Source organism: Rhinolophus hipposideros, assembly GCF_964194185.1.
Source record: "Rhinolophus hipposideros genome assembly, chromosome: 9".
Classification (NCBI taxonomy): Eukaryota; Metazoa; Chordata; class Mammalia; order Chiroptera; family Rhinolophidae; genus Rhinolophus; species Rhinolophus hipposideros.
In genome coordinates this window covers 86,800,479-86,861,426 of record NC_138055.1, presented here as the reverse complement: position 1 = coordinate 86,861,426, position 60,948 = coordinate 86,800,479, and the positions used below count along the sequence as shown (strand labels likewise).

Here is a 60,948-nt window from a genome sequence, read left to right as displayed (position 1 = left end):
CTCCTATCCAGCAGCTCCAGGAACAAGCATTAACCTGACTTCTGAGACAGTGCAGGGTGTGCCCAGGGAACCTGCTGGTCATTGGGCAGCTGCCATGGCACACTCCACACACCTGATGCCGCTCAGGAGAAGCCAGGAAGCTTGTACCAGCTTTCCCAGTCGGAGAACATCCGGTTCAGTAGGCAAGGTGTCATCTATGCAGCCGGCGCATACCAGGCTCAGGCTGCCTGGGCAGTGACACACTCGGTCCCGTGGGGAGAGGCACAGCCGAGACAGTATGATGCTCAGGAGAAATGTCTACAAAGCTTTGTGCATTGGGCTGATTCTGGTTATTGCCTACAATCTCTTCCTGGTGTTTTATACCAAGGCGATTTTACAGAAGTTCATTTTGAGTAGTCTCCAAAAGGAGCTCCATTTGCCACTGTCTGAATGGAACCGGACAGTGATAGACTCTCACACTTGGAGTTGGATTTTCAGCATCTGAGTAAGTTCATAACACTAACTTAAAGGGGATGGTGTGTGTGTGTGTGTGTGTGTGTGTGTTTAGAAAAACAGGGTGTGGAGACAAAAATGAGAAAGAGGTCACATTCTCATCTCTCAGTTGCTCAGTTCCAGCATCTGACATTGAATTTTATGCCTCCAAATGGGTGGTAAGTATTGAGAATGAATGGGGATCAGAGCAAGCAGTTGAGGGGAGGGGAGCAACGTGTGTCTATGTGAGTGGTGTGTGTGTGTATGTGTGTGTGCATACACTTGCACACACACACATGATCACAAGTACCTACATGCGGCAGGTAGGCCAAGATTCAGATGAAAAATCCCTGAGAGGTTCAGGGACATCTAGGCACAGCCCTGTCCTTCGTACTTTGTGTGGCAGGGCTGTTCCACAGAAGTGACAATCTCTGGGGCAAACCTCGCTTCCACTTTGCTGTGAGCTACTATCAGGAACTAATGGGGCCTTGTTAGAGGACCTAAGATCCAATCCTGACGAAGCCATGACAATTGTGTGACCCGGAGCAAGTGCTTATGTCTCTCAGTCTGAGGCTCCTGATCTGTAAATGGAGCTGATGAGACGATCTCGAGGCCACAGGGTTATAAAACGTGTGCAGAAAGTGCTCTATAAACTAATGTGTATTAAATTTTAACTTCTTTTATCGGGGTATAATTGACGTATAAAATTGTATTTTTTTTTCTTTCTTTCTAATTGGGGAATATAGGGAACAGCATGTTTTTCCAGGACCCATCAGCTCCATGTCAAGTCATTGTTTTCAATCTAGTTGTGGACGACACAGCTCACTGGCCCATGTGGGAATCGAATCGGCGACCTTGGTGTTATGAGCACCACGCTTCAACCACTGAGACAACCAGCTGCCCCAAAGTTATATGATAATGTGAAACGATCACCATGATAAGTCTAGTTAACATCCATCACCACACAATTATAAATATTATTTTCCTTGTGATAAGAACCTTTAAGATCTACTCTCTTATCAACTTTCAAATATATGGTATTAGTAACTATGATCACCATGTTGTATGTACATGGTATCCCCAGGACCTATTTATTTTATAACTGGAAGTTTGTACCTTTTGACACCCTTCACTCATTTTGACTATCCCTCACTCCCACCTCCGGCAACCACCAATGTTCTCTCTGTATCTGAGTCTCTCTCTCTCTCTCTCTCTCTCTCTCTCTCTCTCTCTCTCTCTCTCTCTCTTAAGGTTCCACATGTAAGTGACACCAAATGATATTTGTCTTTCTCTGTCTGACTTGTTTCACTTAGCTTCATGCCTTGCAAGGCGCACCCAGTTTCAACCTCTTCACATGAACTCTGGGCTTTATTTATGATTCTGGCTCACTATGAAACTCTAAGCCCTATGATTTGTGTGTGTCTCAGCCTCTGACTCCAGTCAGGGAAAATAGCCATGTATCCCCTGCTCCCAAGTGACAGGGCCAAATGCCAGTGCCCCGAAGAGAGGTTGTATGTGTGAGCAGGAAGTGACTACACAGGTGTGTGGGTGTGTGCATGAGGGTGTGGGAGTTGGGGAAAGTGTCTTTTAAAATGAGAACAGAGTATTGTCCTGGTTCAGGGTGAGGCAGAGGGACAGATGGAAGGACAGACAGGAGGAAAAAAAGGAAGAAGAAATTAGGGAAAGGGAGAGGGAGAAAGGGGATGAGAGAGGACCAAAGAGATGAGGACAGAAAAGGAGCAAAGAAAGGAGAGTCTAGGCAAGAGAATGAAAGCATTTATTTGAGGATAAGAGGAAAAGGGAAAAGGAGAGCGGGTGAGAAAGAAGGAGGCACAAAGCTCCTTAGCACCATCTATATCCCGCCTCAGGAGGCTCGTCGTATTTTGCTATGGTACAATTTTCTGAAAGGCAAGCTTCATAAAGGCTGGTTCAATAACTGTCTCCTACAGAGACAGTTTATAGGCTTACTTTATTCCCTGTGCCTGGCACAGAGAAATTACATGGATGAGTAAATGAATGAATGAGTTTGGGAAGGAGAGGACAGAGGACAGGCAGTCAGGGTGAAGGGAAAAGTGATACAGGACAAGAAAATAGATCAAACAAAGGGAAGATTGACAGCTCCAGAAGCCCTGGCTTTGAGCCCATCTGACCAAGTTGACACTGACTTGCAAATGTGCTCAGTGCACCTTCACTGAGAGGACACCTGCAAAACTGGGCAGCCACTGTCACCCCTTGACAGAGCTCCCAGACCACACCAGGACTCTCACCCAACCCCAGGGCACATCGGACTGGCTCAGCCTCCTTGGGCCTTAAACAGCGGTAGCCTGGCTATTCTTTCCTTGAGCTGGAACACAGTAACACCTCAAGAAGTCCTCTGGAGCCATCAGGTTTACTTCCCTTTCCTCTTTGCAATGACCAGTTCCTTCTTTTCTTATTCTTGATGCTCCCCACCTTTTATTCACTTTAGAATGACATGGTGTCAGGGACTCCTGACCACCTGAGATGAATTTCAAAGTGTCTTCTGGACCCTGTTTCCAGATCATAAAAGCTCTTTTTTCCCGAAGGGCTTCCTGAACTTGAAAGCCTTTTCAGTTACAAATCATCCTGCTTGCTCATTGCCACCAAGAAGATTGAAGGAAATCACAAGCCAACAAGGGTACCTAGGCATATTACGTAAACTACCACAGAGCAAAAGCAAGCACACAGTGATAATGATGTCACTGCTGTGGGACGGTAATGACGCTAAACCAGTTTTCTGGAATTTCTCCAGAGGTTCTTAAGGTCCCACCACATGATGCCATTGGGCCTTGGTAAGTTTCATGATAAAGCGTAGGGATGGTCTAGTGGCCCTACGAGCCCATCCTGCTGGACTCTGCACTTACATCCTCAAATTGATTCCAGGGTGTCCAGATCCAAACAATTTCCCACTGACAGCAATGAATGAAAGAGAAAAACTAGATATCCCCCAAAGAAGAACATAGGGGAATTTAAAGGAATGGAGAACCCAAGGTGGTGTACCCTATGACTCCCATATGCGTAATACAAAAGAGTTTGAATAAAAATACTACTCAATTTGGAATACTATAAAAATTCTGCTCTCACTTTTATTTTCTACCTGAGCAAATATACATGGTATTCACATGAACCATCCTGGAAAGGTACACCATTTATTTTCCTTTCTGAGTTTGTTTAGACCCTCTTCTTTTTGCCTTAAGCACTTTCATCGTTGATTTTCCTCCTTGGACCAGTTTTATACCACCTTCTAAAAATGTCCTCCTCCCAGTTGCAGGGCTTTCCTGCTTCCCTTTAAGGGTTGTATATGTAGCAGAAATTCAGCCGTGTTCTGCTCACCAAGCCCGGTGCTGGGGCCCAGGGCTGCATCTGCCCCCGAGGAAATTCACTCAAGGGGACTGTCCCCTCTCCAAGCTCGTGGCCCTGGGCTACAATTCTCAGAAAAAGGTGCGCTTTCTTTTGACTTTGCAGGAAGGTACATGTGGACTAAAGGTGATCTTATCAGTCTGGTTGGAATTTAGTGTGGGTTTAGGGAAGGATTAGTGGGGGCTAAGTGGATCTCTGGTGCAGTGCCTCGGTTACCATTTGGGAGTTCCATGATCAATGTTGGCTTGGGAAATACTACTAATCGATTCTAGGTTTGGTCTGATTGCAGAAAGGAGAGAGTTGGACGGCTGTGGTAATAGCCCTGTATCTTACTGTGGAAACCTGGCTGCCCTCTCTTTGCTAACGTTTCTCCTTGTCAAGTTTTCTCACTCATTACAGACTTTGCAATGGCTCCTGGTTCAGGCTTCGTCCGTGCCACAAGTGCTGCTTTCAACCTGGGCCACTGCAGTGTCCTGTGGGTGACCCATTCAACACCTTGGCCTTCCCATGTATAAAGCCCAGTGCCTCTATCCCACTTAACCCTTCTAAGGTGCGTCCTAAACTGGGCCATCACTCCGAAGTGCTCACCCCTGAAATGACAGATTTATGCTGTCCTTTGCTGATCACAACCTCGCTACTGCAGCATACTTACTTATTCAGGCTTTCTCCGTGACAGGGCCATTTCTCCAACTCTTCTCTTGCCAATATCCACAGCTCCATTGCACACTTGTTCTGTTGTACCCGCCTAGGAACCCCCCAACATTGTGGGAAATCAGCTGCCCATCTTCTGTGCACGTTCACCCAAGTGTGGAGCATGCCTGGAAAATTCCCATCACTGAGCCATGCCTCAGCCAGCATTCTCCCCAACCCTCAGTGCTACCGTGTCCCACAAATCTGTTCTCACTTCCTTTTCTCATCATACAAATGTTTAGAGTTTTCCACTCTTCTCAAGACTGTTCCTCACCTCCCCCACATCCAGAGCAGAGGAAACAGAGAAGCCATAGAAAATAGAATCACAGCCAAACTTTACTGTGTGCGAGGCCCTACACACTTTACAGGTTATCACAGCAACTCTCTGAGGTACTTGGCAAACCTAAGGCACCAAGCAGACAAATCTCCTGGCCAAGGTCACATCATTAGAAAGAGGCAGCCACTGAGAGTACAGTGTTTCTCAAATTTTGTAGTACAAAAGAATGACTCATTGATTTTGTTAAAAGTGCAGGTTCAGGCCTCTTCTCCTACCCCTGTCTGACCCTGAGATTCTGATTTCCTTGGTTTGGGGATAAGCCTGGATATGTACATTTTTACATAATCACAACAGATGATTCTGATGTGTTTCTTGGGCCTTATTATCAATGTACGTGTTTCTTAGATTACAGTTTTGGGAGGAACTCTGAAGGTGGGGGACTTGGATAGATAAGTCCTGATAGATGTAGAAAGCGGTGTGTTTTAGAGCACGCCATGCCAGGACAGCCGGGCATGACTCTGACAACTTCTCCTGACATATCGCATCCTCTGTAAATTTTAGAGATTGGGGAGGAAAACATTTTAAGAAAATTTGAATACAAAGCAACGCCCAGCTAGCTAATGACTGGCTGAAGTGTCTTTTCTCTTGCCCTTCATTTGCAGAAAAAAGTATGAAATTGGCTATGAAGCAACAAGAACGTGTGGACAACATACTGTAGAAGGTGGAAGCCTAGGCGAGTGAGATGAACAAGCAGAAACCGAGAGAGAAACTCTTCCCAGACTCACTGCTTTTCAAGCAGTGGAGGGAGGATCTTCCTGAGGCCGAGCCGAAAAAGGCCCAGGATCTCTTCCAGAAGTTTGGTTACAATGTTTACCTCAGTAACCAGTTGCCCCTCAATCATCCCATCCCAGACACACGAGATTCCAGGTAGGATGGACTGACATTGGGCTCCCTAAGGACCTCAGTTTAATTTGGGGATGAGCTTTGGGAACAGTAAAAATCAAGAGATGGAAAGAGGGTTGAGGGAATGGGAAATTGGTAGGGAAGGGATCTGGGCGTAGAAAGTTCTGGCCAGGTGACTGAGCAGAGTTCTTGTTTTTAATCCATTTTATAACGACAGCTCAGAGAAGATAACTGGTCCAAATATTTGTAGCCTCTTAGAGATGCACAAATGTCAGAGATTCTTGAGAATTCTGGTATGATGGGTCTAACTCATAATGTTACAGACAGAGAAACTGAGGCCGAGAAAGAGAAAGGACTTGTGCAAGGTACACGAACAGGTCTCCTTCCTTCCCTGGTGTTTTCCTCAAGCTCTCCATTTGGATTCCTCTTTGTTATCAATTCTGACTTACAGAGTATCCCCTCTCTCTTTCCTTTTGTTTCCCATTCCCATTGTTTTTTCTCTTTCTGCCTCTCCTGTCCTCCTTCGTAAGTTTTAAAATAACACCTGTGTGTAGATATAATTCACACGCCATATAATCCATCCATTTAAAGTGTACATTTTTATGGTTTTAATATATTTACAGAGTTGAGCATCATAACCATAATCCATTTTAAAATATGAATTAATATTAGGATGTCAAACAAACCTCAAATTCTTTGCATAAATTCCATTTGATCATGGTGCGTAATTGTTTCTTTATGTTGCTGGATTTAGTTTGCTAGTATTTGTTGAGGAGTTTTGTGTCTCAATTCATAAGAGATACTGATTTGTAGTTTTCTTTCCTTGGGATGTTCTGGTTTGATTTTGTGGCTGGGTAATACTGGCTTCGTAGAATGAGTTGGGAAGTGTTTCTTCCTTTTCTATATTTCGGTAAAGTTTGTAAAGGTTTGGTATTAGTTCTTCTCTAAATACTTGGTAGAATTTACCAGTGGAGCCATCTGGACCTGGGCCTTTTTTGTGTGGGTATTTTTTGATTAGTAATTCAATCTCTTTGTTTGATATAATCTGTACAGATTTCTATTCATTCTTGAGTCAGTTTTGTAATTTGTGTCTTTCTAGGAATTTGTTCGTTTCATCCAAGTTTTCTAATTTGTTGGCAGACAGTTGTTTATAGTATTGCCTTATAATCTGTTTTATTTCTGTAAAGTCTGACTTTTATTCCTGAATTTAGTAATTTGAGTATTCTTTATTATTTTATTGGTCATTTTTAAATTTTGTTGATGTTTTCAAAGAACCAACTTTTTACTGACTTTATTGTTATACCTATTCTCTGTTTTATGTATTTCTACTTTCATTTTTACTATATCCTTCCTTTTGCTTGCTTTGGAGTTAGATTGCTCTTTCTTTTCTATTTTCTAAAGATAGAAAGCTAGATTTTTGATTTGAGATCTTTCTTCTTTTTAATGTAGGTGTTTACAGCCATAGATTTCCTTCGAAGCTCTTCTTTATCTGTACCACATAAGTTTTGGTATGTTGTGTTTTGTTTTTCAGTCATCTTATGGTATTTTCTAATTTCCGTTGTGATGCTTTTCTTTGACTAACTAGTTATTTAGGGATGTATTGTTTGATTTACACATATTTGTAAATTTTCTAAGCTTTTCCTCTTTTTATCTTTAATGTCACTCTATTGTGATCAGAGAATCACATTTTGTATGAATTTAATCTTTTTAAATTTGCTGAGACTTATTTTGTACCCTAGCATATTGTCTCTTCTGGATAATGTTAAAGTATTCTGATGTTGTTGGGTAAAGTGTTGTATAGATGTCTGTGAGTTGGGTTGCAGCATTCTACAAGTCTTTCATTTCCGTGTTTATCTTCTGCCTTGTTGTATCTATAATTGAAAGGGGGGGGTATTGCAGTCTCCAAAGATTATTGCTGAATTGTCTATTACTCCCTTCAATTCTGTCAGTTTTTGTTTCAGGTATTTTGAGATTCTGTGGCTAGGGGCATACTATGTTTCTAATTGTTATATCTTCCTGATGGATTGATGCTTTATTCATTATAAAAAAAATTTTTTTTATCATGCTGGTATAACTACTCTAGGTTTATTTTTTTTATTTTTTTTTTAGGGTTTACATACCCTTTTAATTTGTTTTTAAATATTTTTAAGGTTTAAAAGTGTTTAAAGTTTGTAATTTCTAGTAGGAAAACATTATCTGAACAAATACCCTATGGCAAAGCACTGCAACATGTTACAGCTGCATTTGGGGCAGAGGGGTAGGGATTCTCTTCAAAGCACCCCAGCTTTCTTCACGAGAAGGTCAGAGGTACACTGGTTTGTATTATTGCTGGGTGATTTACCTTGCTTTTCCTTCAGCAAGGGCTTTATTTGTCAGAAGGGCATTGAGCTTGACCTCCAAATTTGGCCGACAATTTACTGATGAGATTCATCACCTTTGGGTTGCTCTGATATTTTGACATATTTGCCGGGTTCTGGGCCACATCCTGGAAGGCCACCATAACTTCTGGGTCCTGCATGGCTGCAAGAACCTCTGGATCACTAAGAATTTCACTGAGCCCAGGCATTCCTGCCATTCCAGGCATGCCCCCTCCCATTCCAGGCATTCCTCCAGGAAAACTACCAGGCATTCCCCCAGGGAAGCCACCTGGAAAAGAGCCATACTGAGCTCCTGATTGTTGTCTGGCTTCTTCCTCCCTCTGGGCTCTCTCATGTTCTTCCCGGGCCTTCTTAACCCTTTCCATTCTTTCTTTGATGTCTCTCTCTTCACATTTCCGCTCATACTTTCTCCGATGTTCTGCAATTTTTTGAGCCGTTGGTTGAACTTCTTTCAGCATTGCACTAGCATCGTTGTCATAATCCAATTGACATGCAAGGGCAAGATCGTGGGCTGCTTCTTCCCAATGGCCCAGAAGTCTGTGTGCTTTCCCTCGCCACTTGTATGGCTGAGCTGAATCAGGGTTTATTTCAATAGCTCTGTCACAGTCCCGGATGGCAGCATTTGGCTTCTGTAATTTGATGAAGACACTGGCTCTCTTAGCATACAGAATGGCCAAGCGAGGATTCAGCTCGATGGCATCTGTGAACAAGTCAATGGCTCTCCGTAGGTCACCATCATTTAGGGCATCAATGGCAGCCCCTTTTTTATCATTTGCCTGATCCATCATCTCCTCCGTTATCTCTACATTTTCATTTCCCATTTCTTGAGGTGCATCAGTGTCTGGTTCAATCACACCTTCATTGTCAATTTCTAGATCACTTTCCTCACTTGATGGTTCATCTGTCTTTATGTTTTCCTCCGCCTTCTTACTATCTGCTTTTTCTTCCTTGATATTTTCTTCTGATCTAGTTTTATGAATAGCAGGTGGTATTTTACCGCCCATGCTCTCCACCCACTCCCTCAGGAAGCGCATTTCTTCAGTGTGCAGAACACTCGGGTCCTGCTTACACATTTTCACGAAGGCCCGAAGTTCGCTCACTTTGCGGGGGTCCATGGTCGGGAGGCAGCGGGAGGCGGCGGGCGCGGTGGAGGCTGCAGCCCGGTTCCAGGCCTGGGTACTAGCTCAGCGTGACCGTGTGGAAGGGGACAGCTGCCGCGAGGCAGAACAAACTAGAACCTCCCTAGTCGCTGGCTCCGCCCACCAACGGTCTCTCTAGCTTTATTTTTGCTGTTTGCATGATATATTCTTTACTTTCAACCTATTTGTCTGTTTTGATCCAAAGTGTATTTTCTGAAGACAAAACATAGTTGGTGCTTTAAAAAAACAAAACAAAACAACCACAATGTGACAACCTCTACCTTTTGATTGAGTAGTTTAATTCATTGATATTTAATATTTATTGATATGGTTGGATTTATTTCTACCATTCTATTTTTGTTTTTTAATGTCTCATTTTTTTCCTTTAGTCCTCCTTTAGTACTTGTTTTTTTTTTTATATCAAGTGAATACTTTCTAATGCAACAGAATAATTTTTAAATGATTTTTTAGTATATTTTTATAATGGTTCCTCTAGGGCTTATCACGTACATCTTAATTTACCTGTCTACTTAGACTTATCCCAATGAGGTATAGGAAGGTTGCACATATACAACTCTATTTCTTCTTCCTCTTTTTTGCTATTATAGTCACATATATTACATATATGTATGATACCAGCCTAAAAATATACTGTTATAATTATATCATTATATGCCTACTAAATGTCAGGAAATAGGAAAGTATAAATTTATGGAGTTTTTATATTTATCTTTTTCTTTACCATGTCAGAGTCTCTACACTTGCTCCTGTGATTCAACTTACCATCTGGTGCCGTTTCCTTACATCAATACAGCGTTGCTCTCATCCACCTCTTTTGTGCTATGATCGTCAAGTACATTAAATTAGTATACGTTGTAGGCCCAACAATACAGTTGTATACACTTTTAAAAAATATGATTGCTTTCAAACTCAGTTAAGAGAACAAAGGTGAATAAGCATTTATAATGTCTTTTATAATTGCACAATGACCTTTACTGATGCTCTTTGTTTTGTGTGTGGATTACTGTCAGAGATTACTTGCTTTCAGCCTAAAGAACTTAGTATTTCTTGTAAAGTGCTACCAACAAATTTTCTCAGTGTTTGTTTGTTTGTTTGCCAGTGTCTTTATTTCACCTTCATATTTGAAAAATATAAGATAAAAGATGGTTGGTTGACATCTTTTTTTTCCTTTTTTTCTTTCAACACTTTCAATATGTTATCCCCTTGCCTTCCGGCTCTATTGTTTCTGATGAGAGGTCAACTATTAATATTATTGGGGTTTCCTTGTAAATGGTGTTATTTTCTTGCTTCTTTCAATACTTTTTTTTTCAATCTTTGGCTTTCAGCATTTGGGCTATGGTATGTCTGTGTATGTAGCTCTACCTGGGGTTCACTGAGCTTCTTGGATGGGCCTCGATATTTTTGAGTAAGAATATTTCCTTTGGGGGTTATGAAACACATATTCTGCAATTTCGTCTTCCATGTCAAGTCCAGTTGACTGGTAGTGACTACCTGGAGTGTTGTGGTGGGGAAATTTTGAGTCTATGTGGTCCAAGGCATGAGTGCCATAACCTATCGGAGATGCCTGCCGTCATGCCAGGGGAACATGGTGGCATGTGTGTCAGTATTTGCCACTTGAATACCAGGAGGAAGTGGAACATAATACATTTTCTCCTGCATTGGTTGCATAATTTAGATCTTTAGGGATGAAGAGAATATGGTGGCGTCAGCTGGTAATTTAGGGATTAGCTCATGAAAGTGCTTGTTAGAAAGCATTACTGTGGATAAAAAAATATGTATGTATCAGTTATCCATATGTACTTGCATAACATCTGAGTCACATCTGATATTTATAAACCAAATGAGGACTCTTTCTCCCTGCTGGCCATTAAAAAATCCATGTGGTTCAGACATATATGGATTTCAGAGCTAAAACATTCTGGAAACCACCATGTTTAGAGAAGTATAGGAAGAACACTCCACTGACTTTCTCTGAGAGAGAAATAATTTAGTGAATCAGAGCTATCACTTAGAATCTTGAATTAAGAGATTATAAAAGAATAAACTTTCTATGCCATTTAATCCAGCTTCCTGCTAAGCCAGAGGTCAAAGCGATTATAGTCATTAAGTTTCCCCAGCTTTCTGAGTAGCTGTCTGGTACCAGAAAGACGCTGGTCCTGGCAGTTCTCATATTATTGTTACGCCCTCTCTTTACCTTTCAGAGACCAGAGAAAGGCTACGCAGAAGAGTATGGTATGGAATCAGAGAATCAGCCAGTCACTTTATTGAGTTTAGGTAGATATTGCATACCAAAAAACAAACACATGAAAAGACATAAGTTTGATAGTTAATCTCTATTAAGTAGTCCACCAAAATGCTGTGGCCAGGCCCAGCGACAAAATTTGCAGGGCCCAGTGCAAGATGAAAATGTGGGGCCTTTTGTTCAGAACATTATTAAGAATTTCAAGATGTTGATAGCAAAGTATGAAGCCAAGTTAATTCACTAACTGCACAGGCTGCATACTCAGGAAGCCAGCTTTGCTGCTGGCATAACTCGCCTTAGGAAATCCCAGTGTAAGAATATATTTCACAATTGCTTATAGCCTGTTTGCATGTGTACCTATTAGTTTATTCTCTCTGTTTTAGGCAAAGTTGTGATATGCGTAAAATTTACCTCTCTAACTATAACACCTAGAATTTACTCACTGTATCTATTTCTCCCATTGTGCCCTCTTGTTGCTAGAAGTGGTGGAGGGGGCAACTGTGGTTCTATATTGGGAGGAATTGCTAAAGATCAGTTACTCTGGCTGTCATCCAAGCAATACATATTTTTCAGTAGTTTCCTGCACGCCCAATATGGTAGCCACTAGTCACACATGGCTAATTAATTTTTAATTAATTAAAATTGAATTAAAGTAACATTGAAGTAATATTGAATTAAATTAAAAGTTTTTTGGTTACGTAGCCACATGATAAGTGCTGTATAATCACATGTGCCTAGTGGCTGCATCATAGACAATATAGATACAAAACATTTCCATCACGGCAGAAAATTTTATAGGACAGTGCTAGGAAGCAAGGAGGAAGGAGAGATTCTTTTTGGAACTGCAGGAGCCACGTTTCCTACCTTTCTTGACAGAAGGTGGGGAAAAAATGTGGGGTGTGCATAAGAGAAGTGTTGTGAAAGCATTTAGAATATAGTGAAGAAAATATTCAAACAGATGCTGAGAGGAAGACACAAAATCTGATTGAATTATGTGGATTAGAAGGAAGAGAAGCTGAGCAGAGTTTTAATCAGTTTTCAATTTAACATAATTATCAGTTCCACTCTCAATTAAATGCATATTTATTATATAGCCACTCCATACTAGACATTAAGAACTGCCACTGAGCTTGAAAGAATTTTAAGTTCTCCTCTCAGGCTCCTCTGTCTCAGCTTAAAATTATTGGTGATCATCAGGCTTTAGCTCAAGGCTCTTATCTGCATGTAACTTGAATGATTTTACCCAAGTCTTAGGAATGATCCACTTACATGCTGAAGACACTCAAGTTCATATGTCGCTAATCCACATTGTTCATCTGCATCTCTGGGATCATCTATTCAGTAACCTACTAGTGAATTTTATGGTGTGTCTCAGAGGCACTTCAGACTCAACATGGCCAAACCTGAAAGTACCCATTTCTTTTTCTCCTCTGGTTGTTCCTACCTCAGTGAATGGTGTTATTGTACAAGTAATAATTATAACAACGACAAGAACTATCACATTAGTTATAAGAGCAGCTAACATTTTTAGAACATTTATTCTGAGCATGTTAAGCACATTATTACATTTGACTTTCATAATAATACTACTGAGAGAGAATAGAAAATATATATTGGTCTCTGCCTGGGTTCTTGATAGAAAGATGCTGAAACCCTTGTAAATACCCAAGGAATAAGATTCTGAGCATTATTTGTTCTACTGAGGCTACTCTGGGTGGGCTCCTGGATGAGGGCTGGTCACCAGAAAGACCAAAGCATTACCAGAAGCTTGGAATTTTTAGTTTTATTCTCCCATCCTCCAGAGAGGAGAGAAGGGCTGCATATGGAGTTAATTGATCATGCCTGTATGAGGATAATTCCATAAAATCCCAATAGTACAGGATTTGGAGAGCTTCCATATTGGCAAAGACATCCACCCAGGTGGGTGACACATCCCACCTTCACGGGAAGAGAACCTTCTGTGCTTGGGATGCTCCCAGACCTTGCCCGATGTATCTTTTTGTCTGGCTGTTCATTTATAACCTTTATTATATTATTTAATAAATTTACCAATGTAAGTGTTTCCTGGAGTTCTATGAGCTGCTCTAGCAAATTAATCGAACCTGAAGAGGGGGTCCTGAGAACCTCTGATTTGTGGTTGAGTCTGACAGAAGTTGTGGGTAACCTGGAGACCTCCCACTTGTAATTGGCATCTGAAGTGGGATGGGGACAGTCTTATGGGACTGACCCTTTCACCTGTGGGCTCTGATGTATCTCTAGGTAGATACTGTCAGAATGGTTGGACACCCAGCTAGTGTCACAGAGATACTGCTTCGGATATTTGTTACCAGAAGTGTCAAGAGTGAAGTGTTCTGTGTGATAATAATATGAGTAATAAAGGAGACACATAGTAGGTATCTATGTACCTACACCCTACATAGGTGGAAAACTGGTAAGATTTATACAACTATGATGTAAGTATTATTATCACTGCTACTACCATTTTACAGATAACAGAAAGGAGGCACAAAAAGGGGAAGGTAACTTTCCCAAGATCACACAAATAGAAAGCGACAGAGCTGTGACGTGACTATAGAAACTGCTTACTTGCTCTTATTCATTGTCTAGGAGATCCCATCCCCCCCCCATTCCTGGTTTTGCTTTCTGCACTTCCAGTTACGCACAGTCAACCATAGTCAACCACAGTCTAAAAATATTAAACAAAAAATTTCAGAAATAATTCATAAGTTTTAAATTGCATGCCATTCTTAGTGCGATGAAGTCTTGTGCCAACTCACTCTGTCCCACCCAGGATGTGAATCATCCCTTTGTCTAGCATATCCACACTGTACATACAGTACAATATGATATTTTGAGAGAGACCACATTCACATAACTTTTATTACAATGTATTGCTATAATTGTTCAGCTTTATTATTAATCATTGTTAATCTTTCTGTGCCTAATTTACAAATTAAACTTTATTATAGGTACGAATGTGTTAAAAGAAAAAAAACACAGGCCCAAAATGATGTCACTGGTGCTAAAAGCCCATGATATCAATCCTAAATTTAATACCTGATCCAACTGTAGTTTCAGGATATATGCTATCCGTGATTTCAGGTATTGATGGGGGTCTTGGAAAGTATCTCTTGTGAGTAAGTGGGGACCACTGTTGTCTCCAAGTTAATCTACAATCCCTTTCAAAATACCAGCTGAGTTTGGGTAAAAATTGACAAGCTGATCCAAAAATTCAGATGAAAATGCGAGCAATCCCAAATAGCCAAAACATTTTGAAAAAGAAGAAAAAAGTTACAGGACTCATATTTTCCTAATTTCAAAACTTACTACCAAGCTACAGTACATAAGACAAGGTTCAGGATAGACATAGATCAGTGGAATAGACTTGATATCCAGAAATAAACTTTTATAATAAGAAATATATGTTTGGACTTTGCCCATGTTCCTGGCACAGAACTCCTAAAATCCTTGGAATTTCTTAAGTGAGAAGAGAGATAAAGGTGTTTTTCTGTTATTCATAACAAGCTCTTTTCAACCCTACCTGAGTTTATGTTAATGAGGTGACTTTTGAAAAGCTAAGGATGTGTGCTGGTTGCCAGGCTAAGTAACCTTGTGATTAGAGGTGTGGAACATTCAGCTCTTCCACCCTTCAGGGAGGGGAGAGGGGCCTGGGGAAGATGTGATCACAGATGGCCGATGATTTAATCAATTATGCCTATGTCATGAAGCCTCCAGAAAAAAATCCCTGAACTATGGCATTTGGGGAGCTTTGGGGTTGGTGAACAAGAGCCAGCTGTGAGCCACATGCCAGCTGTGTGCTGCACCCCAATCTCCACTGGGACAGACGCTCCTGTGCTCGAGACCCTTCAGGACCTTGCTGGTCATTCGTAGCTTTTAATATCCTTTGTAATAAACTGGTAATTGGATAAGTAAATTGGTTTCCTGAGTTCCGTGAGCAACTTTAGCAAATTAATCTGACCCAAGCAGGGGATTGTGGGAACCTGTTTTATAGCCAGTGGGTCAGAAGCACAGGTAACAGCCTGGACGTGGCATTGGCCTCTGTAGTGGGTGGGGGAGCAGCCTTGTGGGCCTGACCCCTTCACCTGTGGATCTCATGTTAACTTCACACAGACAGCATCAGAACTGAGTTCAATTATGGGACACCCCACTAGTGTCACAGAACTCTTTTATAAGGAAAAAACCCATACACATTTCGTCACTGAAGTTTTTTTTGTGAGTAGTGCTGTGAGTAGAGAGAAAGACAAAAAGAGTTTTTCTTCTTTACAGGTGCCATGATAATTCAATGGAGGAAAGAATAGGCTCTTCAACAAATGCGTTGGGATAACTGGGGATTTAATGCAAAAAAGATGAAGTTGGATCCCTATATCCTACCATACATAATTATTAATTCATGTACATGTAAGAGATAAAACTATAAAACTCTTGGGAGGAAACATAGGAGTAAATCTTGGAGATCATGGGTTAGGCTGGTGGTTTTTAGATATGACACCAAAAGCGTAAGTGGTAAAAGAGAATATTGAAAAGTTGAACTTCATCAAAACTGAAAAATCTTTTGCTACAAATAATATCATCAAGAAAGTAAAAAAACGACTCACAGGGTGGGAGAAATATTTGCAAATCATGTATCTAATAAGGTACTTGAATCTAAATACATAAGTAACTCTTACAACTTAATAATGAATATACAAATAATTAAATTAAAATGAACAAAGGGCTTTGACATTGCTTTAAAAAAACATACACAAATGGCCAACAAGCAATTAAAAGATGTTTAACATCATTAGTTATTAGGGAAATGGAAATCAAAACCACAGTGAGAATACTTCACAACCACTGGGATGGCTAACATTAAAATGACAGAAAACGACAAGCGTTGTTCAGGATCTAGAGAATAAATTCTCATTCATTACTGGTGTGATGGTAATGTAAAATGGTGCAGCCACTTTGGAAAACAGTATGGCAATTCATCAACTTGTTTGTAAACCAAAATTAATTTCAGACTGTAATAAAGAATAAAAGGCATTTATTTGGGAGGAGTTGCAACTCAGGAGACACAGATTCAGGTAGCAACCTAAACTGTGTTCCACTGAGGCAAAGGGGAAGGGGTCTTTTATAGCAAAAGTTTGCACCCAGGTTCTCCATTTATGTAAATGAGGTATCCAAATTGTGCAGTTCTGATTAGACAGGGCAGGTCTCTGGCTGTTTAGAAAGATGAAACCAGGCTTTCCCTACAGTGGTTGATTCAGATGGCATATACAAGTGGGGCATAGCGTAGGAAGCTGAACGTTCAGTCTGAGGTTCCTCCTGGTGTACAGAGTACATGAGAAGCCCCTGTCAGCAAATGGCCACTCGTCTCTTATAATTTACAAAGTTTGGGCCCTTGGTTGACCATGGGGAGTCTCCCTCAGCAGGTAAATCCTTTCTTGAGGTTCACATCAAATGAATCTTTCTTCTTGGGGTCCACATGTTAAACAGAGTTATTTGACTTAGCAGTTACAATCTCAGCTGTGTATAGAAGTGAAATGAAAACATATGTCAACATGAAAACTTGTTAAAGAATGTTCATAGTGGTATTAATAGTTGAAAAAGCAGAAGCGTCCTAAATGTCCAACAACTGATGAATGGATAAACATATGGCATATCCATGCAGTAGAATATTATTAGGCAATAAAAAGGAATGAAAGTACTGATATGTACTACAAAATTGATGAACCTTGAAAATATTATGCTAGTGAAAGAAGCCAGGCACAAAAGACCATGTATTGTATGTTTCCATTTATATGAAAAGGCCAGAATAGGCAATTCTACAGAGATAAAAATTAGATTAGTGGATGTCTCTGGCTGAAGTGGGTGGGAGTGAAATGGGTTGGGGAGAAATGGTGAGTGACTGGTAATGTGTATGGGTTTTTTTCAGTGTGATGAAATATTTTAAAATTAGGTAGTAGTGATGGTTGGTCAACTCTGAATGTTATAAAAAACAGTGAATTGTACACTTTTAAGTGGATGAATTTTATCGTATGTAAAATGTTATTGCGATAAAGATATTTTAAAGAAGAGTAAGCCAGTGCCTAGCATATGGTAAGCATTTAATAAATGTAAATTATGACATTTAAAAAAGTGTGTCAAGGACAACTTTTTTGGGCAGTTTGCCACCTCTCTATAGTGGTGAAGTAAAAAACTGTGTGAAAAATGAGTGAAAGTCTGAGAACATGGGGAAAGGGTGGTGGCAATGACGGAAAGAAGGCCTCTGGCAAGGAAGCTAATTTGGGGATGGAAGAGATATAGACATTCCTTTGGGGGTATGTTGAATATTTAGGTGGAAATGTTTACTGGAGATTAATAAAAAAGAAATGGATTTTATCCCCATAACAGGAAAATTTTGGATAAACAAATATATAATCTTCTTGCTAGTATGATAAGCAAGTAAGAATTTCCCTTCCTAATGAGCTTGGAGAATTCATGAGTTGATTGATATTATAACATTATATTTGATGGTGGGGCAAACGTGTTAATGGCCACCATCTAAGGACTGATAAATGAAGGAGGTGACTCCATAGAATACAACAGAATTTATTATAGGGAAATATACTTATGGGAAGGTTAAGTTGGGGCTGAAGAGAAGATGCAGCAACTCTGAGCAGGTTATTCTCCACTAACAGACCCCGGTTACACTACTTTTTTATAGTATAATTCTGGGTACTAATGACTGATAGGACAAAGGGACAAAGATTGCAGTAGGGTCAGGGGCCATACCTCCCGGTGCTCTTGTGATTGTTTATAATCAATTCCATCACCAGTTTGATATTTATCGCACTTGCCATGTCATTCTGGCTGTGACTAACAAAAAAATATATGGCTACATTTTATGGAACACAGATAATCATTAACTAGAAGGCTTTGATACGCTTACTAAGAACAGCGAGGTCAGTCAAAGGTCACAGCATGAAAGAACACAAAGATGAACATGGTGTTTGTTTACATCTACACCTATACACATTATATTTAGTGAAGGAGTACATTGGATAGGGATGTTTAAACAATTTAGAAAAGAAATATGGTTATAAAAAATGGTCCCTTATAGGTGCCTTCAGAAGACATATTCTTCACAGCTCCCATCCCTCAGTGTCATTCTCATATTCGTGAATGAAGCTCTGTCCATTATACAATGGGCCATCACCAGCATCATCAACCGGACCCCCTCACGACTGTTGAAGGAGATCATCTTGGTGGATGATTTTAGCTCAAACGGTGAGCAACTCGATCAAAGAATACTAGCGAAAACGACCACTTGTCGACTGTGCTTGGCTGGAAAGGCGTTTTAGCTTAGTGTTTGGGACACTTTGGGCTCCTCAAATAGGAAAGAGAAAGGGATTATTTACTGAGTGCCTGAGGGTTCTGGGCACATTAACATTCACACAGTCAGACAGGACCATCATGTTGATTACACAAATGAAGAACGAAGACAGAACACATAGTGTGCCCAAATTGCGTGGTGAGTCAGGGTAGATCTGAGGCAGGCCCAGGAATCTGCAACTCCAAAACCACCTGTGCCCTGTCCATGTACCAGGAGAGAGGCCTGTGGGAGTGAGGTGGGGTCCAAAGGGGGATCTCCGAAGGGATTCAGAGCCATCCCGTATGGGGGAAAAAACAATCTTTTCAGGTAATTAAGCCCAGAGAAAAAGGCAGCTTTGGATTCTGAGACCTCTACAATGACAATGTCTTTTGCTCACAGCATGGCCCATCTCCAACCTGGTCTAACTCACCCAAGCAGGACTCATGGAGAAGTGGCAAACAGTGGGTAGACCTGAGTCCTCACTTTCTCGGGTTTCGGAATCCAAGTTCCTCCTTATAAGCTATGTGTCTTTGGGTAACTTCACTTCTCTATGCTCCAGTTTCCATATATGCAAAACATGGAAGTTGATAAAAATAACTATCTGATAGACTACAATGATAATTAAATGAGATAATAATGATAGCTAACATTGTTTGTTCTAAGCACCTTATACACATTAACTATTTCATTACAATCACTGCATGAGGAAGGAAGCACTTTTTTTTTTTTTTTGCCCAATTCACAGATGCGAAAAACTAAGGCAGAATCTTGTCAAGGAATATGCTCAACTTCACACAGCTGGTAGGTAAGTAACAGAGTTGAGATTGACCATAAACTTCAGAGTCTAGAGTCCTAGCTCTAGCCACTGTGTTCACTGATTATGAATAACATTTAGCACATAGTAACCTCGCAGCAAATGTTAACTTTTAGTTTTATTAATTTGGGGCACCAAATAAAAGAAACTAGAATTAAGTCACAAAACCAGAGATTTGTGCTAGCAATAAGGAAGAAATTTCTGATTGTAAGTGCTGTGAAATGGCAGCCCATCAGAGGAATAATTTGTTCCTTCTTGGGATCTTTAAGTACCAGACAGGTTATTGCAGCTTCAAATTAGGGGCAGTTTGACTCGGGGAAAAGAGACAAATGCCCTCTTCAACCTCCTTTTTTGGATTTTCAGACACTAAAAATACCCCTTTTCGTGATTTATATACCTTCCTCTCTTGTCCTTCCAATACAACTGCACAAAAATGAGAAGGTACAGTTCCTAAGCAAAATTCCACCACAAAACAAAGAAAAGAGAATGGCTGACTTCACTCATTTCTGGTCATAGAGATGGATATCAAGTTGCACACCTGATTTTCAAGCAAGAGATAAGAGCTTAACTAGAAAGACCTCTGCTCTGGACACCTGAAGAGACCCTGCCTCTACTCCCTGGCTCTGTGAGATGATCTGAGCAAGTCAACTCACCTCTCTGGGACTCCACTTCTTCATGGGGCAAACGCAGGCGCTAAGCTAGAGGACCTCTGAAGATATTTTTGTGGGGACAAAGCCCCAAAAAGCAGTTTCCAGGCTCTTGGCCTCACATAGAAAGGTGCTGGCTCGGGTAGTAAATGGCCATCAACTGTGATCAGATGGCCATCAGCTGTGGCTAGTTGGCCGTCAGCTGTAACCCGTAAGCTATTGGCCACTAATATAACTGCTGTGGCTACGCTAGCAAAAAAAATGGGGGCTAGCAAGAGCCGATTGCAGAGCGGCGGATGCCGCCGGTGAGAATATAGTGATATGACTCCCCTACTTATGGCTCTGTGGGTGTTTCTTTTTGGCCTCACCATGTCCTGCGTTCTTATGTGGGGAGCAGGAGCTGAGACCCTGCAGGCCGCCCCGCACGACATCTTACTCTATGAAAAAATTTTAAAAAGTAAATCAATGGTTCCACATTCCTGAGGAACAGATAAGGGTTAATTGAAGTCTTCTTCTTGTAGAACAGTGAAATCGAAAGATACAAGATTGGCTTGCTCCCAGTAAATGTTAGCTAATGTTATTACTCCTTGTTTACCTCAGTATCATCTGTAGTACTCTTGAAATACCACAACCTGGTATTAGAGGTGTGCCCCCTTTTCCCTCCTACATGTAAAGCTTCATTTGTACGAAGTCAAATGTTCTAAGTGTCAGCAGAGCTAATTTAACTTAAATTCCAACACCTGTGTAATTTTCACTACCGTATGTGACCTTGTGGGGACAGAGCCCCACATAGCAGTTTCCAGGCTCTTGGCCTCACATGGAAAGGTGCTGGCTCAGGTAGTAAATGGCCATCAACTGTGATTGGATGGACATCAGCTGTGGCTAGTTGGCCATTAGCTGTAACCAGTGAGCCATTGGCCACTAATATAACTGCTGTGGCTACGCTAGCAGCACAAAAAAAGGGGGGGGGGCTAGCAAGAAGATGGTGGCTGAGCCTGCAAGAGTGGATTGCAGTTAGCACGGCGGATTGCAGCCAGCCAGTGAGGTTGGTTGGCAGAGAGAAGTGGACGGCAGGTTACTGAGTGTGGTTCCTGCTTCCTGTGTCTCCAACCCAGCCACCAGCGAGACTACAGTGGTATGACTCCAGCGAGACTACAGTGGTATGACTTTAATTCCCAACCCCTCTCCCATCTGGAAACACTCAAAATGTTCTCTGTATCTATAAGGTTGTTTCTGTTTTGTTTGTTCATTTATTTTGTTCTTTAGATTCCACATATAAGTGAAATCATATGGCATCTGTCTTTCTCCTTGTATCTATGTCTCCGTGGGTGTTCCCCATGGAACACCCATACAGCAAACACAGTTAGGATTATGTTACTTCCAGATTAACCAGGATGAAGAGGAAGGTGAGGATCGAAACTTATTTATCTGGAATATTTTTTATGAGTTCTTGAACAAAACTTGGGAATATATTGGGGGGAGAAAAGGGACAAAAAGAAAAGGAAGGAAAGGAAGTGTTTGCCATAGACCCTGGATATCTAGACTGGATATCTAGACTGTAATTTGTGCTCCCTCACTGTCTAATTCTGTGTCACTTCCCATTTTGGGATCTCTGTTTCCTCAACTTAGAGAAGGCTGGATGTTGTATCAGGATCCTCCCAATTCCAAAATTCTATGAGTTGTAGATTCTGAGTCACCCTCTCAGAAATACTGCCTATAGTCTAGCACAAAATGAAAGACCCTTTAACGGAGCTTCTAAAGTAAAAGTATGCTCCCTTCTCAGACTTGCTCTCCCTTACTCCCCACCCCCACATAAAAACTTTTATTCCAGGCTGGCCAGCTCAGGGTGTTTCTGGCTTCTGCATCTCTGCTTACATCATGTTTTCCTCCACTCCCCATCTCCCCCACCCCTACATCCAACCTCCCCTTGTTTTCTTTGTCTTTTCAAGTCCAACCAAGCTTTCAAGTCCCAATCCCAAACTCCCTCTTCCAGGATACCTCCCTAGGTCTTCCCAACACTTCTCTGAGCCTTCTTGCACTCACTTTGGCACACTACTTTTCATGCACTGAGGTGTCTTTCCATAGGTGTCTTGCCTCATCAACTCAAATGAGAACTTGAAATCACGGACATTCTCTGGTCCTTCTTTGTCACTTGTCATAACCTTTGTTTTAAAGTCTGTTTTGTCTGGTATAAGTATTGCTATTCCAGCGCTTTGTTTGTTTCCATTTGCATGTTGGTAGGTCCTTGTTGGTAGGTCCTTAGTGGGTAGGTCTACATAATCTAAGAGATATGAGTAGGAGGGGTAGAATTGAGACTCAGAAGATGGTATTCCTATTTCCCTTGAGGAATTCAGGCATTTTGCAAACATCTCCTAGGATAAAACAACTTTGTGGCAGACAGCTGTCTATAAGACAAGTCAAAGAGAAACTGGCAGAGGGACCAAAGGATATAGATGTGTGGACAGCCCACCAGCTCCTGTATGGACAGATAGAGCAGCTGGCATGATGACTAAGTCCATGCAGAGATGTAGTCTAGCCTAGGACAAATAGCCAGTGATGGGCTATACAGCAATAAAATCCTCAAACCAATTCTAGTTCTGACCAACTTCCTGTGTACCTGGAATAAAACTGGCTCTACACTTCAGCTATGGTGTCTCTTCTCTGCACCTGACAGATTCTCTTGCTTTCTCAGATGAAATGCACATCCTGTATTTTTGTGCTTTATAAGGGAATTCAGGGTACACACTAAGACAATTGCAGAAATTCCAAGTGCAAGTTCATACTACATAAGTGTATCAGTTCACTATTGCCACAAAAATGCTATGTAACCAACCATCCCAACCTCAGTGACTTTTAAAAAATAATTTTTTAAAAAAATTACAGTTGACGTACAATATTATATTAGTTTCAGATGTACAACATAGTGATTAGACATTTATATAACTTATGAGGTAATTGCCCCAATAAATCTAGTACCCATCTGACACGACACACAGCTATTACAATATTATTGACTATGTTACTTACGCTGTATTTTACATCCCCATGACTATTTTGTAACTATTAATTTGTATTTCTTAGTCCCTTCACCTTTTTCTTTAATTCCCAACCCCTCTCCCATCTGGAAACACTTAAAATGTTCTCTGTATCTATAAGGTTGTTTCTGTTTTGTTTGTTCATTTATTTTGTTCTTTAGATTCCACATATAAGTGAAATCATATGGCATCTGTCTTTCTCTGTCTGAGTTACTCCACTCACCACGATACCTTCTAGATCCATAAATGTTGTTACAAATGGCAAGGTTTTATTCATTTTAATGCCTGAGTAATAGTCCATTGTATATATGTACCACATGTTCTTTATCCATTCATCCATTGAGGAACACTCAGGTTGTCTCCATATGTTGGCTATTGTAAATAATGCTTCAGTGAAACATATGGATACATATGTCCCTTAGAAGCAGCAGTGTTTTGGGTTTCTTTGGATACCACGAAGTAGGATTACTAGGTCCTTCTTTGTCACTTGTTATAACCTTTCTTTTAAAGTCTATTTTATGTTGCTGGTATAAGTATTGCTATTCCAGCGCGTTGTTTGTTTGTTTCCATTTGCATGAAAAATCTTTTTCCATATCTTTACTTTCAGCCTGTGTGTGTCTTCCTATTTGAAGTGAATCTCTTATAGACAGCATGTGTAAGGGTCTTTTTTTTTTTTTTTAATCTTAAGCAACCCTATCTTTTGATTGGAGCATTTTATCTAGTTGCATTTAAAGTAATTATTAATAGATATGTAGTTATTGCCATTTTATTATTCATATTTTTGATCTTTTCTTTTTTTCTTGCACTTAAAGAGGTCTCTCTAAAATTCCTTGTAATACCAGTTTGATGGTGATACACTCCTTTAGCTTTTTCTTGTCTGGGAAGCTCTTTATCTTTATTTTGATTCTAAATGATAGCTTTGCTGGGTAGAGTAATCTTAGTTGGTAGGTCCTTGTTTTTCATCACTTTGACTATTTTGTGCCAATACCTTTGGCCTATGAAGTTTCTGTTGAGAAATCACCTGAAAGTCTTATTGGGGCTCCCTTGTAGGTAACAAACTGCTTTTTCTTGCTGCTTTTATAATTATCTCTTTGTCTTTAATTTTTGGCAATTTAATTATGATGCATCTTGATTGTGGGCCTCTCATCTTTTTTGGGACTCTGTGCTTCCTGTACTTGTATGTGTATTTCCTTCTCCTTAGAGAAGTTTTTCATCATTATTTCTTCAGATATGTTTTGAATCCTTTGCTTTCTCTCTCCTCCTTCTGGTACCCCTATGATGTGAATGTTGTTATGCTTGATGTTGTCCCAGAGGTTCTTTAAACTATACTCATTTTTTAAAAATTCATTTTCCTTTTTGCTGTTCTGATTGGGTCTTTTCTGCTACTTTGTCTTCCAAATTGCTTATTTGGTCCTCTGCTTCATATAATCTGCTGTTGATTCCCTCTAATGTATTCTTTATTTCAGTTATTGTAGTCTTCATTTCTGAGTGGTTCTTTTTTTTTTTATGTTTTCTATCTCTATTTTTATGTTTCCTATCTCCTTGTTAAAATTCTCACTAACTTTATGTATTCTTCCCCTACGTTCATTGAGCATCCTTATAACCAGATTTGGAACTCTGCATCTGGCAGATCGCTTATCTCCATTTTGTTTAGTTCTTTTTCTGGAACTTTGTTTCTCTTTCATTTGGGACATGTTTTCTTGTTTCCCGATTTTGGCCACCTCCCTGTGTTTCTTTCTATGTAGTAGGTAGGACTGCTACGTCTCCTGGTCTTTGTACAGTGGCCTTATGTAGTAGGTGTCTTGTGGAGCCCAGTAGCACAGTCTCCCTGGTTTCCTCAGCTGGTTGCTACAGGTATGTCCTTTGCGTTTGTTGTGTGTGCCCTCTTGTTTATAGTTGATCCTTGGTTGCTGTTGGCATGCCAATGTCAGGGATTGATTGGCAGGCTGATTGGTTGTGAGGAATGGCTATGACTACAGTGGAGGAGCTATTGTGCAGGGGCTGACACTATGGAGCAAGATTCGCTTTAGCAGGGGTCTGGTGCCTCTCGGTCTGCCCTTTGGTTCTGTCATCTGCAGAAGAAGCCAGGTGGTGCCCTGGTTTTGTTGCAAGCCAGTCACAGGGTGTGCTAACCCCAGGACCTCCTGGGACAGGCCAAGTTCAGCCCCAAGCCTGTGTTCTGCCCCACAGACACCTGGAATGAGCCACAAAGCAATCTGCAGATGGTCACACCCACTCTGTGTTTGAAGGTACCTGGGAGAGGCTAAGATTTAGACTGAGGCCAGCTACCACTAGTGCTTAGCAAGAGGTATGGGGCATACTGAAGCCAGATGCTGCTTGTTTGGAGTTTATGAGCCTTTAAGAGATTTTAGGAAAGTCCAAACCATCAGCCAAGACAAGCCATTTGTATGAAAAAAAAAAAAAACACACTAGAAGCAGCTTAGCTGTACCTGCAAGTTGAGTGGGGCGGGGTCTCAAGAATTTACCAGGGCAGTGTGAACAGTGTTATCTAGGTTAATGGAGACTCAGGTATAGTGACTACCTGCAACTGCATGTTGGGACGGGTGGGGGATGGCTCAACAAAGAAACAATGACTTCTGCCAGCACTTTTGTCTGGGAGAAAACTGACCCACCAGCCCTTGCCATGAAGCCAGACAATTCCGTTCCTCCTACATGTCCTTGGTGCCTTTTAATCTGCTGCCTAGTGGTGGAGCTCAGAGTGAATGAGTCCATCGGTGAGTGAGTCTGTGCTCAGGCCCTTTAAGAGGAAGACCTAGGACTCCAGCTGCCTTCCATCTCACTCAGCCACAATCTCTGCTGTTTTTCACAGTCAGTTATGGGGACTTCTATGCCCAGCACTGAAATCCTGGGATGGGGACCCTAGTGTGGGGCTGGGACACTTTGCTCCTCAGGAGAGACCTCTGTTGGATATCCTTCCTGATTTTTTGCCATGATGCGTCAGTGTGGGACCAGCCCATTCTGTGTTTTCCCCACTTCTACCAGTCTCGACGTGACTTCTTCCATCTTTCCTTAGTTATAGGACTCTTGCTTAGCTAAAATTTAGGCAATTCCCAATGATGGCTATTCTGTGGTTTAGTTGTAATTTTGATCTGGTCATGAGAGGAGGGAAGCATAGCATTTCCTATCCCTTTATCTTGACTGGAAATACACAAACTCAGTGATTTAAAACAATAATAATTTATTCTCACAGATCTGCAGGTTAAGCTGGGCTTGGATGGGGTGGCTCTTAAGACTTAAATTTGGAATTAGCACATTAGTTTTTCTATCCCATTTGTCAAAGTATGTCTCATGGCCAAGCCCAAAGTCAAGGGGTGGGGAATATCTTCTCTCTACAATGAAGCCATGAAGAGACGTATGAAGAGTTCAGGCCAATAAATTTAACCCATCATGATCAGCTTGGAACAGATTTGATGCACAAATTATCCCTTCCTGACTATACTTTGCCTCTTCTGTATAATCTACAGGCCTTTGTTAAAAGCTGTGACTCTTGCATTTATAACTGTTCTTATTAGTTTATTCCTCTTTCATCTTTTAACCTAAGCCTAAGCTCTTAAAAGAGGTCTGTCATGCTGGGTGTCACGTGGGACCTCTGGTCCCGCTCCCCGCATAAGAACGCAGGATACGGTGATGCTAAAAAGGAACTCGCACGGAGCCATAGACAGAGGAGTCATACTACTATATTTTCAATGGCGGCTGGATTGGAGAAACAGGAAACAGGAGCCACACAATCCACAAGCCTCACTCCGCCGCTTGCTAGCTCAGCCACCATCTTCTTGCTAGCCCCCATTCGCTGCTAGTGTAGCCATGGCAGTTGTATTAGTGGCCAATGGCTTATTGGTTACAGCTGATGGCCAACTAGCCACAGCTGATGGTCATCCAATCACAGTTGATGGCCATTTACTACCTGAGCCAACACCTTTCCACATGAGGCCGAGAGCCTGGAAAACTGCATGCCTGGCTCTGTCCCCACACTCCACCCCTACAGGGTCTCGCCTCACAATCTACATGACAAGTGTCTTCTGTGAGGGGCCCTGTGCAAGGAGCGTGGAGGTGAGTGCAATATCTTGGACACAGCCAGGCTCTCTGGGCACAGCCAGGGTTTCTCAGGGCACCACCAGTTCTTCTGGGCAGAGCCAGACTTCCTGGGCTTCTTAGGGTACCACCAGTCTCCCTGGGCATAGCCAGGGCTCTCAGGGCACTGCCAATCTCTCTGGGCCTCTCAGGGTACTGTGCTCACAGTCAAGGTGCTTACATATTCTCGATGGTGGCTGGTCAAGACACAAAAGCAAACATCCGCCAGTTCCACTACATGGTGGTATGTTCCCAAGCAAATAGTCAAGTGGTCCATTAAATTAGGGATGGAAGGCAATTCCCCATAGTCCATAGTCATTCACCAGGGCTGTCCTGGGGGTGAGGGACGACTCTGACAGAGGACTCAGCAAGCATTTCCTCCTGGGACTACAGGTCCTGCATTCGGGCTGCCTCAGCAAGAATTTCCCAGCCCACAGGGCCTCAATGACCTTCGCTTTCTTGGCCTATTCTGGTTGGGCTGCTCCTCCTGGTCTTCCTGAGACTGAGTGTTCATGTGCACAAACTGCTCCACCATCCTTTGGAGAGCTTTGGCCAGCACCGTACCCTGCTCGCTGTGCCATGTGTTATGCAGGGTGTCCAGGTGGGGTCTCGGTTCCCGCTCCCCACATAGGAACACAGGATATGGTGAGGCTAAAAGGAACACCCACAGAGCCATAGATACAGGAGGCATACCACTGTAGTCTCGCTTGTGGCTGGGTTGGAGACACAGGAAGCAGGAGCCATACTCCGTAACCTGCCATCCAGTTCTCTCTGCCAACCAACCTCACTTGCTAGCTGCAATCTGCCGTGCTAACTGCAATCCGCTCTTGCTAGCTCAGCCACCATATTCTTGCTAGCCCCCCCCTTCTTTTTTTGTGCTGCTAGCGTAGCCATGGCAGTTATATTAGTGGCCAATGGCTCACTGGTTATAGCTGATGGCCAACTAGCCACAGCTGATGGCCATCCAATCACAGTTGATGGCCATTTACTACCTGAGCAAGCACCTTTCCACATGAGGCCAAGAGCCTGGAAACTGTACTCCTGGCTCTGTCCCCACAAGGCCACATACGGTAGTGAAAATTACACAGGTGTTGGAATCTAAATAGTAAATCCAAGTCCTACTCTTCCAGTAGAAAGTGTGTTATCCTTGGCAACATACAAGCTCTCTAAGTCATACCTGTCATATAAAGAACCTAGCACGATGAGTGACACATGGCTTACACTCAATAAATGGTTAATGATAAAAAAAAAAATAATGAGGATGTCGGGGTGGCATTGTGAAAAAGGCTGGAACTAGGTTCTAATCCTTACTGTACTAGCTTCCTGTGGACTGAGCTTCTAGAAATGGCTTTCCCTGCCTCTCCACTCCAAATACTGTGCCTGAGACGAGGTCACCTCTGGTCATTGTGGTGTCTAGAGTAACAAAGTAACTTCCTGTCTCAAGCTTGCTCAGGCCTACACCCTTCAATTTCTTTCCAACTGATACTGATGACCACATATTGCACCCACTTAGGACCCAATGAGGACCCCATATTTATAAGCTAACAAGTAAACTTTGAGTCTTCGTCTGGGTTATCCATTAAACCAGAGTCATTCTTTGGCGGAGAGAACTGCTTTTTTGCATGGTGGTCTAGATTAGTTTACCCATTTGTGAAATAAAGAGAAGTGTCCTTGTTTTAACTACCTCATAAGGATGATGTTACAGTTAAAATGTAATAAATAATTTGAAATGATTTTTAAAGATATTAGTTAGAATCCCTGTTTGGCTTTCCCCAGTTCCCCAAGTTATGACCCAAAATCCTTCTTACCACTTCTGAGTTCCTTGTTCTTTTCTCTGCTCTTCCTTTCTGCATCTAGGCTGCTTCTCTGTTTCCATTCCTCTGTCCCAGGTCAGACTCTGCCATTATGTTTTTTTACAAGAAGTACTCTTTTCTTTTAAATTGTGCTGGAAAAGTAGGGAGTGTCAGGGAAGAGTCATTCTTGTGCTTTTCTTGGATAAAACAGTTTGCCCACATCTAGGTTCCTTGGTTTATGTATGTAGCCATTTGGCTTTTCAAACCTGCAAACACTGTTTAGCATCTTTTTCCAATAACAGATCTTGGAGGATATCAGAGCTGCATGGAGTGTTTTATTCTGACATCTAGAGGCCACAGCAGTGATGGGTGTGCATAAATGGAGATGGAGTGATGGGGCTGATGGACGAGAAAGGAAAACCAGTGTTTGTCAAGCACCTTGAATATTCCTGGCACTTAACAGATGAGCTTAACAGATGAACTGCCTGGATTCATAATCTAGTTCTGCCATTTACTAGCTGGCAGACATGGGCAAGCTTCTTAAGTGGGGATAATAATAAGACTTATATAGTGAGGGTTAAATTCATGAAAAATATTAGGATAGTATATGGCACAAAGTAAGCCATTGCTATTATAAGCAAAGCTTCATATCTCTCTGTGTGTGGAGAGAGAGAGAGAGAGAGAGAGAGAGAGAGAGAGAGAGAGAGAGAGAGAGAGAGAGAGAGAGGCTCACAGCATGGTGGCTTTCTTCTTCAAAGTCGGCAAGAGAGAGCATCTTCTAGGAGGATACACACTACAGTTTTATATAATGTAATCACACACTTGTAACTGTGCACATACTGTCACCTTTGCCATATTCTATTCGTTAGAAGATCACAAGACCTCACTCAAGGGGAAGGGAGTAGGGAAGTGGTGAGAAGACCAGGAGGCCAGGATCATGGGGCCCACCTGAGAGTCTGTCCACGCGTTCTCTTATATCTGGCACGCAGGATGGAGAGGGATCATGGGAAGCGAAGTCCAGTGGGATTAGCTCAGGGCGAGGCACTTCTCAGGACTTTGGCACTTTCCTTAGGGATAAATGAGCAGGGGCAGCAGGAAAATTTCCTGAAGGTAAGATTTCTGGAGCTGTCTGAACCACAGGAGAGAAGTTTGGTAGACTTCAAAGGAAGCTTGTTTTAGATAAACAGGTTGGAAGGCGACGTAGGAGTGGGAGTGAGAGGACTGAATTTACATTCTTTTAAAAATGGTTCCAAAATGTAGTCTCTGTGTGTTAAGCTATGTACTTGTCGGCCATGGCCCAGCGTGCTCAGATGTTTTTTTTCTTCTCTTGCACGTGTGGCAGTGTGGAAGGAGAATTGACTTCTTGCCCTGCTTCCGGATTGCTCACCTGGAGAGACACCACAAGCCCTATGCTTTGGATCTGGCACCTGCCTTGAAGCGCAATGCTCTGAGAGTGGCTGAAATCTGGGTGGATGAGTACAAAGACATGGTTTACTTGGTCTGGAACATACCTCTCCAGGTTCATCATGGAATTGAACAGAAGCAGAGAAGCACAGAGGAGGAGGTGGTGGTGGTAGTGGTGGGAAATGGGAAAGAATAGAGCAAAGATGCCATCCCAGCCCTAAAGAATAAGGGTAAAGTCCCAATGGTGTGACGATGGTTACACTTAACATGTGTGTAGGAATACCATGTTCCAGGCACTCATTAATTATCACAACATACCTATAGGGTCGGTTTTATTTAAAATTTGTTTTTGCAATTACAGTTGACATTCAGTATTATATTAGTTTCGGGTGTACAGCATAGTGGTTAGACTTTTATATAACTTACAAAGTGATCCATGTGATAAATCTAGTACCCACCTGGCACCATACATAGTTATTACAATATTATTGACAATATTCCCTATGCTGTACTTTACATCCTTGAGACTATTTTGTAACTGCCAACTTGTACTTTTTATTCCCTTCACCTTTTCCGCCCAGTCCCCAAGCCCCCCTTCTATGTGGCAACCATCACATTGTTCTCTGTATCTATGAATTTGTTTCTATTTTGTTTGTTCATTTTTTTTTTGTTTTTTAGATTCCACATGTAAGTGAAATCATATGGTACTTGTCTTTCTCTTCCTAACTTATCTCACTTAGCATAATACCCTCTAGTCACAAATGGTAAGATTTTATTCTTTTTTATGGCCAAGTAATATTTCAGTGTATAAACGTACCACTTCTTCTTTACACAATCATCTATCAGTGGGCACTTGAGTGCTTCCATATCGTGGCTATTGTAAATAGTGTTGCAATGAACATAGGGGTGCATATATAATTTTGAATTAGTGTTTTGGATTTCTTCAGCTAAATACCCAGAGTAGAATTTCTGGGTCATAAGACTGTTCAATTTTTAATATTTTGAGGAACCTCTGTACTGTTTTCCATAGTGGCTACACAAATCTGCAATCCCACCAGCAGTGCACGAGGGTTCCCTTTTCTCCACATCCACACCAACACTTGTTGTTTTTTTATTTATTGATGACAGCCATTCTGACAAGTCTGAGGTGAAATCTCATTGTGGTTTTAATTTGCATTTCTCTATTATTGACATTGAGCATCTTTTCATATATCTATTGGCCATCTGTATATACTCTTTAAAAAATGTTTACTTAGGTCATCTGTTCATTTTATTAGTCAGATTGTTTTTTAGTGTTAAATTGTATGAATTTCTTATATATTTTTGGATATTAACTCCTTATCAAATATATCATTGGTGAATATCTTCTCCCAATCAGTAGGTTGTCTTTTCATTTTGTTGATGGTTTCCTTTGTGGTACAAAACCTTTTTAGTTTGATGTAGTCCCATTTGTTTATGTTTGCTTTTGTTTCCCTTGCCTGAAGAGATATATCAACAGAAAATATTACTAAGAGTATTACTAATATTACTAATAGTATTTGATCTATGTGTCTGTTTTGATACTAGCACCATGCTGTTTTAAATACTATAGCCTTGTAGTATAGTTTGATATCTGGTAGTGTGATACTTCTAAATTTGTTCTCCTTTCTCAAGATTGCTTTGGCTATTCGTGGTCTTTTGTGGTTCCATGTAGATGTTAGGATTATTTGTTCTAGTTCTGTAAAGAATGCCATTGGTATTTTGGTAGGGATTATATTGAATCTATATATTACTTTGGGTAGTATGCTTCCATTTATTTGTGTCTTCTTCAATTTTTTTTTCAATGTCATAACTTTCTGATATAAGTCTTTTACATTCTTGGTTAAATTTATTCCTAGACATTTGATTTTTTTTTGGATGCAATTGTAAACGCGATTGTTTTCTTAATTTCTTGTTCTGATAGTTTGTTATTGGTGTATTTAAAAATGCAACCAATTTCTGAATATTAATTTTGTGTCCTGCTACTTTACTGAATTCACTTATCAGTTCCAACAGTTCTTTGGTGGAATACTATATATATATGAATGAATGTCATCTACAAATAATGCCGTTTTACTTTTTCCTTTCCCACTTGGTTACCTTATTTTTTTCTTGTCTGATTGCTGTGGCTAGGACTTCCAATACTATGTTGAATAAAAGTGATGAAAGTGGACATCCTTGTCTTGTTCCTGATCTTAAGGAAAATGCTTTTAGCTTTTCCCCATTGAGTATGATGTTAATTGTGGGTTTGTCACATATGGCCTTTATTATGTTGAAGTATGTTCCCTTTATTTCTTCTTTGCTGAGAGTTTATGACAATTGGATGCTGGGTTTTGTCAAATGCTTTTTCTACATCTATTGATATGAGCACATGATTTTTATCCTTAATTTTGTTTATGTGGTATATCATGTTAATTGATTTATGGCTATTGAATCAATCTTGCATCCTAGGAATAAATCCCACTTGATCATGGTGTATGATCTTTTTGATGTATTGCTGAATTCGGTTTGTTATTGTTTTGTTGAGGATTTTTGCATCTGTGTTCATTAGGGATATTGGCCTATAATATTTTTTTTTTGTAGTGTAATAATGCTAGCCTCATAAAATGAGCTTGGGTGTCTTCCCACCTCTTCAAATTTTTGGGAATACTTTGAGAAGAATAGATGTTAACTTTTTTTTTGAATATTTGGTAAAATTCACTTATGAAGCCATCTGGTTCAGAATTTTGTTTTGTGGGAGGTTTTGATTACTGATTTGATTTTATTAGTAGTTATCAGTCTGTTCAAATTTTCTGTTTCTTCTTGATTCAGTCTTAGAAGATTGTATGTTTCTAGGAATTGATCCATTTCTTCCAGGTTGTCCAATGTGTTGGCATATAATTATTTATAGCATTTTCTTATAATTGTTTGTATCTCTGTGGTGTCAGTTGTCATTTCTCATTTTTCATTTCTATATTTATTTATTTAGATCCTCTCTCTCTCTCTTTCTCTCTCTGTCTCTCTCTCTTTCTTTTCCTTGATGTGTCTGTTTAAAAGTTCATCTTTTTTTTTTTTTATCTTTTCAAAGAAGTAGCTCTTGGTTTCATTGGTCTTTTGTGTTTATTTTTTAGATTATTATTTATTTCCAATCTGATCTTTATTATTTTTTTCTTTATACTCACTTTGGGCTTTGTTTGTCTTTCTTTTTCTAGTTTCTTTTATTGTAAGGTTGGATTGCTTGAGATTCTTTTAGTTTCTTGAGGCAGGCCTGTATTGCTATGAATTTCTCTTTTAGAACTGCTTTCACTGTGTCCTCTAGATTTGGGTTGGTTTTTTTTTTTTTTCATTTTCATTTGTCTCATTTATCTTTTGATTTCTTCCTTGATCTGTTGTTAACCCACTCATTGTTTGGTAGCATGTTATTTAGCCTCCATGTGTTTCTGCGTTTTTCAGTTTTCTTCTTGTAATTGATTTCTAGTTTAATACCATAATGCTTGGAGAAGATGTGTGATATGACTTCAGTCTTTTTAAATTTATTGAGACTTGTTTTGTGGCCTAACGTGTGGCCTATCCTGAAAATGTCCAAATGGAAACCAAATGGAAAGAATGCATACACTGCTGCTTTGCGATGAAAATCAATTAAGTTCATCTGGTCTAATGTACTACTTAAGGCAGATGTTTCCTTGTTGCTTTTCTGTCTGGATGACCTATCCATTGATGTCAATGGGGTCTTAACGTCCCTTACTATTAGTGTATTCCTACTGACCTGTCCCTTTATATCTGTCAATATTTGCTTTATATATTTAGGTGCTCCTATGTTGGGTGAATAAATGTTTACAAGGGTTATATCCTCTTGTTGGACGAATCCCTTTATCATTATGAAATGTCCTTTTTTGTCTCTTGTTATACCCTTTCTTTTAAAGTCTATTGTGACTGATATTTGCTACCCCAGCTTTTAAAAAATTCTATTTGCATGAAATATCTTTTTCCACCCCTTTATTTTCAGCCTGTGTGTATCTTTTAATCTGACGAGGGTCTTTTGTAGGCAGCATACTCATGGGTCTTGTTTTCTTATCCATTCAATCACCATGTGTCTTTTGATTGGAGAATACATCCATTTACATTTAAAGTAATTATTGACAGTATGTGGTTACTCCTATTTTATTATTCATATTTTTTATCTTTTTTTCTTCTTTATCTTAAAGTAGTCCTTTTATCATTTTTTGTAACACTGGTTTTGTGGCAATGAACTTCTTTAGTTTTTTCTTGTATGGGAAGATCTTTATCTCTCCTTTGATTCTAAATGGTAGCCCTCTGGGTAGAGTAATATTGGTTATAGGTTCTTGCTTTACATCACTTTGGTTGTTTCGTGCCTGCAGTATTTTTGTTGAGAAATCAGCTCACAGTCTTATGGGAGCTCCCTTGCAGGTAACTAACTGCTTTTCTTTTGCTGCTTTTAAAATTCTCTCTTTTCTTTAAACTTTGGTGTTTTAATTATGATGTATCTTGGTGTAGGCTTCTTTGGGTTCATCTTGTTTGGGACTCCCTGTGCTTCCTCTACTTGTATGTCTATTTTCTTCACCAGGTTAGGGAAGTTTTCTGTCATTATTTCTTCAGCTAGGTTTTCAGTCTTTTGCTCTCTTTTTTCTCCTTCTGGTACCCCTATAATGGGAATGTTGTTATGCTTGATGTTATCCAGAGGTCCCTTAAACTATCCTCATTTTTTTTTAAGTTTTTTTTTTTTGGAGCTTTGTTCTGGGGTGTTATTATATTACTTGAAACAGTTTGGTCTTTTTTTTTTTTTAAAGATTTTATTGGGGAAGGGCGACAGGACTTTATTGGGGGACAGTGTGTAGTTCCAGGGCTTTTTTTCCATGTTGTTGTCCTTTCAATCTTAGTTGTGGAGGGTGCTGTTCAGCTTCAAGTTGTTGTTCTTTCAGTCTTAGTTGTGGAGGGCACAGCTCAGCTGCAGGTCCAGTTGTCATTGTTAGTTGCAGGGGTCGCAGCCCACCATCTTTTGCGGGAGTCAAACCGGCAACTTTGTGGTTGAGAGGACATGCTCCAACCAACTGAGCGATCCGGGAGCTCAGCAGCAGCTCAGCTCAAGGTGCCGTGTTCAATCTTAGTTGCAGGGGGTGGAGCCCACCATCCGTTGGGGGACTCGAGGAATTGAACTGGCAACCTTGTGGTTAAGAGCCCATTGTCCCATGTGGGAATCGATCCGGTAGCCTTCGGAGTTAGGAGCATGGAGCTCTAACTGCCTGAGCCACCAGGCCAGCCCCCTATTCTCATTTTCTTAAAAAAAATATTTTTTCTTTTTGCTGTCCCAATTGAGTGTTTTCTGGTACTTTGTTTTACAAATAAGTGCCTTGGTCCTATAATCTGTTGTTGATGCCCTCTAATGTATTCTTCATTTCTAGTTGTTCTTTTTCTATGATTTCCATCTCTGTGTGTAAGTTCTCACTGAGTCCATCTGTTCTCCTAAGTTCAGTGAGCATCCATATAGCCAGTGTTTTTAACTCTGTATCTGGTAAATTGCTTTCCTCCATTTTGTTTAGGTCTGTTTCTGTTGTTTTATCCTGTTCTTTCTTTTGTCTCTTCATTTGGCTGTCTTCCTGTGTTCATTTCTGTGTATTAGGTAGATCTGTTACATCTCCCAGTTTGGCAGGGTGACCTTATGTAGTAGGTGTCCTGTGGAGCCCAGTGGCACAGTCTTGCTGGTCACTTGAGCTATGGGCTGCAGGTGTGTCCCTGGTGTTGGCTGTGCATGCCCCTCTGTTGTAGTTGAGCCCTGATTGTTGTTGGAACATCAGTGGTTGGGATTGACCCTCAGGCTGATTGGCTATACGGGCTGGCTGTGACTACAGTGGATGAGCTGTTGTGTTTGGGATCACCCCACAGAGTTGGATTTGCTTTAGCAGGGCTCTGGTGCCTGCCAAATCCACTCTTTTGGTGTGTTGTTTATGGAGATAATTGGATGGTTCTCTGGTGTGGTCTGAAGCCAGCCACTGGATATGTTAGTTCTGGAGCCTCTTGGGATGGGCTCTGGTATAGGCCATGGTCTATTGCTGTGTGTGCCTGGCCTGGGGCCACCTGATAGTAGCTACAAAGTGACTTGCATTTGGCAGCTGCCTCTTGTGGGCTTGGAGGTGCCTGTGAGCAGCTATGCTGTGAACCAAGGATGGCTGCCACATATGTCAGGCTAAGGGCCTCTTAGAAAGAGGAACAGGGCATGCTGAGGCCAATCACTAACTGTTTGGGGTTTTCGTACTTTTAATAAATTTTAGGAAATTCTTAAGCAAGGGCCAAAGCCCCTAGTGAAGAATAGCTGCTGAAAGAGATTCACATTCCTGTATGAGTTGGGTAAGGCTGAGTCTAAGGGAATCACCAGGGAGAGGTGAGCAGTGTTAGCCAGGTCAGTGGAGACACAGATGTGGCACCCAACTGCACCTGAAGGTTGTGTGAGGAGATAGCTCCACAAAGAGACAATGGTGCCTGACAGAACTTCCAGTTGTGCCTGCCAGCTGTGTGGGGGGAGGGCTCAACAAAGGAACAATGGCACCTACCAACTCTTCTGTATGGAGAGAAATGTTCCTCTAGCCCTTGCCCTGAAGCTAGTTAACTCAGTTCCTTCCTGTATGCTTTTTGAGCTACTGTCCCTTTGCTGGTGTTTAGATGAGTGTTTGTGAGCAAGTGAGTCTGTTCTCAGGCCTTTTAAGAGGACTGGCTCTATAGCATTTCTCCATTTCACCCTGTGGATTCCCTGCTGATTTTCACAGCCAGATGTTGTGGGGACTCCTCTTCTCAGGACTGGCACTCAAGGCTGGGAAGTCCAGTGTGGGGCTGGGACCCTTTGCTCCTCAGGAGGGATCTTCTAAGCAGAGATATCTTTCCTAATTCTTAACCCCCACATGTGGGTGTGGAACCACCCCATGTGGAGTCTGCCCCTCCTACCAGTCTTGATATGGCTTCTTCTTTATATCCTTAGTTATAGGAGTTCTGCTCAGCTAGTCTTCAGATGATTCTCAAGTTTTTCTATAATTTAGTTGTAATTTTGATGTAGTCATGGGAGGAGGTAAGCACAGCATTTACTTTGGCTACTTTTTATTTTTATCATTCAAGTTTACAGATGGAGAAACTGAAGCACAGAGAGTTAATAGAAACTTGTTTAAAGTAATAAAATAGCAAGTGACAAACATAAGATTCAAGCCTAGTAATCTTCTAGATTCCATGTTCTTCATCCATCATTTATACTGGTAGAAACCTTGTGAGGCAGAGTTGGAATCAGAAATTCACTGTCTTAAGAGGACATTAACATGGCAGGTGGGATGTGGGGTGATGGGAGTGGGGATTGTGATCCTTTTGGACACGTGTGAATGAGGATGACTTTCTTGGTTCAGGGCACATCATTTGTCCTTGCTACCTGAAGTCAACATGATTTGCAGTCCTCTTTTTCTGAGCTGTGAATCTTGGTTCAAACATCCTTTCACTTTGATTTCCCACAGATATAACTTTTAGGAAATGTCCCTTAACTTTCAAATCTTGCTGCCAGAGAATTCCTTTTGAAAGACTTTTCTGCTATCATGCGGAATATTTCATACCTTATTGATGTAAATGTTACCTCAAACAGGAGCAGACTGCGCCAGCTTGCTAATGATGAAAAATAAACCTGAATGACCCCACTGCATAGGCCTCGTAGGTACCTTTGAAACCAGCAGAAATTCCTAGGTTTCAAGGTTTTTCCACTTTTCCTGGAAAACTATAAATTTCAAGGTTACCTTAGGGGGCATCATAAAAATACCCACTTCCCTCAGGTGTCACCAATACCCTTTGGTGGAGTCAAGGATGTTACACAGAAACACTCCATGTTTCATTTACAGAACTCTGGAATCGATTATGGAGACATTTCTTCCAGAAAAGCACTCTGGGAGAAACTGAAATGTAAAAGTTTTGACTGGTATCTGAAAACTGTTTATCCAGCATTGAAGCCAATCCACAACATTGTGGCCTATGGAAGAGTACATATTATGAAATAGAATTTCATATTTAAAGTGTTCGACTGTAAAAGACAATGAAACCTGAATTGCATGACTGCCAGAAAAGCATTTCCAAAACCCTTCCTGTCCAAGATTCCTTTTCTACCCCCAACTCTTTCCTCAGCTTTTTGCCCTTGGACCCTCTTGGTTTCCTTTCATCTCTTGCTCCCCAGTCCCTATCTCTTTTCCTACTCTCTGCCTCTGGTTCCTTATTTTGCAAACTGCAGCCCTTTCTCTGACCTTCCTGATTTCTCGGCCAACCAGATGTTTGGCCTTGCCCACATAAACACAGGCACAGGTGCCCTTCTCTATATGTGCTGTGATGGTCCAAGTGGGTAGGTGATCCTAGGAAGTGGGAAATACCTCACTTCAGCATTTGTCTAGTGCTTAGAAAATGGCTGTCAGGATCCCAAACTGCTGCTCCCTTTTGGCTGGTAATTTCTGGCATCCTTGGAGTACTGGGGAAAATGCAGGGCTTGGGGGGGTTTGAGGGCCCTCTTTCTCTGCCTCTTTCCAAGAATGTTATGTGTTTTGACCTTTCAGATGAAAAATTCACTGGATCAAAGTGTCTGCCTAGATCAGGGACCCACTGCAGGCAATACCCCCATCATGCATTCCTGTTATATATACAGTCCACAGTATTTTCACAATCTTCTTTACCCCGACAGGGTAAGTCTGTTGAGGCTCAGCCCCTAGCAACCTTTGTCAGATTTAGATTCAGTGTTAGGTGATTGGAAAGCTGGAGCTGAACATCCTGGATAATGGGTAATGACGAAACCCAAACCTGTACTTATAATTAAGCTCTTCCAAGTTCATTCGGAAAGTCATGGCAAGATAGTTCCATTTCAGATACAGGGAAGCTAGGTAGAAAGGCTCTGTTCTGCTGCATTCATTCTTCATGGGAATATTCTCATTGACAATAACCTTCAATCCCTTTTTCCCCTCCTCCCACTGCGTCCACCCATCCTCCCAGTACTTCTTGTATGTCCTGGAAGGTGGACAGCTGAAGCTACCAGTGGCTTCTTCTGTAGAGAAGGAGACAGCTAGACAAGAGAGGCGCTGAATGAAGTCCCTCCCTGGGATAGAAGAGATATGGCACCAAGTGGAAGGTGCAGCCAGGGGACTTTCTTTCCTTGACAGTACTCACATCTATCATGTTACTTTGCATATTTCACTTGTAGAAACATTTTGAGAGATACAAGATAGCATTTCCACTGGAAAAATGCAAAAACCATGACACAAAAATAGCTTACTTGCCCAAGCTCACTGAGTAAAGCAGTGTCAGATTGAGAAATTGACAGGTTTTCTGACAACAAGCTCATAGCTGAGGCTTACAGTGACACCTTATAAAGTTCAGTTGTGTTCTTCCTTTTTCAAAGATAAGCTCCCTCATCCATGAAAGCTATGATTCTGTTGGGCTCCCTGTATGGAAGAAAGCAGGCTAGTGCTACCTCCTCATGCCTAGTCTTCTTCCTGGAATCAACTGGGGTGGGGTGGGGAGAAAGAAGGAGAAGGCACTTCTTGTTACCGAGGAAAGTTCAATGTGCCCTGTGGTGACTGACTGTCTAGGGCACCCGAGAGCAGTCTAAGTGCCCTCTATAGAGTTAAGGGCCTCTCCATGGACTGTGTCCATGGCACATCTCTTTGCTCTCTCTTAGCATACCTACTACCACCTAACTGGGGAATTCTATGTGGGAGGACTGATTGCAGAGAAAGATGTTGATGATCACTGCCTGACAGACCCTGGCTTTGGGGGAAGCCCACTTTAGAGCCATGTTCCAAGGCAGCCAAAGATGGACTGCACATACACTGGGATTTTCAACAGGTGAGTCACGTGCTTTTTAAAGGATAAATATATTCACATATAATCTGAGAGGTGCACATTAGATTTGATAGTGTTAGAGAAAGATTTACTTTGTAGCAGTGTGCAGGGAAAACACTGGAAATGGAACTGGAGTGAAACACTGAGTCTGTTGACTAAAGTGGGGTGGCTAAGGGGAGAAAATATTGGAATTTATTTTTAATTTATGGGGGTGACATTTGTTAGTAAAATTACATAGATTTCAGGTGTACAATTCTGTATTACATCATCTATAAATCCCATTGTGTGTTCACCACCCAGAGTCAGTTCTCCTTCCATCACCATATATTTGATCCCCCTTACCCTCATCTCCCACCCCCCACCCCCTTACCCTCTGGTAACCACTAAACTATTGTCTGTGTCTATGAGTTTTTGTTTCTCATTTGTTTGTCTTGTTCTTTTGTTGTTTTTGGTTTATATACAACTTTTCACTGAAATCATATGGTTCTCTGCTTTTTCTGTCTGACTTATTTCACTTAGCATTACGCTCTCAAGATCCATCCATGTTGTCACAAATGTTCCTATATCATCTTTTCTTAACGCCGAATAGTATTCCATTGTGTATATATACCACAACTTCTTTATCCATTCATCTATTGAAGGACATTTTGGTTGTTTCCATGTCTTGGCCACCGTAAACAAAGCTGCAATGAACATTGGAGCACACGTGTCTTTATGTATAAATGTTTTCAGATTTTTTGGGTAGATACCCAGGAGAGGGATTGCTGGGTCATATGGTAATTCTATTCGTAATTATTTGAGGCACCTCCACACTGCCTTCCATAGCGGCTGCACCAGTCTGCATTCCCACAAACAGTGTATGAGGGTTCCTTTTTCTCCACAGCCTCTCCAACACTTGTTACTATTTGTCTTGTTGATGATAGCCATTCTGACTGGGGTGAGGTGATATCTCATTGTGGTTTTTATTTACATTTCTCTGATGATTAGTGATGTTGAGCATTTTTTCATGTGTCTATTTGCCATTTGTATGTCCTCTTTGGAGAAATGTCTCTTCCAGTCCTCTGCCCATTTTTCAATTGGGTGGTTTGTTTTTTTGTTGTTGAGTTTCATGAGTTCCTTGTATATTTTGGATATTAGCCCCTTATCGGAGGCACTGTTTGCAAAAATCTTCTCCCATTCAGTTGTTTGCCTCTTTATTTTGTTGATGGTTTCTTTTGCTGTATTTGTTTATTTTAGCTTTTACTTCCATTGCCTTTGGAGTCAAATTCATAAAATGCTCTTTGAACCCGAGGTCTATAAGTTTAGTACCTATTTTTCTTCTATGCAGTTTATTGAGTCAGGTCTTATGCTTAAGTCTTTGATCCATTTTGAATTAATTTTGGTACATGGTGACAGATAACAGTCCAGTTTCATTCTTTTGCACGTAGCTATCCAATTCTGCCAGCACCATTTATTGAAAAGGCTGTCTTTCCTCCATTGTGTGTTTTTAGCTTCTTTGTCAAAATCATCTTTCCATATTTATGTGGTTTTATTTCTGGGTTCTCATTTCTATTCCATTGGTCTATGTGTCTGTTTTTCTGCCAATACCATGCTGTTTTGATGATTGTAGCCCTGTAGTACAAGCTAAAGTCAGGGAGTGCGATACCTCCAGTATTGTTCTTTTTTCTTAAGATTGCTTTGGCTATTCGGGGTCTTTTGTGGTTCCAAACAAATCTGATGATTTTTTGTTCTATTTCTTTAAAAATACCATTAGGATTTTTATGGGGATTGCATTAAATCTGTATATTGCTTTGGGTAATATGGACATTTTAACTATGTTGATTCTTCCAATCCATGAGCACATAATGTCTTTCCATTTCTTTGTGTCTTCTTCAATTTCTTTCAAAAATGTCTTATAGTTTTCGGCATATAGATCTTTCACATCCTTGGTTAAGTTTATTTCTAGGTATTTTATCTTTTTGCTGCAACTGCAAAAGAATTGTTTTTTTGTACTTCTTTCTCTGAGAATTCATTGTTAGTATATAGGAATGCAATGGACTTTTGTACGTTGATTTTGTAGCCAGCAACTTTACTGTATTCATTGATTGTTTCTAATAGCTTTTTGGTGGGGTCTTTAGGGTTTTCTATATATAGCATCATGTCATCTGCAAAGAGTGATAATTTAACTTCTTCATTCCCAATTTGGATGCCTTTTATTTCTTTCTCTCGCCTGATTGCTCTGGCAAGGACTTCCAACACTATGTCGAAGAGCAGAGGTGATAGGGGACAGCCCTGTCGTGTTCCTGAACGTAGAGCAAAGGGCTTCAGTTTTTCACCATTAATGATGAGATTAGCTGAGGGCTTGTCATAGATGGCCTTTATTATGTTAAGGTATTTTTCTTCTATACCTATTTTATTAAGTGTTTTAATCATAAATGGATGTTGTATCTTGTCAAATGCTTTTTCTGCATCAATTGATATAATCGTATGATTTTTGGCCTTTATTTTGTTTATGTGATGTATCACATTGATGGATTTGCGGATGTTGAACCATCCTTGTGCCCTGGGGATGAACCCCACTTGGTCATGATGAATAATCTTTTGAATGCATTGTTGTATTCGATTTGCTAGAATTTTGTTTAGAATTTTTGCATCTGTATTCATCAGAGAAATTGGCCTGTAGTTTTCTTTTTTGTGTGTTGTCCTTACCAGGTTTTGTATCAGGGTAATGTTGGCCTCATAAAATGAGTTAGGGAGTACTGTCTCTTCTTCAATTTTTTGGAAGAGTTTGATCAGAATTGGTATTAGATCCTCTTTGAAGGTTTGGTAGAATTCACTAGTGAAACCATCTGGTCCAGGACTTTTGATTTTGGGAAGTTTTTTGATGACTGATTCAATTTCGTTACTGGTGATCGGCCTGTTTAGATTTTCCATTTCTTCATGATTCAGCCTTGGAAGGCTATATGTTTCTAAGAACTTGTCCATTTCTTCTAGGTTATTGAATTTGGTGGCATATAGTCCTTCATAGTATTCTTGGATGATCCTTTGTATTTCTGTGGTGTCCGTAATAACTTCCCCTTTTTCATTTCTGATTTTATTAATTAGTGTCTTCTCTGTTTTTATCTTAGTGAATCTAGCTAAGGGTTTGTCAATTTTGTTAATCTTTTCAAAGAACCAGCTCTTTGTCACATTAATTTTTCTATTGTCTTTTTGTTCTCTGTTTCATTTAGTTCTGCTCTGATTTTTGTTATTTCCTTTCTTCTGCTGACCTTGGGTTTCACTGGTTCTTCTTTTTCTAGTTCTTTGAAGTGTAACATGAGGTTATTTATTTGGGATTTTTCTTGTTTCTTGAGATAGGCCTATAATGATATAAATTTCCCTCTTAAAACTGCTTTTGCTGCATCCCAAAAATTTTGGTAGGAAGCACTTTCATTGTCATTTGTTTCTGTGTATCTTTGGATCTCTCCTCTAATTTCCTCTTTGACCCAGTCGTTCTTTAAAAGTATGTTGTTTAATCTCCATGTATTTGTGTTTTTTTCTGCTTTCTTTTTGCAGTTGATATCGAATTTCAAAGCCTTGTGATCAGAGAATATGCTTGGTATGATTTCAATCTTCTTAAATTTGCTGAGGCTGATTTTATGTCCCAATATATGGTCTATCCTTGAGAATGTTCCACGTACACTCAAAAAGAATGTATAGTCTGATGTTTTAGGATGAAGTGCTCTATATATGTCAATTATGTCCATTTTGTCTAACGTGTCATTTAGGGCTGCTATTTTGTTATTTATTTTCTGTTTGGATGATCTATCCATAGCTGTCAATGATGTATTTAAGTCCCCTAGTATAATTGTGTTTTGGTCAATTTCTCCCTTTAGTTCTGTTAGTAGTTGCTTGGTATATTTTGCTGCTCCCTGATTGGGGGCATAAATATTGATGAATGTTATGTCTCCTTGTTGTATAGTATTTCATTATGAAATATCCATCTTTGTCGTTTGTTATCTTTTTCACCCTGAAGTCTGTTTCATCTGATATCATTATGGCTACACCAGATTTTCTCTGGGTACCATTTGCTTGGAGTGTCAATTTCCACCCTTTCACTTTGAGTCTATGCTTGTCCTTGTAGCTGAGATGTGTCTCTTGGAGACAGCATATGGTTGGGTTTAGTTTTGTGTTCCAATCTGCTACTCTGTGCCTTTTTATTGGTGAGTTCAGTCCATTTACATTTAGGGTGATTATTGATATGTGAGGATTTCCTGTCATTCTATCTTTAGTTTTCTGGTAAGACTGTGTCTCCATTTTTTCTTTGCCTTTTTGTTATTGTCCATTATTTCTGTGTGGTGGTATTATATGATGGTTCCATCTGTTCCTTCTTTTATTACAGTATATATTTCAGTTCTGGATTTGTTTTGAGTGGTTACCCTTAAGTTTATGTAAAAAAAAAAGTTTGATATTTAGAGTATTCCATTTTCTTCAGCACGTTTACTTTCTCCATTCCCATATTCCGTTTCAGGCCTTTACTCTCCCCCTTTTTATGTTTTGGTTGCCACAAATTGTCCCTGTTGATGGTGGTGGAATAGCCTCCTTTAGTATTTCTTGTAGTGCAGGTCATGTATTAGAAAATTCCCTCAGCTTCTGTATGTCTGGAAAGGTCTTTATTCCTCCTTCATATCTAAAGGATATCTTTGCTGGATATATTATTCTTGGCTCATAATTTCTCTCTTTCAATAGTTTGAATATTTGGTTCCATTCCCTCCTGGCTTGCAGAGTTTCTGCTGAAAAATCTGATGATAATCTAATGGGCTTTCCTTTGTAGGTTCCCGTCTTCTTTTCCCTGGCTGCCTTGAGAATCTTTCTTTGTTGTTGATTTTAGACAGCTTCCATACAATGTGCCTTGGAGAAGGCCTGTTGGGATTGAGGTAATTAGGTGTTCTATTTGCTTCTTGGATTCGAGGATCCAGTTCTGTCCACAAGTTTGGGAAGTTCTCATCAACAATTTGTTTGAATATATTCTCTGTTCCCTTCTCTCTTTCTTCTCCTTCTGGTATGCCCATTGTTCTTATATTGCTCTTTTTGATAGAATCAGAAAGTTCTTGTAGAGTTCTTTCATTTCTTTTAAGTCTCAAGTCTCTTTCTTCTTCCATCTGTGTAATTTCCAGGTTTCTATCTTCGATATCACTGATTCTTTCCTCCATCTGGTCAACGATACTACCTAAGCTGGTTATTTCATTTTTAATGTCTTCTATTGAGTTCTTAATCTCCAGAAATTCCATTTGGTTCTTTTTTTAAAATTTCAATCTCTTTTGTAAAATGCTCATGTTGTTCTTTGATTGCGTTTCTGAGTTCATTAAATTGCCTTTCTGTGTTTTCTTGCATCTTGTTGATTTTTTTCAGAACTGTAATCTTGAATTCTCTGTCATTTACGTCACATATTTCCATATCTTTAAGTTCCTTTTCTGGAGACTTTTCACTTTCTTTCTGAGCTGTCTTGTTGCCTTGGTTATTCATGGCAATTACTGATTTATTATTTCTCTTCCTAGACATCTACAGGAGTGGCTTCTGCAACAGATTGATAGGAAGAGGTCTTTCTTTGTTTTCCAGTACTTGTTGGTAGAATGTTTTATTTTCTCTCTGACTGCAGCCTTTTTTGTCCTCTCTCACACAGTAGTGCTATGTTTTCTCTGCATTATTCTAGCTTCTCACACAATGAGGGGATTCCCTGGGAGATGGGCTTTTCGTCTGTTAACAGTTCACCTGGGTCATATAGCGCCATGTCCCTGTGGGGATGTGGAGAGTTTTTGAAGTTCCAAAGCTCTTTCTGCACCAGTTTCAGAGCCGGTATGTTTCAGCAGTTCTGTTTACTCCTGGAGGGATCCGCCCAGATAGGTGGGGCCAGGGGTGGGGTGAGTTGTGAGAGGTGGACCAGAGCAAAGTCAGCGACCACCACCACAGCCAGTCCTGCTTCCACAGCTCCCTCCCCTTTGCTGGAATTAGTTGGGCTGTGAATCTGTGTCTGAGGTCCACAGTTCTCAGAACAGCAAATATTCCGTTCTTTTGATCTGACTCTGCTACTGTTCCACTTCTAGCACCGGGCAGGTGGGGGCGGGGCGAGCTCTAGGAGGGTAGGGAGGGTGAGGCTAGTCTCAGTGCCTAAGGCTTCTGTTCTCTGCTTGGCAGTGACTGCTTAAACCACTGTTTTCAGCCTTCTTCCCTCAGTCTTTTCTCTGAGGTCTCTGCGGCGAGTGTTGGGTTCAGCCGTGTTATATGCTGCCCCCTCAGCCTTGTGGGCCGTAAGCAGAGGCCTAGCAGTCCATGTTCTTCCCTCTCCTGCAGCTGCGGTAGTTTCGGGATGCAGCGAGCTCGGAGCACTGAGCTAGGTCTGCGTCCTGCGCTCGTGTGGCTCCATCTCCGCACTTCTCCATTCCCTTTTCCCCCGCTCCTGAGATTCTCCCACCTGGATGTGAATTCAGTAGTGGGCCCCTTTGTCTTGCCTGTCTGCTGTGCAGGGAGCCCTTTGTGGAGTTATTGTTGTTCAATTAGTTGTAAATTCCAGGGGAACTTTACAGAGGCTCACCTCACGCCGCCATTTTTGAAATATTGGAATTTGTTATAGGTTAACAGTTAAGAATTTGGGTTTAAATCCTAGTTCAGCCACCTTGAACAGTTTTATTACCCTTTGTGAGACTCAATTTCCTCTCCTATAAAATGGAGATGATGGTATCTGCTTTATAAGCCTGTTGGAAGGATTCAATGAGATAATGTATATCAAGCATTTAGCATAGTGCCTGGCACATAGAAATTATTCAATAAATATCAGCTATTGTGATCAGTTTTATTATTAATAATAATCAGAGTCTGGAGCACGGGGCTGAAATTTGATAGGGACTAATGTAAAAGCCCTGACTTTAACTTCAACATCAATTGACCAAGGCGAGAATCTGGCACAATTCACATGAAATGGACATGCGGGACTTGGCTGACCACAGCCAATGTGTGAATCTACTGTGTGATAAGTCTGTATTAAGCCACGTTGGCAGGAATGTGATGGCCTGATGGAGGGAGATAATGCTTTGTCTGTGAACATACTTCTGAGCATGTTGGTACTGTACTGGGTTCAGGAGCCACATGTTAAAAGACATGGACAATCTAACTCAAAGCTCATAACCCCTTTGAGAATCTGCTGCAAGCTATGGACTCTTTCCAAGAAAACATATATGTATATGCACCTATGTGCAAAGTTTTACTTACAATTTCAGAGGCATTTTGGATCCTAGATTAAATTTTTCTGAACTACGTAATACCAGTGAGGAGAAAGAGGAGACAGGAGTCCTGGCTCCCTGCTCTAAGCTCCAACTGAATGGAACTACATGTAATTCTACAAAAGGCCATGCCACCTCCTACCTCAGGCCCTTCTGTAGGTATTGTTCCCCCTCCTCCCACCTCCTTCAGGCCACTTGAAAGTGTTCCTCCAGCCTTATATATTGTCTTCTTCAAAAAGCCACCTGTGACTCCACAGGACTAGGATGGGTGATTCCTCTGTGTGTTCTCAGGGCCCCTCTCATTGGCCTTGTCTCATTATCTTTTCTAATTACCTGCTCACTTGCTTCTTTTCATCACTAGACTGTGGGCTGGAAGGAAGGGCCTTGGTTTTGTTTGTTGTTTTCTCTTTAGCATCTAGCACAGTGCCTGGAGCATTGCAGGCACTCAAGAAATAGTTGCAGAGCAAATGAAAGATTGGCAGGCCTGGAGGTATTGGCTTGGAGAGGCGAATCTAGAGAAAAGATGATGCTGTGTTCATAAGAAAGAGGAAGTAGACTTGTTCAATGTTTTCAGGAGGGAAGAACTAAGACCCGTTGCTGGAGATCAAGGAGTTTGACTTAGTATAAGGGGCAGGGGGGGAACTTTCTAACAGTCTAATGGCTTAAGCTGTTCTACAAAAAAATGGGCAGCCTGGCAAAGTGGTGAGCTCTCTGTCAATGGTAGTCACCAAGCAAAGCATATTTGAACATCTAGCAAGTGTAGTGTAGTTAATTTAAGTTTTTGGCATCCTTAATGTATGTTTTGTATGCTGAAAATACAATTACAGGTTTTACTTTTGTTTAAAAAATTAATATTCAATTTATTAAAGTTATAAATTAAAGAACTTTCATTGTTCTTTAAACTTTTATGTTCAGCTTACAAATCTTATTTTATTTGTAAATCTAGCAAGTTTTAACAATCACTTTTTTTGGTCTAATCTGTGTGACTTTTATTGCTTTTGCTTGTTGTATTATATTGGCTAGAATTTCTAGTACCACGTTGAATAAGAGTTGTGAGAGTGAACATTCTTGCCTTGTGCCCAAATGCAGGGGGAAAGCACTGATTCTTTCACCAGTAAGTATAACATTAGCTGTAGATTTTTTGTAGATGCTTCTTATCAAATTGAAGTAATGTTCCTGTGTTTCTAACTTAAAAAAAAAGTTTTATACTTAAGAAATTTATTTCCTTTTTAAAACAATTTTATTTTCAATTACAGTTGACATACAATATTATATTAGTTTCATATATACAACGTAGGGATTAGATATTTATATAACTTATGAAGTGATCACCCCAATGAATCTAGAACCCACCTGACACCCTACATACTTATTACAATATTATTGACTATATTCCTTCTGCTATACTTTACATCCCCATGACTATTTTGTAACTACCAATTTGTACTTCTTAATTCCTTCCCCTTTTTTTACCCACCCCCCAAATCCTCTCCCAGCTGGCAACCATCAAAATGTTGTCTGTATCTCTGACTTTGTTTCTGTCTTGTTTTTTCATTTGTTTTGTTCTTTAGATTCTGCATATAACTGAAATCATATGGCATTTGTCTCTCTCTGTCTAACTTACTCCATTCACTTCAATACCCTCTAAGTCCATCAATGTTGTTGCAGATGGCAAGATCTCATTCTTTTTTATGGCTGAGTATTATTCCATTGTATATATCTACCACCTCTTCTTTATCCATTCATCCATTGATGGACACATAAGTCACCTCCATATCTTGGCAATTGTTAAATGCTTCATTGAACATAGGGCACATGTCCCTTCAAAGTAGTATTTTGGATTTCTTTGGATAAATAGCCAGAGATGGGATTACCAGGTCCTTTGTCTCTTGTTATAGCCTTTCATTTAAAGTCTATTTTGTCTGTCTCTGTATTAGTATTGCTACATCAGCTTTTTAAAAGAAAATCCATTTGCAAGAAACATCTTTTTTTATCCCTTTACTTTCAGTCTCTGTATGCCTTTTGATATGAAGTGAATCTCTTCTAATCAGCATTTGTAAGGGTCTTGTCATCTTATCCATTCAGTCACACTATCTTTTAATTAGAGCATTTAATCCATTTACATTTAAAGTAATTTTTTATAGATATGTAGTTACTGCCATTTTATTATTCATATTTTTAAAATATTTTTTTAAAGAAATCCCTCTAATACTGGTTTGGTGGTGATGAACTTCTTTAGCTTTTTCTTGTCTGGGAAGCTCTTTATGTTTACTTTGATTCTAAATGATAGCTTTGCTAGATAGAGTAATCTTGGTTTTAGGTCCTTGCTTTTCATCACTTTGAATATTTTGTGCCCATCCCTTCTGGCCTGTGAAGTTCCTGTTGAGAAATCAGCTGACAGTCTTATTGGATCTCCATTATAGGTAACTGACTGCTTCCCTCTTGCTGCTTTTAAGATTCTCTCTTTGTCTTTAACCTTTGCCATTTTAGCTATGATGTATCTTGGTGTGGGCCTCTTTGGGTTCTTCTTGTTTGGGACTCTCTGTGCTTCCTGTACTTGTTATGTCTATTTCCTTCTCCAGGTTAGGGAAGTTTTCTGTCATTATTTCTTCAGATAGGTTTTCAATCCTTTGCTCTCTTCTCCTTCCGGTAATCCTATGATGTGAATGTTGTTATGCTTGATGTTGTCCCAGAGGTCCCTTCAATTATCCTCATTTTTATTTGGATTCTTTCTTCTTTTTCTTTTCTTTTTTTCTGTTTTTTTTTTTTTTTTTTTTTTTTACTGTTCTGATTAGGTGTTTTCTGTTACATTGTCTTCCAAATCAGTGATTTGATTTTCTGCTTCATCTCATCTGCTGTTGATTCCTTATAATTCATTCTTTATTTCAGTTATTGCATGCTTTATTTCTGCGTGATTCTCTTATGTTTTCTACCTCCATTTTTATGTTCCCTGTCTCTTTGTTGAAGTTCTCCCTGAGATCACTGATCATCCTTATAACCAGTGTTTGGAATTCTGCATCTGGTAGATTGCTTGTCTCCATTTTGTTTAGTTCTTTTTCTGGAGCTTTGTTGTTCTTTCATTTGACATGTTTTATTTTCTTGCCATTTTGACTGCCTCCCTGTGTTTGTTTCTATGTAGTAGGTGGGGCTGCTACGTCTCCCAATCGTAGTAGGGTGACTTTATGTAGTAGGTGCCCTGTGGAGCCCAGTAGCACAGTTTCCCTGGTCTCCTGAGCTGGTTGCTGCAGGTATGTCCCCTGTGTTGGTTGTGTGAGTCCTTCTGTTGTAGTTGAGCCTTGGTTGCTATTGGCACTCCAGTGGGAGGGATTGACCCTTAGGCTGATTTGTTGTGAGGATTGGCCATGACTACAGTGGAGAAACTGTTGTGCACGGCTGACCTGGAGTAGCATTTACTTTAGCAGGGCTCTGGTGCCTGCCCAGTTTGTCCTTTGGGTGTGTCATCTACAAAGGCAGCCAGGTGGTGCTCTGGCTTTGTTGCAAGCTGGCCACAGGGCATGCCATCTCTGGAAATTTCTGAGAAGGACCCAGAGCAGGTCAAGTTCAGCCTCAAGCCTATGCCCTGCCCAGAGCCAGTTGGCATGAGCCCCAAAGAAATCTGAAGATGGTAGCCACCCGTGCTGGGTTTGGAGATGCCTCAAGAGGCCAAGCCATGATCAGAGGCTGGCTGCTGCTAGGACCAGGCGTGGGGCTGCTCAGCCAGAGGTACAGGTCATACCAAGGCCAGATTTTAAGAGACTTCACAGCATGAAACAAGACAGGCCATTTGTATGGAAAAACCACTGGAAGCAGCTTGGGTTGGCCCATAAGTTGGGTGGGGCAGGGTCTCAGGGAATCACCAGGGGGCAGCAAATAGTGTTAGCCAGTTTGATGGAGACTCAAATATAGTAGCCACCTACATCTGCATGCTGGGAGGGGAAGGACCCAACAAAGAAATAATGGCTCCTCCCAGCACTTCTGTCTGGTAGAAAGCTGCCCTTCCAGCCTTCACTCTGAAGCCAGATGATTCAGTTCCTCCCTGTATGTCCCTATTGCCTTTCAAGTTGCTGCCCCAGTGCTGGAGCTCAGAGCAAGTGAGTCCATCAGAGAGTAAGTCTGTGCATGGGCCCTTTAAGAGGAATGCCTGGGACTCCAGCTGCCTTCCATTTCAGTTAGACACAATCTCTGCTGGTTTTCACAGCCAGAATTCTCTTCCTGGCACTGGAGCCCTTGGCTGGGGAGCCTGGTGTGGGGCTGAGACCCCTTGCACCTCTGGAGGGAACTCCACAGCCATGATACTTCTTCTGAGTTTTAACCACCACATGTGAGAATGGGGACCAGCCTGTTCTATGTCTCTGCCCCTCCTACCAGTCTTGAGGTGGCCTCTTCTGTACGTCCTTAGTTGTAGGACTTTTGCCCAGCTATACTTCAAGAGATTCACAATGATGGTTATTATGTAGTTTAGTTGTAATTTTGATGTTGTGAGAGGAGACAAGCACAGAATTTACCCATTCTACCATCTTGACCAGACATCTCTAAGCAAACTTTTTATGACAGTATATACTGAAATCTAGTTGGAGGAGGTCATGGAGAGGATATTGGTGAAAATTGTCTGGGAGCTGAACTCTCTGGCTTTTAAAAAATCCAGGATGTCCCGGGACCTGGACTATCATGAGCAAAATTTTTTTTTATCATGAATGTGAATTGGATTTTGTCAAACGCTTTTTCTGTGCCAATTTATGTAATCATGTTTTTTTCTTCTTCAGCTTGTTGATATGATGATTACTCTGGTCAAATTTCAAATGTTGAACAGCCTTGCATACCAAGAATAAATCACACTTAGTCATGGTGCGCTGGTATATTTTGTTAAAGATTTTTGTGTCTAAGTTCATTAGAGAATGGTCTGCAGCTTTTTTCCCCCTTTTGTACTGTCTTTGGTTTTAGTACTAGCTTTTAAAATGAGTTGGGAAGTGTTTCCTTTTCCTGTTGATAAAATTTATCTTCTTGCCAAAAATTTGCAGAATAGATTAATTTCTGGGAGAGACATTATCTGGAAGAGATTTTGTGGAAAAGATTGACTTAAATCGGTGTTACTCCTTCTTTAAATGTTTAGTATACTTTTTCAGTAAAACCATACGGGCATGGAGAATTCTTTTCAGGATCTTTTAAATTATGAATTGGAAAAAAATTAGTGGTATATGGCTATTCAGATTTGTTTTGGGTTTTTTATGATTATTTATACTTGTTTTGGTGGTTTATGATTTTTGAGGAATTGACTCCTTTCTTTAAGTTTATGAGTATAGAGTTATTTGTAATATTTATTTATTTATATTGAGATATAATCAACATATAACATTATATTAGTTTCAGGTATACAACACAATATCCATAATTTATTATATACTGCAAAATAATCACCACAGTAATGGGTTTAGTTAGAATCCATCACCACATATACTTACAAAAATTTTTTCTTATGATGAGAACTTTAAGATCTATTCTCTTAACAACTTTAAAAGGGATTTTACATAGTAAATTCTCTTAAGCATTACACACAGTATTTATAAATTTAATACATTAAATTTCTCTTTTTAAGAATTTCAATTATCTGATTTTGAATGGAATGATTTTTAAGTTTTCTTAAATGTTCAAAAGCATTTGCAATCCAGTAATATTTCAACATAAAATAACAGATTTAATTATTAAATTACACATTTTTAAATTGGTATTACAAAATTAATCAGTACGACAATTTTTCTTAAACATAACAAGTGCTTAAAAATAGTAATACACATAGAATCTTTAACAAATACTATGTGTTTGATTCTCTTAATATCTATACTTCATTCTAAATCTCCTGGAAATTAAAGATATTACATACACTGAAGAAACAATTACGACATCCTAAACACTTTGAAGGTTGCCTTTCCAAGAGAATTTGGAAGATCGCTTTCTCAGGTGGCTGAAGTTGCTGCTAGAATACAGATGGTGGCTGGGTGAGACCTGGAGCTGCAGTATCTCCAGGCGGGTTCTGCCTACCACTCTTACGTCCAGGCTGGATCTCTTTTTATGATCACTTATCAAGAAAGATGGAGGTAATAATGCAGTTCTGGTGTTTCGTGATTTTAAGTCAGTTTTAAGTCAGTTCCTTCTGTCTGAGCCTTTCATATCCATCTGATCTATTAGGACCACAATTCTTTCTGATATAAACATGATATTGATTGACAGTTGGGACACTTTTGTGCTCTATTTACTTTATAGACACTACTTACACATTCATTCTACTTAAAAGTTACCAAAGATATTTCTCAGAATTGAGAGGGAGGTAAGACTAGATAATACCTTTGTTTTCTTCCAATTTCATGGTTAACGTTTTGAGCCAACCAGAGAAGGTTAGGACCTTCAAAGACCACAAAAGAGATATTGCCATTGGCTGAGAAGTGACTCGATGTGAGTAGATGAGGCATATTTGAGAGATTTGAGCTTGGAGATGAGGAACAGAGTTGAGAGAAGAGATGCAGCTGAAAGTGAGGAGCATATGGGTGAAAGTCATCGTTCAGAAGTCTTCTGGATAGAGTGACAGCTCGGGACACAAAGAGAATCTCTGCGAGAAATAGTGAGAAGAAGGACACCACTTGTAGTCAGGGTTCAAGAAGAGGAAGAGACCTGTAAGGGAAATGCTCTCCCATGTTACTGGTGGGCATAGTTCCAGGAAGCAATTTAGCTCTCTAAAACCCTGACACTGATCAGAACCCCAAAACTAATTATGTCCCTTTTAAAGGCACATAAATTAGTGCCTTTAAATCTTAAGATATTAAATTAGGAGAACTGACTCTGGGTGGTGCACACACAATGGGATTTATAGATGATGTAATACAGAATTGTACACCTGAAATCTATGTAACTTTACTAACAATTGTCACCCCAATAAACTTTAATTAAAAAAATAATATCTTAATTTAAAGAATAATGTAAAATGTAGGTCAAGATTCATATAGAAAATATCTTAATATTTATCATAGCAAAATACTAGAAGAAAAATTAAATGTCCAACAGTAGGGGAGATTTTTGTTCATCCCTTGAACTGAATATGATATAGTCATTCAAATTACTCTCAGAAAGTGGCTCAGGCTGTTGGAGCTCTGTGCTCCTAACACCAAAGGCCGCTGGTTCCATTCCACATGGGCCAGTGGGCTCTGAACCACAAGATTGCCAGTTCGACTCCCACAAGGGATGGTGGGCTGCGCCCCCTGCAACTAGCAACGGCAACTGGACCTGGGGCTGAGCTGTGCCCTCCACAACTAAGACTGAAAGGACAACAACTTGACTTGGAAAAAAGTCCCCGAAGTACACACTGTTGCCCAATAAAGTCCTGTACCCATTCCCCAATAAAAATCTTTAGAAGTAATAATAATGATTAATGAATTTGGAAAATTTATGAATTTAGTAAATTAATGAAATTGGAAACTGTAAATGATGTAACAGTAAATTTAAAGAACAGAATATAAAAATGACATATACAATGTCATCCCATTATGAGTGCTTCTAATTTTAAAAATATGTTTTCCAAGTTAAAAAATAACCACATATTCCTCTTATAAAAATGAAAAAGAAAGAAAAATCCTTTAAAAACTGGCAGGCAACACCCCCTAAATAAAAGCCAAAGCAAAAATTGGTAAGATCCAGGGGAATATAATGTAAAAGAAACCAAAGAAGAGGATGTAAGAAACAGCCAAAGCACATGTCTCTCAGAGGTGACGAGAAAATAGATAAAGGCTACTGACTCTCTCAGGAAGGTCACCATAAATTATAATAACCAAGATTTATTGAGTACATATTATGTACCAGGCACTGGGTCAAACAGGATCTACTTTAAGTCTTTACATAAATTTTATAAGAGAAGTATTGTCATTATGTCTGCTTCACCTATGAAGTAACTAAAGCACAGAGAAGTCAAATAATATTCCCAAGGTCATACAGCATGTTAAACGTTTAGGTGTCAAACACAGAATCTCATCCGCTGTTTGTTATTGCCTTGCTGCTTAGGACGTTTGATTCTGAAAGCAAGAAAAATACTGAATGTTGGTTGGAAAGGAAGGTAGAGTTAGGGGTGTTTCTTTTCCCTCATTTAACATTGGGGCATTTGGGTCTATTTGGAGTCAGGAAAAAAGGAAGCTGCCAAGAGGGAGAAACAAACGGATGTTAGACCGCAAGCAGGTCCCTCGCTATGTGCGTCGTGGATGGGCGCGCTCAGCTGGCAGTAGAAGCCGAAGCCGGGAAGCTCCTCTGAGACCGTCCAGGAGCAGCATCCGAGGTGTGCCCAGAGCTTCCGGGTGAGGGGCTGCATTGACTGGAAGAATGGTCTTGACAAAGTGAAAAATAAAGGCATTTAGTGAAAGTGAGCATCAGGCGGTGAAGCGTGCCGAGGCGGCCTGGGGGAGTAACCCTAAGCAGCAAGCCAGTGCGGAGGCCAGGGCCGCTGCAGGCACGTTTGTGGGCCAGGCGCTCCTGGCTGGTGGCCCCTCCCTGGGAGCCTGTGTGGTCTGGAAGCTGGGCCCAGAGAAAGGAGCAGTGGGAGTGACGGGGGAGTTCAAGAATAAGGAGAGCCTCCCTAAATGATGACACTGGATGGAGGCTCCCCAGGAGGTGAGGGGGCCACAGAGGGAATCCAGTGTAGCCAGTGGCAGGTGAATTTGGGGGAGCAGGGTTGTTGGGGGCAGTTTGTGATTGGAAGAGGTGAGAGGTAGGGAGGTGATGGTGAGGGAGGGAGCAGGGATTTGGACATCCAGCTGGTGCCCTGCTTGGTGTTAAAACATTTGGTGGCAGGTAACCCAAGATGGAACAGTGAGATCAGGGTTTCTCACTCAATAATAAGAGGCTGTTAACTCAGGATGATAGCGAGGGAAAACAAAGGTACCCCTGCACTCAGACAGATGATGAACAGTTATTTCTGCTGAAAGTGGTATAAGGATTGGGAGGGCTGGACGAAGAGGATAGGCCCAGGACAGTGGCATCTCATCCATTGTTGAGCCAAAGGGATAAGGAGGAAAGAGCTCGGGGGGGTTTGGAGTTGGCACTTGGGAAGAGAAGGATGACCCCTCCTCCCTCTTCCTCATTAATGGGGAGAGGCAGAAGCAGAGATGAACTGACATTTATTATATATCTTTTATGTCAGACACAAGATGCTCAATAAATATTAATCTGGATTTTAGCCCTAATATTAACTCTAAACCCATTTTATAGATGAGGAAATCAAGACTTAGACAGGTGAGATAATTTGCCAAAGTCCACTCTGGTTGGACAGGGATTTAACTCAGGCTCTTTAGTTCTAAAGCTCCTAATGTTCCCAGTAGTAAACCCTGGGGAGGCCCCCACAATAAAAGAGGTAGGGACTGCCCCCAGAGTGCTGGAGGAAAAAACAGGCTGAGATCCCTGAAAGTAACTTCTGCTCTAGTCCCATCACAGAGCCTCAATGAGGAGGAAGAGAGCATCCCAGCGGGTTTCACGTGCTCAGGGGGTGAAGATGTGAAAAGGACGGTCAAGCAGAGAAGGACCGTGGCTCTCCCTGGTGTGTCGTGGCTAGCCAGTCATACTGACATGCTGCTTCCATCTCAAGAAAGGCAGATGGTAGCATCAGAACCCAGCACTGCATTGCTTGCTCCCAGATCTGTGGTTAGTTTGCCACAGGGCTAGTAGAGAAAGCATTCGTAGCCTAACTCTACACTTGGCTTTGTTTGTCCTCTGGATGACTTGCAGAGGATTGAGGGACCCCTCAAGCATGTCTCTGAGCATGGCAGGGAGCGTAGGAGGAGGGGGATGCTGTACTCCTAGGGCATTTCAGTACCCTGATTCTGTCTCTCTTCCCATCCAGGGAAGAGCTGTCAGAAACAGAGCAACCCAACGATGTCTGGAGATAAAGGACACTGGGATAAAGGTTACTTTGTACCTGTGTTCCAAACTTGTACCACATAAGGGTGGACAATCCAGCATACCATCCGAAACTGGGGGGCCAACTAACATCCAGTGATCCTCAGAAAGCCTGGATTTGGGACACTAGTTCTTGCTGCTGGAATGGCTTCTACTCCCAATGCTGCTCAGAGTGGGGGAGGGGCAAAGAAAGAAGTGTGTGTGTGTGTGTGTGTGTGTGTGTGTTTACTATGACTTCAGTCTGCGACACACAGGATGCAGGGACGTGAAATCTGTGCATGTGTTGGGGTGTCCTGGCTGGGGAGGGCTGAGAAAACTACAATGCCTTGCCCCCAGCTTCCCTTGGAAGGCCATGATATATATGAAATGCCATTTTTGGAAACTCCTTGAAATAATTACCATCATCTGGCTGTCATGTGGGGAGAGAACCGGGAGGTGGAAGTTTATCTTTGACTTCTGCCAATGCTGTTTATTCTTCATTCCTGACAACTACTGTGGCCCCCTACCCCACTCCTGTTCCCCTGACTCATCTCAGAGACTCCCCGCTGCCCTGGGGCTGCCCCATTGGAGAGGTCGTGTCATTATCAGGCAGGCAGAGTGACAACTATTCAGGTGGTTCCGATTCTCTGAAGGCATGTTGCTGCTCCCCCTCTCTCTTTTCTGGGCTGTCCTGAAAGATACAGCAAATAGAAAAGCAACTTTAAAATTTGTTCCATTTATCCCCACACCACAATTGTGTTTAGATTATCCAATCTGTCCCCTGTCAGATAGGTCCCAGAGGCCGATGGTAGGAGACACCGCACCTCCACTAATCACAGCTCTGCATAGTGCAGAGACAATGGTTGAAAAACACAAGCCAGCTGCGGCTTTCTCTAAGTAGCTTCTAACCTTTAATAGACTTGATTACCCATTTCCTTCTACTGTCCCTGCAAATAATGGAGAAAATGAGGCTTGAAACAGAGGGGCATCACTTGTTGGAACGCAACAGAGGGATTGTAGGAGAAAGGTAAAACCAGGGGTCCTTACTGCTGTCCACTGGGTACATCCTTCCCCCTAGCTGGGGAGGTGGGAAGGCATGGCTAGAGCAGCCAATTTGGGCAAGTTCTTGGAGGTTGGGAGTGGGCCCCATAGTAGGAGGGAAGGTAGGATGACCCTGTGTGTGTGTTGTGTTGTGGGGCTCACCTTTCAGTATGAGCTCACAGGGTCCCTTCTTCAAAGGGTCACTTGGCCCTCTTAGTCTCATGTCAGGGCTGCTTGGGTATGAGTCTGGGAATCACTGGGTTTGTTTTAGGCACTTGGCAAGCAAAACACTGTTAATGTTGCACAGAATTAAATCAGCTAAGAATTTTAAAAATAAGCTTTTAGAAATGCACAAATTATAAGTGTACAGCTTGATACAGTTTTCACAGTGAGCACCATCCATATCAAAAACTGAAACATTACCACAGATAAGATTTTATCATGAAAAAATTAAGGAACAGGATAAATGTTCAGCAAATGTATAACTTCTAGCTTCAGCCTAGCAAATTGAAGGGAGAATGCAATTCATAGAAAAGTTTTTTTCAAAAGCATGTATCCAATAGAAAAGTAGACAAAAGATACAATGTCTTTAAACACATAAAGAGATGTTTACCTCATGCATAGTTAGATAAATGCAAATTAAAACTGTACTGAGATCATCTTTCATTTAACATTGGCAAAAATGAAAAAGTCTGACAGCGTATTCTGTTGGCAAGATTGTGGGGAACAGGCAATCCATATTTTGATGGTAGGGACGCAAACTGTACAATTCTTTTGGAGAGATATTTGGCGATATCTAAAAAGACTGTATGTTCATTTTCAATTTGTGCCAATAATTCCACCTCTAGGAATTTACACCTCCAAAAAATAAGAACATACTTATGTATGAAGTAATTATTTGCAGTATTGATTATAACTGTAAAATGTTGGAAACAAAGTATGTGCTCAAACATCCATCAACACCTTGGAGTACTATCCAGCTATGAAAAGAATTAGGAACAGTTCTTTGAACTGATATGGAGTGATTTCCAGTATGAAAAGGAAAAATGCCATCTATAGTATGTACTTTTTGGGTAAAAAACAAGGAAAAATTATATTTGTCTGTTTATTTCTGCAAAATGAAACATAAGGATAAACCAGAGGCTAATGATGTTGGTTACCCATGGGGGGTGGTGTTTGAGAATAGTGTGGAGAAGCCTGCAGATGAGAACAGGACAGAAGGGATGTGGAGGAAGTGGCACTTCTCAAAATATACATTTTTCCTATAATTTAGACTTTTAGAACCATGTTCTATTTCATACGCTGAAACATAAATACATATAACCAACAACGATTGAGGGAAACCCAAACAAAAACAAGTGAACCTAACTATATTTCTCTAGTCTAAACGAATACACACTCCGTCTAAGCACATGCAACATCCAGCATCTGGGTCTCAGTTTATAAATATTTTCCTGTAAAAGGCCTTAGGACTCCTTAGAGAAATAGTCAATTTTAGGGTTGTGTGGCTGAGGAATTTTCCTAAGTTAAAAAATAAGAAACTGCTCAAAGAACAATGGGGACATGTTCAGCAGTTATTTCAGGGGGTTCCCACTGGCCAAATCTTGGACAATTTGAGGATTAAAACAAGTAATGATTTTATAATATAGATTATAATAGATTATAGAATAAAGTAAGAATCTGATAGTTCATATAACTGAATGCATGGATGGATGGATGGATGGATGGATGGATGGATGGATGGATGGATGACTGGATGGATGATGGATGGATGATGGATGGATGGATGGATGGATGCGTGGATGGATGGATGGATGGATGGATGGATGGATGGATGGACAAGTAAACAGAAAGGAAAGCTCTTCTTTATGACAGAATGCCAACTCGAAGTTGTAGGAAGAATCATGAAATTAGAAAATTATTTAGCAACCCACATGGTTAAAATTGCTTCAGGCAAGAATCGTCAATGGATGTTAAAACTAATGGGTGATGAGAAACAGGATACATACACAGTATCAAAGTAACTCCCCAGAGGATATTTATTAATTACAAAATAGTAATTTCATGGTGGAGGAACCTGGCAGACACCATCATAACTAAGTAATCATTGTTAGCTTCACTGGTTACTGAACAAATGGGTGTCGTATGCCTCCTGAGACCATGCACCCAGAAGAATACGTCATTTCTATGGTATTCTTGACCAAAATGAGGAAATGTCAGTTAAACCCAAACTGAGGGACAATCTTTAAAATAAATGGTCTGTGTGCTTCAGAAAT

General features: G+C 40.7%; 2 protein-coding genes across 2 annotated transcripts; one reads left to right on the top strand and one right to left on the bottom strand.

Annotated features, from left to right (window-relative positions):
- Positions 1–277: 277 nt before the first annotated feature.
- GALNT8 (polypeptide N-acetylgalactosaminyltransferase 8) lies at positions 278–57,752 on the top strand (the record flags this gene model as incomplete). The annotated part of the gene is given in 12 exon segments (XM_081058994.1): positions 278–443; positions 446–484; positions 5,479–5,531; positions 5,535–5,546; positions 5,550–5,743; positions 18,602–18,768; positions 30,536–30,753; positions 38,516–38,653; positions 39,215–39,310; positions 40,330–40,423; positions 40,426–40,496; positions 57,597–57,752. Coding segments are annotated over 12 exon segments (1,404 nt in total).
- On the bottom strand, positions 8,085–9,345 carry LOC308502569 (hsc70-interacting protein-like; the record flags this gene model as incomplete). Its single annotated transcript, XM_081060495.1, has 1 exon — positions 8,085–9,345. The coding sequence occupies exon 1, from the start codon at positions 9,210–9,212 to the stop codon at positions 8,085–8,087; it is 1,128 nt and encodes a 375-aa protein (XP_080916621.1). The 5' UTR covers positions 9,213–9,345.
- Positions 57,753–60,948: the final 3,196 nt, after the last annotated feature.